The sequence below is a fragment of the Girardinichthys multiradiatus genome, chromosome 1 (genome assembly GCF_021462225.1).
Source record: "Girardinichthys multiradiatus isolate DD_20200921_A chromosome 1, DD_fGirMul_XY1, whole genome shotgun sequence".
NCBI classification, from domain to species: Eukaryota; Metazoa; Chordata; class Actinopteri; order Cyprinodontiformes; family Goodeidae; genus Girardinichthys; species Girardinichthys multiradiatus.
In genome coordinates, this window is record NC_061794.1 from 47,348,433 (window position 1) to 47,419,758 (window position 71,326).

Consider the following 71,326-nt stretch of genomic DNA (forward strand, 5'->3'; position numbering starts at 1 on the left):
AATTTTGCTTTAATTCGCCCTTCTGGATAAATATTAGTATATTGGCAACATTTGATGTAATTCAACTCAATTCTACATTCTCCTATTATCCTCAAATCTAGCAATAACATAAAGTTGAAAGCTGTTGTTTTAGCTTTTAACTTTATGCTCTTTCTCTGTTTCTTCCCTTTCTAGAAGCTACATGTGGCCTGACTCTGTGTTTAGCTGTGGCACCTTCCTGGAGGGGGGCTGTTGCTCCTCACACTCGCTACTGAATTTTGTTTGTGGAGAAACCTGATATACACAGGTGCTCTCACACATAAACCTACAGGTGTTTGGATTCAGGTGTTTACAGATAACATATATACTCTATATATTATACTCTAAATGTGCTTTTCAATTCAATTCAGTTTTATTTATATAGTGCCAATTCACAACACATGTTGTCTCAAGGTTCTTCACAACAGTCAGGTTCATACATTCCAATTAATCGTAACTATTGAACAGTTCAGTCAGATTCAGTTATTTATTCAAATTGGATAAAACGTTTTTCTGTCTAAGGAAACCCAGCAGATTGCATCCAGTCAGTGACTTGCAGCATTCACTCCTCCTGGATGAGCATGTAGAGACAGTGGACAGTCACTGGTGTTGACTTTGCAGCAATCCCTCATACTGAGCATGCATGTAGCGACAGTGGAGAGGAAAAACTCCCTTTTAACAGGAAGAAACCTCCAGCAGAACCAGAACCAGACTCAGTGTGAGCGGCCATCTGCCACGACCGACTGGAGGTTTGAGAGAACAGAGCAGAGATACAAAGAGAACAAAGAAGCACTGATCCAGGAGTACTTTCTATGGGAAGGAAAAGTAAATGTTAATGGATGTAGCTCCTTTAGTCGTTTCATCTAGAAAAAAAGAACAGATAAACTCTGAGACAGTTTTCAAGGTTAGAGTCTGAAAGAGAGAACATAGAGTTAGTTACAGTAGAAGCTCAGTCAGTAGCCATGTCTAGGAGACAGAAAGGGTTAAACACTGAAAGACAGGGCTATGTGGATCATTGGTAGAAGGTGAGCATTAAGTTGTTGCCAGCAGAAGCTCGGACGATGCCCCTCTCCAGAAAGGTGTCACAGGTAGATACAGAGTCAGGCCAGGTGTAGCTTCGAAGAGGGTGAAAGTGCAAATTTTCTGTAACATTGTTTTTGTTAAATATACGTTTTTTCTAAAGTGTTAACTTGTATTCTCTTCATACTTCTGCCTCTCTCTCTTGTTTATTTCGTTTCCGTCTCTGTGACCATTGCAATTAAAATAATCCCAGCGCATTTCTAAAAAAGTTTTTTTATATGTATCAAGCAAAGCATCATAGTGTTAGTCGTAATGCTCCACTTGTGAAAGTAAATCTGTTTCTGGCTCCTTCTTGGAACTTAGACAACAATTTTGAGCTACTCTGCCAAACAGGACACGTTAAAAAAAAACAGAACCAGTTTGTTCCAGACACAGCCATGATGGGTCGTATTTACCATCAATGCCTGTTGATGCATATTGCAAACATAGTTTATTAGGGATTGGATTGTGGTCAGAGTTATGCCCAGTTATGATTAATTTTGCGAATCTCTGTGCCTACATTTATGTCTGTTTATGTGCTGCATATAATTTCTTCTGCAGGAAAGGAAAAATGGAAGGTGCTGCTGCAGAAGACTTGAGACTGGGGTGAAGATTGACTTTCCAGTAGGACAACCACCCTAAACATACAGCCAGAGATACAATAGTAAGGATAAAATCAGTGGTGTCTAACTCCAGTCTTCAGGGTCTGGAACTGCAGGTTTTGGATGTATCCTCGCTCCAACATGGCTGATTCAGGCCTCCTCATGTCACAAGGTTCTGCTCCATTCGTTCAAACAATATATCTTAAATTAGAATCTGCTTGATGGCTAAAACACAATTAGATTTTCTTACCATGGCTAATTGTATATAAATCCAGTCAGTAAGGGGTTAACATATGCCATAAATTAGGCTGCAGCTGAAATACAGACTGACGAAAAGGGGAGGAGGGGTGTTTTACGTCATGTTTAACCTTTGATTTAAAAAGCAAGACATGAGAAAAGAAGCAGCAGGAAATCAATCTCAACATGACTGTTGCTCTGATCTTCTTATTCCTCTGTGAGTACGTTTTCTTCTCCTGTCTTACATAATCAGATAAATTTATCAAATCTAGCCTCAATAAATGACTTTTAATAATCGTATGGTTCGCTCTGCAAAGAGAGGTGGTGTTCTGTGATCAGGTTGAGTTGGTCTCTCACACATTCACGGCTTTTATCAGTTTAATGAATTTCCTTCAGTATTTAATACGAGCTGAAATATAACGATGATGCATCAATGTACAAATAGCAGGATCCTAAAATAATGTTTAGTCCAAATAAATTTTTGTTCTGTAATCAGAAGTCACAGTTTCTCTCTTATTAGGGCTATGAGCTTTAAACAAGTTACGGGTTGTTGCAATTATCTTTGACATTTTGTTCTGTATTTCTTTTTCAAAGAAAAAGAAAAAATTTCATTGTCAGAAAAAATGTTTTTACTGAGAACCTGGAAAACAGTTTTAGGCATCCTGATGACCTTTTAAACAACGGCGAAAGAGTTTATTCTCCGTATTTGGGAGGAGATGGTCTAAATTTCTAACTATAATTATAATCCATGATTAAAGTATGCACAATATATGAAAATAAAGGTATTTATAAAGCATATTTTAAACCAAACAGGGTAAAACAAATCAGAAACATTTATTACAATAAACTAGAGGATCACATGAGATAAAAAGAGATATTGCACATTTTTAGGATAAATACAACAAAATTACATGTTGAGGTCAAAACTCCTTCAGGATTGAAAGCCAAAGAGGAAACCTGAGTTTCCAGGAGATTTTTAAAGCTGTCTAATGTTTAAGCGTTCTTTATCGGCATCCGTAAATGTTCCAGAGAGAAGGTTCTGTTACTGCGAAGGCGCCGTGAAATAAAGCATGAAGGCACTGCTGGATAAAAATGGATTGCTCCAACATTCTGAGCCATGCAGAACAGATGAATCGCTATTATTTCTGTCAGAAATAATCAGAAAGGATCAGAATATTTGTGGACCTTGCAGGAAATGGTCAGAACTTACTTTGAGGTGATGAGAAGAAGCTGGTTGCAGATCTGCTCTGCTGACACAGGAACCAGAACCTTCTTCTCTTGTCAAACAATTTGTCCATTCAATCTCCTCAGTTTAGGATGAAATTTTCATAAAAAATAAAATTTATAAAAATGTGGGAAATTATCTTTATTCTTTAAATAATCAAGTGAAAATAAAATGTAATCAAACCTTTCTTCTAATTGCTGAGCAGCTTTCTGGTGATGAGCTCCAGGTATTTTAGGTTGAAAGGGATCCTTGCCATCACCATAATCTTTAGCTTACTCCATAGACTCTATACCAGATTCAGTCCAGATACTAGACTCTGACTGGCCCGCTCCTACATGAAAGATCAGGGGTGTGAATACTTTAGGCTTAGCTGGAGGTACCTCTGGTCATAAAAGCATCCCAACATAATTCATTCAATGTTAGGAAGAGTGCCTGTTTAAAAGTTAGAAAAGATACAAAATTTAAACTCTGGCTGCTTCTATTCCTGCTCATGAAGGACAACTGAGAACAGCAGTATGGGTTCCACATTTGCTCTAAGGTGGACAGAGTTCATGTATGTAATGTTGAAACAGATCTTGTGGTTTCCTTGTGGTTTCTCTCAACAGGCTCTGATCCACCTTATTGTTCTTCTCTGCAGCTCTGCAGGTCACCAACAGCCCTTCTGTCAATGCACTGAAACAGTTACATGGAGCAGCTGGAGAAGACTTCTCGGTGACATGTGGCCTCTCTTTCTCTGAAACCTGGAAGATCTTCTGCAGGGAAAGCTGTGAAGAAGGAAACATTCTGATTCAAACCAGAGAGAAAGCAGCTCAGAGAGAACGATACAGCATTAAACATGTTAAAAATCATTTATCAGACGTTTACATTTTATTTGTGAACATCTCAAAACTAAGTGAGTCCGACTCAGGAATGTACACATGTGGTTTGGGCGACTCTTTGTCCTCGGTGACCTACCAGGATTTCAAACTCGTTGTTGTTGGAAAAGGTGAGTTTCTGTTGAAGCTGCTGAGATGTTTTTATCTCTGAAGGACTGAAGGAGGGTTTTATAGGAGTTGCAGATGGAAGCTGGTTATTTTCATCCATATTATGTATAATTAACTAACTGAAACCCTGAGGCACGTGAACCCAGAGCTATGTGACCTGCTGAGGAGATAATTCAGCCATCTGTCCCTGTCCTCAGGGTGTCAGTGTTCTGCCACACTTAGAGACTGACATATAGACCCAAAAGTTCAACTTTGGTCTTGTCTGAAAAGAGAACCGTTTTAAGATGAGACCTGCTGCTTTCTTCCAACAAAACTTTCTTCTCACCATTCTTCAATTAAGAGCAAATCAGCAGATCCTCCAATCCATCTCTGAGGAATCCATCTTTATTTTCCTCATCTGTGTTTGTTTGTATCTGTCAGTCGAGCTGTGTCACTTAATCACATCTAAATCTACCATCTTGTCTTTGCATTTTGTCAGCATCTGGCTCATCCACCTCCAGGTCAAATCCAGTTCATTTAACTTCCCCCCCAGCAGCCACACTGAGTTTAAACTACAGTTCAGACAGTCTCACACCTTCAGCTTCCTCTGAAACCACCAATCATTCAGTTGTGAACCAGGAGGAGGTGCCAACATCTGAAGGTACATCCAACCACTCAGCTTTTCTTTAATCAACCTTTACAACCTTGAATTTGTTCCCAACACATTCTGTTGAGGAAGTTTAACAGAAAATATGCTAAAGATTAATATTTTTATAAGATTTTACTCTCCTTGCTCTGTACCTATTATTTTGGAACACAAAAAGTCTTCAAACTGCTCCATCCTGTGTACCGTCTCTGTTTGCATCTGAAGACATGTTGTTTGTATGCAAAAAGAAACTCATCACCATGTTTTGTGTCCAACGTTCTTTAGAAATGTCTGCAGAGCTTCTGCTGGTTGTGGCTCTGACTGTGACCATATCTGGCATCCTGTTATCTGGGGCTCTGCTGGTTTTCTGCAGAAGAAGGTGTCATAAGCATCTGACAGGTAAACAACAGGAAACAGATCATTTTGTGGTTTAAGGGGCAACTAAAAACCAATAAAAAGAAGGGGAAAGATCAGCTGCGGCACGTGAGAAACAACGTTTCATATAGGAAGCAGTCTGAGTGGAACTTGCTGATGGAGTTGGACACATGGATCTGCAGCTGGGCTATGAAACCAAAGGGAGAACCACATTTCTATAGCTTCTGTCTGAGACGGTGTGCATCTATCTGCCAAAGAACAGCCCCGTTAGCTGCAAGAGTTAAGGCTCATTCAGTTGCTGACACTGAACAGAGAGCATCTGGGCAGACTTTTACACTTTGAAATAAACAGCAGTATATGCAAGTTCAGGCTTCCGATGTGATCGTCTCACAGTGGTCCGTACATACAGACATGATTCTGCATGATTCCTTCGGATAGGGAGTAATGAACCGTCATCTCCCAGTATTGCCCCCAAAGTGAGGTTATCAGAACCAGGGAGTGAAAGCAAGACCACCTGCACCACGGTGAACTGATCTGTGCTCAGTGCACTGCAGCCCCAGTCGGCCATCAAGTGACTCAAACATAAGACTGGGTTTAGAAGCAGTGTACTGGGCTCACCACGTCCCATGTGAAAGAGAACAAAGGTCACTTTCATACTGCAGTGAGAACTGTCTCCATGACAAATAAAATAAAACCTTGTGTAGAACAAGCTCCATCCATGTTTCATCAACTCTGATGGGTTTCACTGTTCATGATGCTGCCACCACCATGTTCCAGTATAGGGTTGATGAGTTCAGGATGAGGTGCAGCTCCCCCAGAGTTACCATGGGCCCGATGGCTGGTTTCATGATTAATGCTCTCCTCGGCCAGGTTGCTTTCTCTGGCACTGTCGAACAGCCAATGATCACTCTTCAGTCAGGGTTAAGGTGCTCCATGTGACCACAGCCAGCCAATCACGTCCCAGGAAGCACTAGATGTCTATGCCAAACCCGGGGTCATTTTTAATAAAAGCCCTCAGTGACAGGAAAAGCAAAGACGGTGAGTCAAATAGTTTACAAGCTGTATGCAGAACAACGCCTTTTGTCCCATCCCAGTTTCTGCAGTGTAAAGAAATGACTGGTTGCTATGGTAATGGTACGTACAGTTTCAGCATGCATCAGTTGGTCATCCTCATTCTTCCTTGTTTGTCTGCATGATATTTAAAGCTACCACAGAGGCAGCATTTACACAGTGTAAGACGTTGGCAGGCAGATTCATCCAAACACAGCGCTTTAAGTATTTAGGTTTATGAAGGAAATTAATAACTTGTCCCTTTATGGGATGTTCTGCATTCTGCATGGTTGGAACAGGAGTCAAATTTTACAGGATCAGATTATGTTTCCCTATTGCCTCAATATATAGTTTTTATAATTTGTTTAGTTAACATGCTACATAGAGGGAATCTAATGAAAATGAACTGTGTATTTTAACAACAAAAATCTTTTGTTTAGCAGTGCATGATGTCAGCCTTGCTTATTTTGTGTTTTTATCTTTATATACCTAAGCTGGACATGACTCCTGCTGGGTGGACCCTGTTTACTGATTGAACGATTTGTGTCTCAGAGGCAGGACTGAATGTTGGTATCGCTGGGTTTTTATCTGTTATTTCACCAACGTTGATGTCTAACTCTTATCTGTAACTTAAATGCCTTCAGGTGCGACTGCAGGAGGCTCAGACAGAACTGACCAGCAGGTAATGAATCGGTCTCAGTTTAGGCTGAAGGATGGCTACTGGAAAACAGAAAAATAAATCAGATCTTGAATCTGCAAACTTTAAAATGCTATGTATTTGAAAATGTGAATCAACATAAATGTGTAAAATAAAGGCCAGTGATGATTGAATTAAATAATGAAAGTTTGACTATTTTGTTTTTGTTTTTTAGAGCTCTGTATATGAAAATCATCCCTGTGGAGAACTGATTTACCATAATGTCAAACCTGTCAACAGGACCAAGAAGTAGAACTGTGCCTGAAAAACTCAGAACATCCACATGAGACCCTGAATTTGGACCTGGATTCTGTCTCTGGACCTCAGAGCTGCCTTATGTTCACGGTTGCTGTAGCCTGCTTTAAAATAGGAAATATAACATTTAAACAACATGAGTCACTGAGAAAAATGATTTTGACTATGAAGGTTTTTGAGAAATTGTTTCACCTCTGTATGTGTCTTGGTCCTGAGGTGTTTGGGGTTTCATTTCTGTTGAGTGTGTACAGGTCCTTCTCAAAAAATTAGCATATTGTGATAAAGTTCATTATTTTCCATAATGTCATGATGAAAATTTAACATTCATATATTTTAGATTCATTGCACACTAACTGAAATATTTCAGGTCTTTTATTGTCTTAATACGGATGATTTTGGCATACAGCTCATGAAAACCCAAAATTCCTATCTCACAAAATTAGCATATCATTAAAAGGGTCTCTAAACGAGCTATGAACCTAATCATCTGAATCAACGAGTTAACTCTAAACACCTGCAAAAGATTCCTGAGGCCTTTAAAACTCCCAGCCTGGTTCATCACTCAAAACCCCAATCATGGGTAAGACTGCCGACCTGACTGCTGTCCAGAAGGCCACTATTGACACCCTCAAGCAAGAGGGTAAGACACAGAAAGAAATTTCTGAACGAATAGGCTGTTCCCAGAGTGCTGTATCAAGGCACCTCAGTGGGAAGTCTGTGGGAAGGAAAAAGTGTGGCAGAAAACGCTGCACAACGAGAAGAGGTGACCGGACCCTGAGGAAGATTGTGGAGAAGGGCCGATTCCAGACCTTGGGGGACCTGCGGAAGCAGTGGACTGAGTCTGGAGTAGAAACATCCAGAGCCACCGTGCACAGGCGTGTGCTGGAAATGGGCTACAGGTGCCGCATTCCCCAGGTCAAGCCACTTTTGAACCAGAAACAGCGGCAGAAGCGCCTGACCTGGGCTACAGAGAAGCAGCACTGGACTGTTGCTCAGTGGTCCAAAGTACTTTTTTTGGATGAAAGCAAATTCTGCATGTCATTCAGAAATCAAGGTGCCAGAGTCTGGAGGAAGACTGGGGAGAAGGAAATGCCAAAATGCCAGAAGTCCAGTGTCAAGTACCCACAGTCAGTGATGGTCTGGGGTGCCGTGTCAGCTGCTGGTGTTGGTCCACTGTGTTTTATCAAGGGCAGGGTCAATGCAGCTAGCTATCAGGAGATTTTGGAGCACTTCATGCTTCCATCTGCTGAAAAGCTTTATGGAGATGAAGATTTCATTTTTCAACACGACCTGGCACCTGCTCACAGTGCCAAAACCATTGGTAAATGGTTTACTGACCATTGTATCACTGTGCTCAATTGGCCTGCCAACTCTCCTGACCTGAACCCCATAGAGAATCTGTGGGATATTGTGAAGAGAACGTTGAGAGACTCAAGACCCAACACTCTGGATGAGCTAAAGGCCGCTATCGAAGCATCCTGGGCCTCCATAAGACCTCAGCAGTGCCACAGGCTGATTGCCTCCATGCCACGCCGCATTGAAGCAGTCATTTCTGCAAAAGGATTCCCGACCAAGTATTGAGTGCATAACTGTACATGATTATTTGAAGGTTGACGTTTTTTGTATTAAAAACACTTTTCTTTTAGTGGTCGGATGAAATATGCTAATTTTGTGAGATATGAATTTTGGGTTTTCATGAGCTGTATGCCAAAATCATCCGTATTAAGACAATAAAAGACCTGAAATATTTCAGTTAGTGTGCAATGAATCTAAAATATATGAATGTTAAATTTTCATCATGACATTATGGAAAATAATGAACTTTATCACAATATGCTAATATTTTGAGAAGGACCTGTATTTAGACCATTTATTTACTGTTCATTTTGTTCTTCAGGTATTTTAGGTATTACCTTTCATATTTTAATTGATATGGTACCGATACCTTGGAATCAGTATCGATATTCAACGGTACCAGTTTTGGTACTTTTGTGTGTGTTTCTGTAGTGATAAATGTTCATTTGTTTAATAATAAACTGATGTAAATGTTTCAGTCAGTCAGTCATTTTCTACCGCTTATTCCATAGTGGGTCGTGGGGGAGCTGGTGCCTATCTTCAGCAGCCTATGGGCGGAATGTAAATGTTTCAATTGAACAATATTTCTCAATTTATAAACTTTAATGAATATATCAAAACATCTAGCTGTTTGTATTGTAAAATCTCAGTTGTTTTAAACATTTCTTCAACTTGAACACCCAGAACTTGTCACGGACTGGTTTCTGTGATGGTTTATTTTGTCTAGATGTTTCTATTATGTTTATTAGTCTGTTTTGCTCCCTCTACCATCTCCTGGTGTTTTGTTGTTTTCCTCCCTTACTAAGTTTCCTTATGGTTCTATTATTATGATTAGTCTCTATATTATGGTTCTTTTTTCTCCTGGATTCTTTAGCTCCTCTTTTAGTATCTCTCTGTTTATTTATGTTTGGTATTTTTTCACCTTACACTCTTCTTGTTTTTCTAATCTGTTTTCTGTTCCTCCTCGTCTTTATTCCCTTTCTGTGTTTTTATTCTGTTCTGTCTAGCTTAGTTCTTTATGTTTAGTTTCTAGTGTTCCGGTTCTTCCTGTTAGGTCAGCTTGAGTTATTGTTGACTTTTATTCTAGTCCTCTGCTTCATTCTCAGTTTGTTCTTTCAGTGTTTGTTTGTTTACTTGTAGTCAGGGTTTCTTTATGGTTTCCTTTTGCTTAGGCCGTAGGTTCTTGTTATTCTTCTGTTCCTTCCAGTTCCTCTGTTTCATTTACCTCTTGGTTATTCTAGATTTCTTATGTTTTGGTTTAGTCTATTGTTCTGCTTAGGTCTTTGTTTCTCTTTATTGGTTAATCAGTTCCACCTGTCCCTTCAGCCTCCCTGTCTCCTTGCCACACCTGTTCTGTGTCTCTTTGATTATCTGCCCTTTGTTCTCCTCTCATGTCTCCCTGTATATTAGTTGGTCTGTGCTCTTTGTTCCTTGCTGGTTCCTCTGTTTGTTCACATTCTGTTCTGCCTGTTCATTCACGCTTGCAACCCTCGTCCTTGCCATGTTCCTGCAGTGTTTTTGTTTCGGTTTTGATATTTTGAATGAACTGAAGACTGATTGATTGAAATGCTGCGCCCGAGCTCTTGTCTGCGCTTCGGTCCACCCCAAACCCCACTGTGACAGAACTACGCAGTGTTTTTTCTTAATGCACAAATGAAAACCCAACCATGTTGTTGGCTGCAGACGAGTCGCTAACAAATGCAGGCGTCCTAACGGTGCTGACTGCAGGAGTTGTAGCCGTAGATCTGAGGCTGAAAAAAATTGTCTCATCAGCCTTGAGAAAAATCTGGTGTTGAACCAGGAGCTTTCTCAGATTAGAAGTATTCCCGTCTCTGCTCTTGCACTTCCTCCACAAATACTGCAAGGAGCATAACCTGCATCCCATTTTGAAAAGTAGAGCCGTATCTTCAAGTGGTTTCTATCAGACATGATTAATTTGTTGACGGTACCAGCATTTCGCTCTTGTGGTGCAATGCTGTGTTCATGTCCGGCATGGGAAGGAAAGAAATCGCCAACTCTTCCTCTCCCTTCGTGTCACAATGATGCGTTTTGGTACCGAGACATGGTACCGTTCGCTTTTACGTGAATCGGTACAGTTTGGTCAGTACCCATCCCTAACGGTCCATCCAGCCAACTTTGGGTCTTAGATTTCAGCCTCTTATATTGTCATAATGAGTGGGGGTTTTGCTGGACCAGAGTTCAGTCAAGAGGAGCAGCATGGTGAATAGACTATTTAATAACGGAAACTGGTAAACGTACAGAGGTCGTCATGGAGCACAGCAGGGTGTCAGACATGGAGCAGGTAGCAGCCAGGAGGAACCAGTGGAGAACAATGAAACCACTGAGTATTAAAAAAAAAAAAAAACTGGAGGTAGGGTGGAGAATGGACCATTAACAATGGGAGCAAATCCGGAGCAGCTGGTAGGAGAGAGACTGCAGGCAACTGAAGGAGGGAGGCTAATTAACACAGATGAGCATGGAGTCCAGGGAAAAAACAGAAACATCTAGGCGAACAGATATAAGTAAACAGTGTGAACATAATCAGGAGAATGTGAGACAGCTGGAGACCAGGGATCCTAAACACTACAGAGGGAGAATGACTAACATGAACGTAGAGAGGGTGCCGGAGGAAACGGGGACATGTTTTTGGGATTAATAAAGTATTTTTGAATTGAATTTGAATTGAATGTCTACTGAACATGGGGGGGAAATAAGATCTATGAGAAAAACTAAACTAAACACAAGGAATATAAATAAACCTGGCTGAGCAGAAAGTACACAAACCTAACAGACAGATCCTGACAAGGGCAGGTTTGAAGCTGTGAACAACTGCAGAGTTCATGCAATGAAGGAGGCTGCAGACAGACGGCATGGAGAAGAGGAAGTGTGGTTTGCTCACTGCCTGGGGGAGGAACTGCTTCTTTAGCCGATGAAGGTCGAAGGAAACCATCAGAGATTCACTATGACCTTCTACACTTGGTTCTGCTTCTTCTTCCTTTGTAAGTACTTTTTCTTTCTGTTAATCTCAGTCCGACAAACATCAACTCTAAATTAGCTGCAGAGCATAACTACACATATTTTAGACCTATAAACCTTTAACCAAAAACAGCATTTTTACCGGGTATATGTCTCTCCTCTGAATGAGAAGAGACGGGTTCTCACCCTGAAACTGTTTCTAAAGTTGTCTCTGAACTGAGATGTCCTTCTGGACTGAGATGTTCCTCTCATATACTTATTTCTAATAATTTTGGTCCCAGGAGAAAAACATCCTCAGTTCCTCCTCTTGTCTTCTTGTTACTGTCAACGTCTCCGACTATAAACCTTCAGAGTCAGCGTTGCTTCATTCGAACCTAAATGGTAAAACTTCACCAGTTTGATCAAACACATCAAGTGCTTTTGAAAAGTAATTTTGGAGAGAGGACAATGAGTTATGGATGGATGCAAAGTGTGACAGTGGTGTCCAGCGTTTGCACCGTGGACCATGGACTGTATTATGTTTGTGTTGGTTTTGGAGGTCCAGTGGATCTTTATGCTGTGGTTTTGGGTGATTGTGTTGGTCTGTTGTCTGATTTTCTTTGTTTCCTCTCAGGGATCCCTGGGTTCGTTCATCTCTTCTTTGCTTTCTTGACTTATTTCTAGCTTTCTGCTTCTTCACAGCAGCAGCAGCCTGCTGGTAATCATTCAGCGGATCTTCATCCAGATGTTACCACCCCAGTATTAAACACAGTCCCAGGTCACATTCACTCCTGGTCTGCTCCTCTGTACGTTGTTTTGCAAACTCACACTCAGAATTACCTGCAGCTAACTTTTGCTTTTTCATAACTAAAATCTGTTAATGTTTATAAACTCTGTGTGATTGGTGGGTTGTTGTATTTGGAGGACTGAGAAACTGAAGGCTGGGATCACTCAGCTAATCTGACATGTTCCTCTTGGTGGAACATGTGTTGGTGAAAAGAAGACGTTTGTGAACGGCTGGTGTAACGGATGAGGAACGAGGTCACTCTGGTTTCTCACAGGAAGAATTAACATCTGATTAACAGCATTTCTGTCAATTCACTGAAACATGTACAGTTAAACCCAAAATGATTTAAACGAGGGTCAGATTCAAATTTAAAGTAATGTTTTAATTTGACCAATTTGTTTGTTCTGACTGGAGGTAATATTAATACTTTGGAGTGGTCCAGCAGGGTTCTGACCTGAATCTGATGGAGAATATGTGGAGAGACCTGCAGCTTCGGACCTTCAATGATGGCTCTTAATACTTTTGACCTACTAATGTTTAAAATATAGATTTAAAAACAAATGCAGGTTTTAGCATTTGTTTTCATGGAATAATTTCATTGAATTTGAATTTCCACAACAGAATGACACTAAAAGTGGCAACAATATTTCTTTAGATCTATTTTTTTGTCATTAGGTTGGAAACTGTTTTTTGTTTTTTGTTTTTTTACGTCATTTTCACAAATATCAACATTCTATAGAATTAAATGTATCCATCCACTTTTTTATTTGAAAACCTAAAAATAGAAGAAAAATAGTGGTTATTAAAGAAATTACAACATTTATTATAGAGGGGATATTTCTTAAAAATTATAAGTTGTCTTTTTTAAAGGTCATGTAACATTAGTATCTCTAAACAAGTTTTATTGAGTTTTACTGAGGGCAAAAATGGCTCTTTGGAATCTAAGAGTGGCAGACCCCAGGATTAGGGTGATGGCAATGAGGCTGTTCGACCAAAGGCTTGGAGCTCATCACCAAACCTAATTATCAAATTACCAAAAGGAAACATGTAAAAAACCTGCAGAGCAGTTCTAAGAAGGGTTTGATTGTTGTAATGCAATGAAGATTTTCCATTGATTTTATAGAAGAGGATAAAAAGCATGACATTTTCTTTCTTAAAATGTAAAAAACTGATTTTTGGTGTAATTTAATATTTATTTTACATGATTGTATCCTGGGCTGCACGGTGGCGAAGTTGGTAGCACTGTTGCCTTGCAGCAAGAAGGTCCTGGGTTCAATTCCCAGCCTGGGGTCTTTCTGCATGGAGTTTACATGTTCTCCCCATGCATGCGTGGGTTCTCACCAGGTACTCTGGCTTCCTCCCACAGTCCAAAGACATGCCTGTTAGGTTAATTGGTCTCTCTAAATTGCCCTTAGGTGTGTGAATGAGTGTGTGCATGGTTGTTTGTGTGTTGCCCTGTGACGGACTGTCGACCTGTCCAGGGTGTACCCCGCCTCTCGCCCATAGACTGCTGGAGATAGGCACCAGCTCCCCCGTGACCCACTATGGAATAAGCGGTAGAAAATGACTGACTGACTGATTGTATCCTCTTTTAGAGTTGCAAGTCACATTTCTTATGTGAAAACAAACTTTTGGTTGAATGAAAATAAGTTTAAATCTGAACCAGCATGTGGAATGAATAATTTTGAGGTATCTGGGACCTGAAGAAGGAAGAGTTTAGTGTGCCATCTGTAATAAAAAGTTTCTTTGTTATCATGGAAACTTTAAGTTGGACAGAGTTCATGTATGTAATGTTGAAACAGATCTTGTGGTTTCCTTGTGGTTTCTCTCAACAGGCTCTGATCCACCTTATTGTTCTTCTCTGCAGCTCTGCAGGTCACCAACAGCCCTTCTGTCAATGCACTGAAACAGTTACATGGAGCAGCTGGAGAAGACTTCTCGGTGACATGTGGCCTCTCTTTCTCTGAAACCTTGAAGATCTTCTGCAGGGAAAGCTGTGAAGAAGGAAACATTCTGATTCAAACCAGAGAGAAAGCAGCTCAGAGAGAACGATACAGCATTAAACATGTTAAAAATCATTTATCAGACGTTTACATTTTATTTGTGAACATCTCAAAACTAAGTGAGTTCGACTCAGGAAAGTACAGATGTGGTTTGGGCGACTCTTTGTCCTCGGTGACCTACCAGGATTTCAAACTCGTTGTTGTTGGAAAAGGTGAGTTTCTGTTGAAGCTGCTGAGATGTTTTTATCTCTGAAGGACTGAAGGAGGGTTTTATAGGAGTTGCAGATGGAAGCTGGTTATTTTCATCCATATTATGTATAATTAACTAACTGAAACCCTGAGGCACGTGAACCCAGAGCTATGTGACCTGCTGAGGAGATAATTCAGCCATCTGTCCCTGTCCTCAGGGTGTCAGTGTTCTGCCACACTTAGAGACTGACATATAGACCCAAAAGTTCAACTTTGGTCTTGTCTGAAAAGAGAACCGTTTTAAGATGAGACCTGCTGCTTTCTTCCAACAAAACTTTCTTCTCACCATTCTTCAATTAAGAGCAAATCAGCAGATCCTCCAATCCATCTCTGAGGAATCCATCTTTATTTTCCTCATCTGTGTTTGTTTGTATCTGTCAGTCGAGCTGTGTCACTTAATCACATCTAAATCTACCATCTTGTCTTTGCATTTTGTCAGCATCTGGCTCATCCACCTCCAGGTCAAATCCAGTTCATTTAACCTCCCCCCCAGCAGCCACACTGAGTTTAAACTACCTGACACCTTCAGCTTCCTCTGAAACCATTGACCAGTCACGTTTGACCGAGGACAGAACAACAACCAAATGTAAATCCAGCCACTGTAAGTTATGATGAAATGTACCTTCTGACTGATGATCAGCGTGTTGTCAGACATCTGACTCTACAGCTTCTGGTTTGACATCTTCACAGGTGTCAAACAAACAGGTTCTCCTTCCCCAACCTCAGCAGAAGTTTGGCTGTTTGTGGCTCCAGCCCTGGCCATCGTTGTCCTGTTCTCAGTGACTCTGGTTTTCTGCAGGAGAAGATTGAAGAAAGCTCAAACAGGCAAGATAACAAAGAACAGACTCTCGTATGCAGACACACTAAAGAAAATATACAGTTAAAGCCAGATGTTTTTCAGAATAGTTGCTAGCACTGCTGCCAAGAAGGTCCTGTGGTCCTCCTGAATGAAGTTAACATGTTCTTCCTGTGCATGCATGGATGTTCTCCCCCTTAATAGGTCTCCCTAAACTGTCCTCAGGTGTGAATGTGTGCTTGTTGTGCTGTGATGGACTGGACTCCTGTCCAGGAGAGCCACGCCTCTCGTCCAATGACCACTTGTGATTAATTTTTCTGTCAGTAGAATGATGGACTTCAAATAGTGAGGATTGGGCTTTGACCTTTCAGATTTATATGGCATGTGATGTATAACACCAAATGTTGTATGATGTTTCACACACTTTAAAACATCCACCAATGAATTAGTGTCATTTTAACAGGACATTCTGACTATATTAATAAATCTTTAACGAGCTTCTGAATATGTCTCCAGTTTGGAATTTCCCCTCCTTTGGAGTATACTGGGAAAGTCAATATTTAATGTAAAGGAAATGTTTATTTGGAACAATGAGGAACATTTTCCTAATTCCCAACTGAGTCACGTTTCCATTCCTCTTGATGTATTAAACACAGTAAGTCAGTAATCAGAAATGTGTTTAAGGGGCTGCTGTAGTAATAACTTCCATCTACAGAAAACATTTTGATGTATTAACTTTAATAATAGTAAAAATTATATGTTTCTGGATTAGAAGAATTGTTTTCTGTTTTTGGACTAAACTGTGTTCTTAGCACTAAACTTCAACACCGGACCTGTTCTGGAATGTTTTTCAGCTTCTCCTGTGGAACTGGAGCAAACTCCTGCATCTGAGGTGAGAAAATACTGAATGCACTATTAACATTTCTGATGCAGGTCCAAATCCAGATAGCATTGATATTTTATGTCCACATGTCCAAATTTGTTAGGAAGCACATGCTTTTGTAGGCTTTCCTAATTGTTCTACATAAAAATTAGGATTTATTATTTTAGCATATTTGGACATATGGAAAAACATGTTTAAATTTTAACAACACTGAAGAATCAAAATAATGTAAAATAAAAGCTGCTGAAAATGTCGACATTTTTTGTGCAGAATGTACTAAAACAGTTGTTGGGAGGGATAAAACATCTTTTTTTTGTTGGTCTTAGTTGTTAGTGAGGTTGAACACCATGGTGAGATCCAAAGAGTTGTCTGAGGCCTTCAGGAAGGAGACTGTAGCAGCCTATGAGTCTAGTAAGGGATCTAAAGAGGTTCCCAAAGGAATATGAAATCAGTCGTACAACTTTACAGAAAAGTCTGCAGGTGGAGGACATTAAAACAGCTACAGACAGGCCTAGGTCTGGTAGTCCATGGAAATTCAACTTTGAAGTAGATCACATGATGCTAAAAGAAGTTTCCAAAAACCCTAAAGTATTAACACAGGACCTACAGCAGGGTCTGCTTATGTGAAAGTTGATGCCTGTATGACTTAGTGATTAAATGAGTTTAACTGTCATGAGAAGCTGGAAAAGAGGAAACTTTTGGTCTCTAAGAAAAACATGAAGGTCAGACTGAAGTTTGCCAAAGAGAACATAGACAAAAACAAGGACTTCTGGAAAATGTTCTTTGGAGGAATAAGTCTAAAAGTGATTTGTTCGGACACCAAAGCAGTGGACATGTTTGGCATCAAATACAGCTTTCAAAGTTGTGTTTGATCCCAAACATGAACAGAAGAAGCTCCTACCAGGTGTGAAGCATGGAGGTGGCAGTAGCATGGTTTGGGGTGCTTTGCTCTAGCAGAACCTGACTCTCACCATTATAGAATCCACCCTGGATACCATGTATCAGAGGGTGGGATGAAGGAACGTGAAACCATTTTTAAAAACATTAAAGAAAAGTAGAACTGACTCTTGCAACATGTCAACGACCCAAAACATACCAGTAAAACATACCAGTAAATCACCACCAGCTGGCTGGGAATTAAGAACTGAAAGCTTCTGGGTTGAGTCAGGGAGTAATTCTCCAAGTGAAGCACACAAAACCTGCTTGGCCTTTGCAAAACCTCTTTTGGGCAAAGAAAAAAGACTTCTGGTCTTTGGGTTTTTTGTCAAATGACACAAAGTTGTATTATTGCCACAAAGATGAAGCCTTCATTAAAACTGTGGTCAGTCCAGACGGTGGTGGTATTGTGATGGTCTGGAGCTGCTTTGTTGTTTTAGAACCAGAAAAACTCACCATATTGATGGAAACCCGATTCTGTTCTCTACCAGAAAATCCTGAAGGAAAACCTCCGGCCATCAGTTTGTGACCCTAAGCTAGAAACCTGAGTTACTGAGCAAGACAACAATCCAAAGCTCCAGCAGGTCCAACCCCTGAATGCCCCAAAAAAAACCAAACAAAAATAAATTCATGTCTTTTAGTGGTCTAGTCAAAGTCTGGACTTAAATTTGATTGAGATGCTTTGGTAGGATCTGTATTCAGGCAGGTTATGTTTAACTGATGGTAAGGTTGCTTGATGATCTGAACAAACACTTAAAACCAGAAGAAATCTTTGAGGGAGTAAATAGTTTTTCACAATAATTTCTGCTCTTCTAAAGACGATCAGGATTAATGAGGATGTCAGAGAGGAAGACAAACCTTGGAGATCTGCTGACGTGGAAATCTATTCAGCTTACATTGACGCCATGAGCAGCACTGTGACTACAAACATTTATCAGAACAAAGTAAGAAAACATTCTTCTCTTATTTTATTTTCTTCCCATCATATCAAATGCGATACACAGCACCTCCAGAAAGTATTCACACCCTTGACATTTTTTACATTTACAGACTAAGTTAAACTAATCTATGAGTATGATTTTCTTTACCAATAATCTACACAAAGTTGCTTTATAACAGTGAAAATATGATAATTTAAACATAATAATTAAGTATTCACACCCATGGCTTAGTACTTGATTGAAGCACCTTTGGCAGCATTCATCGCCCTGAAGTCTTCTTGATGACCCATCTGTTCTCTGCAGATCCTCTCCAGCTGAGTCAGGTCTGATGGGAAGCATCTGCAGACATTTTGTGGTCTTTCCAGAGACGTTCATTCAGCTTTAAGTCTTTGACTGGACCATTCAGAGACATCCATAGACTGACTCTGAACTGAACTGTGTGTTTTGGGTCATTGCCCTGTTGGAAGACAATTTCTCCCTCTGATCTGAGGTCCAGAGGACTCTGGAGCACGTTTTCTTGAAGGACCTCTCTGTATTTGTTAGCTAACATCTTACCCTTTATGTAAACTAATCGTCCAGTTGCTGCTGCAGTAATCCTGTCCCAAAGCATGATGTTGCCACCGCCATGCCTGACAGTAGTAGCCAGTTGATGAGCAGTGCCTGTTTTCTTTTCCTTTCAGTATTAGAGATGTGTCAAAAAGGAGCTATTTAGGTTGGAGCTGGATGATCAGTGGAAATCACACATGAGCCCAGTTTTGAGTCTCATAGAAAAGGGTGTAAAAACTTATGAACATATTATTTTATTATGTAGAAAAAATGTGAAAACTAGAGGCACTAGCCTGTGACTATTTTACAAACCGGTTCATAAAATTTCCAACAGCTGTTCTTTACTGCTGTTTTTTCTTACAATAAATCATTTTTAAATTAAAATGTACTTTAAAACTCAACCTATAGGTTCTGTGCTGAACTGGACCTGAAGTCAGGTAATCTTTAGCTGATACGCTTGTTCTTTAAGGTTGTCGGGTGTGTCTGTTTAACTTCTTGGTTGTAGTTGAGGGTCTGCTAATATACAAGCTCTCCAGTGCAACCAGTGTAACTGGTTAACTGGCTAATCAGCTGCCACAGAAGGATGTTATTTAACAGCATGATTACAGCACTGGTGCTGAAAATGGTCTTGTCTTGGTCTTGCCTCTCTCAACGTCAGTTATTTATTAAAGTATATTCCTCCACACATGAAAGAATGACATTACCAAAAGAAGCAAACATAAAACATCTTCTAATAAATATTTAGTGTAACAAGTTGTTCTTAACTTGCTCTTAAAACCATAATTAGGGTGAGAGGTTGCTGCATCTGTGTTTCCTTGATGAAATATAAAAATATGCCATCCGCTACTTTAACTGCTTTCGAATGTTACTAAAAAACCTATTAACGAGCTCTTATTTATATTATAACCTTATTAGATGCAGTTCTCACATTTTCTAAGGATTTTTTTAATGGAATGACAAAAATTGAATAACCATAAAATGACTGATAAAATGTTCTTGGCTGAAAGATTTCTTAATATCACATTATTACACTATTGGTTGTATTACATTTAAAATGGACAGCATTCTTGATGCTTTGGGAGACACTACGGTATTGGTTGTTATTACATTATTAGTTGCTCCACCCATTTATTTGCATTATATGTTAGAGCGGCTGAGATAAAATAATAAATCAGAATAATCAAGTAGAGAAACGAGGATGTATAAACTGGAACTTGAGGCCTGTTTTAGTTTCTGCTCTAACTGATCCAAACACTATTACACATTGAAGGAACATTCTTCCAGAACATTCATGTTCGTTTCTGCAGGAGAACATGTGGTACTGGTCTGTTAAGGTCTCTGATTTATGGGATTTAATGGAAATTAATGTCGATCCTTTGACTTTGCAGTATTTTTAGATCAAACCAGTTTAGAAAAACTTCAAAAATAAAAATAAAACCTGCAGCTAACAAATAGCAGCTGCTGTTTTAATGCAACTTGAATCTTTTTTCTTTCTTTCTTTAGGCTCCAGATGATGATGATGCAGAGGTGAACTCAAACTCTCCTGTCAGAGCCGGCAGGGACAACATGAAGGATGATTCTGGGCCGGAGCATCACTGCCACGATGATTGGCTGTATTCTAACCTTTATTAGCTTCAGCTATCAAAGGTTGCCCCGTTTATTCTGACGGGACAAAAAAAAAAGCAGATTGTAATGTCTGCTTGAAGGAACTGAAACTCATTTACAGGACATCCTGCTTGTCTGAATGTAGTTTTCCTCCATCTCACAGTGACATCTAGTGGCGCGGCCACAGAATGAATGTGAACACAACATTATCCAAACAGAAGCTGTAATTATTCTCTAATACTTAAAACATTACATCAGAGCAATAAAACAGAATTTAAATCCAGAAATGTGGATCTACTGAACAGAATGTTCTTGTACTGGTCAGTCTCTACACTCAGGATTAGGTCTGGGCTCCTTTTGCATGGATTACTGTGTTGTCCTGTGATGGGCTGGCTGCCTGTCCAGGGCATCAAGGAGTCCAAACCAGGACCGTCTTGCTGCAAGGCAACAGTGCAACCACTGTGCCATCTTGCAGCTTTTGGTTTTAGCAGATAAGAAAAAATAAGTTTCTACAACAGTCAGTAGGGCCATAAGAAAAATGAGGGTGGATCATTGTCCTGCTGATGAACCCGTTTGGGCCAACCTTCAGTTTGGTTTTCTCCAAGAAGATGTTCTATAGTGTGAAGCCCATACCTTCTGCTTTCATTTGTCCAAAGCTTTTATGAAGCAGACAAACTGAAACAACCCTGCTTAGAACTGACTATATGAGGTAGGTCCAAAATTAAACTCTGCTCTCTGACCTTTAGGCTCTTCTAAATTTTAAGGTTGTTATAATCGGCACTCACCTTTATGCTTATTGGCTGCAACATGTGTTTCTGCTGCAGACATCACACATCCTGATTCATGTACAATCAATAAAGCAAAGAAACAAACCAAAAAGAATGTTTTACCTAAGTTTAGCAAATTAAACTAATTCCAGTGTAGCAGTAGACAATCTGTAACGGCTAGACAGTGAATAAAGGACAAAATTAAAGCTAGTTCACATAAAAGTCAGAACAGTAACAATGTATTTGTACTGAAAATATTTGGTACTGCCTTTTTGGTTCGACATGTCCGTGTACCAAACAAATACAGCGTTTTTTAAACCCGTACCCATGCAGAGCAGGTTCTCTCATTCAGCCACAGCAATGATGGAGAGAAAAAGTGGACCGAACCAAAACTTTATGCCAGCAATCTTCAACAGACAGAAGATACATTACTGGATTTACAATGAACCTAATTAATAATCTGAAATAATGTCAGGTCAAATGAAAACATCACTGATATGGAGGAACATACAGTCCAAATCCAGCTGTCTGCAGCCTCCAACCAGGCCCAAACCCCATCAGCAGACATGAGACCACACAGCAGTACTGTGAGTCCAGAGGAATCTACTGGACCAGAGGGACACCCTGCTGCCCCCAGCTGCTGCTGTGGTGCATTCAAGAACAACTCGTACACTTGACTGTCTCTACATCAAACAACTCCAAGTGTTTTAAACCTTTTTTATTATCCGAAGTCAGCACAGTCTTATTCAAACACCCATACACACTGAATGTTTTCATTGTTTTATTGCTGTATGATAACTTTAATAATGGACAAAATCAAACCACATCACAAGTCAGATCTATACTGACAACGTTATGAGAAAACAAACTGAAAATATCCAGTTATTGTCAACAGTTAAACCTTCTCTGTTCAGTGTTGAATAAAGACAAATAAAACATATTTATACCTTTAAGCTTGTTTTTCTTGACTGAATAGAGTGATGCATGAGTTTCTGTGCAGTTTAGTAGATAGTAGCTGAATTACCTGAATTCCCTGCAGTTTCTAATCCATGTAGAACCATGATGTAAATCCAAATATTAAGACTTTTAAAGCTCGTTGTTGGCAAATCAACAGACCTTTGGAACCTAAATCCAGACTACTAAATGACTGTTTCCTTTTTTATATTCAACACCCTGAGTGAGTCAGTCAGCTGTGAAGCAGGGTCAGAGGTCAGGAGAAGGAAGCCGAAGCATGATAGTCTTTTCGTCACTGACTTGAACAAGTCTTTGTCCATCTTATCCTTTATCCGGAGATCTGCTCCATCACAAACTTATTCCTGAGACACCGTAAGTGTGCAATAGATTTGGTTCTGGTCTCTGGTGTCAGAACTGAGGTTCTGGTAGGAGAGGTCCTTAACAGCAGGGTTATTATAGGTGACTTTCTAAACAGAATTATAGAAACGTTCATTATGTTGATTACCACAGCAGAATAAAGAGATGAATGTGAAACTAAGAAGAATCTGACAAATAAAAACTGAGGAAAGATGCAGCATCAAACTGTTTATGATTATTATAGAGGCTAAGTTTTAAACTTACCTCAATGCTTGATCCAGATGAACTTCCTCTGTTCTCCATGTCTGTAGAACAAACTACAGCTACTGTGCCATGAGGAGCAGTTGATTGAACTAAAGATGAGGCTGAAAATTTTTGAGTGTTTTTAAAACAATAAAATATTCATTAAGTCAAGAATACCTTTAATCTAAAAGATTTAAATAGGAAAGCATTTTGATTGGTTCAGATGAATCTTTCCAAACACACCACATCCGGATCAGTCTCCATAGATAGAAATCCATTTTATAGATACAACACACTGATGTTTAAACACTATTTCCTTCATCAGTGTCATCACCGTTTTGTTGCACCAATCATTTTCAGAGCCTTGTTAACGTACTGATACCCCTTAATATTTTCCATTAAAACCACAAAACTACAGGTTAATTTGGGTTTTATATAACAGACCAACTGACCTGAGACTGGGTCAGAGGTTCTCCTTCCAGCAGAACAACAGCCCTAAACATACAGCCAGACTTGAAGTGGGATGGTTTGGATCAAAGCATATTCATATGTTAAAATGGTCTAATCAAAGTCCAGGCCTAAATCCAACTGAGATTCTGAGGCACGACTTTAAACTTGATGTTTTCTGATGTTCTCCATCCAATCTGACTGAGCTTGAACTCTTTTACAAAGAATGATGGATGCAAGTTTTAGTCTGTGGATGTCCAAAGCTGAGACAACCCCCAAAAGACCTGCAGTCAAAGGTGGTTCTGCAGAAGGTGTTGGTCCAGAGGGGCTGAGTACAAAAGGACACCGGCCTTTTCAGATATCATTTTCCTTCCATTTCACAGTTATGCATTGTTCTGTGTTGGTCTGTTACATAATATCCCATATCAGCTATTTCAACAAAGCGCTGGTTCTCCATCTGGACCACAGAGGTGGTTGCCTAGGAAACCAACTGATGCAACAACTTAAAAACTAGAAAAAAAAAACGTAGAATAACATAAATAACAGCATCGGTTTGCAGCTCAACTGCGCAACTGCTTCTGACCTGCAGCTCCTCTGACGTCAGTCACTGACTGTTTTCCACTGTTTCAACCTGAACTGCTTTCAGTTCCTGTTATAGCAGACGTTTCAGTCAGGTGGTTTCAGGACTTGGTCCAGTTCTCCTGTATCCACTGAGCCGGTCTGGAAAGGAAGCTGTCATGAAAGTTTTCCTTATGGAGTTCATCCAGGAGGAGGAGGCCAGGTTCCAGGCTGCAGGTCTGGATGAAGTTTGTTACCCAGACTGCTCCCAGGAGTTCTCCTTACCAGCATCTATTCTCTGTGAGTTTGTACCAGATGGGGCTCAAGCTCTGGTCTTCTTCTATGTTTGCCCTCAACTTGGCTCCAGCTTTTTTCACCAACCTGTGGCACATTTGCCATCACATCACTGTCTATTTGTGTCCAGTTCTGGGTATTCATCTGGCCATTTCTGCATCAGTTCCTGGTCCTGCCAACATGAATGGCCCACCAGAACTATCTCCCTCAGTTCAATAATGCACAACCCTAGTTCCAATAAAGTTGGGACGTTGTGTAAAATGTTATTAAAAACAGAATTCAATGATCTGCAAATCCTCTTTAAGATATGTACAATAAATCCACTACAAAGACAACATATTTAATGTTCAAACTGATACACCTTATTTTTAACCTTGGAAATATTCACTCATTTAGGATTTGATGCTTGCAACACGTTTTAAAAAAGCTGGGACAGGGCAACAAAAGACTGGGAAAGTTGAGGAATGCTGTTGGATCATTCCACAGGTGAACAGGTTAACTGGAAACAGGTGAGTGTCCTGATTGGTTATAAAAGAGTCGCAATGTTGGGGCGAGGTTCACCACTTTGTAAACAACTGTAAGTAAGTAAGTAAAATTTTATTTATATAGCACCTCTCAAGACACACATCACAAAGTGCTTCACAACACTAATACAAAGTACAATTGGAATAATATATTTATATATGTGAAATAGAAAAAGATAAGATAAAATCAAAAATAAACTAACCAAACGCAAGCCTAAAAAGATGAGCAAATAGTGCAACAGTTTTAGAACAAGACTTCTCAATGTACAATTGCAAGAAATTTAGAAATGTTATCATCTACAGACCATAATATTATCAACAGATTCAGAGAATCTGGAGAAATTTCTGCTCACCAACAATGAATGGCGTTGACCTTTGACCCCTCAGAAGGCACTGAATTAATAACCGACATCATTCTGTAATGGATATCACCACGTGGGCTCAGGTACACTTCAGAACCATTGTAAGTTAACACAGTTCATCTCTACAGCTACAAATTAAAACTACTATGCAAAACTAAAGCTGCATATCAACAACACCCAGAACCGCCTCCAGCTTCTCTGGGCCACAGAGTCCACATTTCCGATTGTTTCTGGAGATCTTGGACGTCATGTCCTCCAGGCCAAAGAGGAAAATGACGATCTGGATTGTTATCAGAGCAAAGGTCCTAGTTCCCAAACACTCACTGAGTGTTAAAAGGAAAGGTGATGAAACACAGGGGTGAACAGGACCCTGTCTCAGTTTTGTTGGAACGTGCTGCATCAAATTCAACATGAGAAAACTAAAACGTTTAGCAGTTTGACCATTAAATATCTTTGCAATGGATTCTGTTGCATATAGGTTGAACAGGATTTGCAAATCATTTTATTCTGTTTTTATTTAAGTTTTACACAACGACCCAACTTCAAGCTGGTCCATCTCTGGTGGAGGAGGTTTCTTCACATCCTCTGAACCACCAGTCAGTTTTTTAGTTTTTCTTATTTTTTTATAAAATCCCATGATTTGAAACATTTAGTTTTTGTAAGATTTAAAAGCTTTCAATTTTCCTGCTGCTGAACAGAGAGATTCCTCTTTACTGTGAGTGTTTGTTGGTATCTCACCTCTCAGAGATCTTCTCCTCCAGGAAACCAGCAGAGCTGCTGAGAACAGGACAGCAGTGATGGCCAGAGTCAGACCAACAATCAGAGGAACATCTGCAGAGGTTTGAGAAGTCTTAGGAACATGCATACAAACATAATCCAGAAAACTCAGAAACAGGTTCTGTAAATGTTTTTCCTCCACAGAAATCATGTTCTGGCTGTCAGGAGCTGATATGAACAAGACATCTGAACTGGTCACCTTTCTGAACCAGAACACAAAATATTAATATAAATATTATTTTAAAGATTGTGAAGATGACTCACTGTGGGAGGATGTTTTTCTGTTATCCTGAACATGAACAGACTTGTTACTGATTTTAAAAGATCTTAGATGTGTGAAATTACTTGAACTGGAGATGAACCTCTGTGCTGTTGTTGGTGTGGAGGTCCATGGGTCAACCCCTGGAAAAAGGCAGAATAAAGGTCGATATAGAAGAGAGCAAAGCAACAAGACCAGAGAAAATACCTGTTGACTCAAAGGTCTAATTATTAAGAGAAAGCCTTTGCATCATTAAATATTACTTCTCCAGTTTGTATTTAGGCCACCTTGACTTTAAACGTAAGTAAAATATAATAAAGAATGAAACTGTTTTTCATGATCAACAAAGAGTTCTTCTAGTGAAATATAGAAGCTCTAATTTAGTAAAAACTCACCTTCTGTAACAGTGATGCTGAAATCTCTGAATAAATTTGCTAATAAGGTTTTGTCCATCCTACATCTGTACCGTCCTGAGTCAGACTGGGTCAGATGTGTGACGGTCACCAACAGAACTGCTCCTGAGGCTGGTCCTGCATCATATTCAATGCTGTATCTGCCTCTCTGAGCTCTGTCTCCATCTGTCTGAACAAGAACCTCTTCTTCTCTACATCCTCCTCTGCAGAAGGACTTTGTTCTTCCAGAGGAACCAAAGGAACAGATGACTGTGAGTGAGCTGCCAGGTTCTTTATAGAAGTGATGATCCTTGTTTCCATCCAGCACAGCTGTTAAAATAATCATCAGTTTCTTTATGGTCCCAGCACGATGCAGTCTGATCACATTAATGCCAGCTTCACACTGGGAGCTGCCCAGTTAACCAGTCTGGGGCTGGAACAGTTAAACCAACAGAAACTGGAGAAAGAACTTCTAGTGTTCCTCAGACCTTCAGAGAGATTGAAACATTTCTGCAGCTTTAAACCAAACTCACCTTCTGCAACAACGAGTCTGAAGTCCTGGTATGAAGATGATGAGGAGTCGCCTAAACCACATCTGTACAGTCCTGAGTCGGACTGGGTCAGCTCTGAGATGCTCACAGACAGAACTGAGTATGTTCTAGAAGCTTCTCTAATGTATTTAATAGTGTATCGTCCACTCTGAGCTGTGTCATCACTTGTTCTAATGAGGAGGTTTTCTCCTTCACAGGTTTCTCTGCAGAGGATCTTCAAGGTTCCAAATGAGTGAAAGAGGCACAGAAATGAGATGTTTTCTCCAGATGCTCCATAAAGTGTTGCTGCTTCGACAGTACAGCCATCTCTGATCTGCAGAGCTGCAGAGAAGGATGCATTAGTGCAGGTTGTGGTTGTTCTGGCTGAGCTGGTTCATCTGAGGAAGTGAAAAATAATCAGACTGAACTTTGTTTTTAATCCCAAAACTAAATGATCCAGTAATGACCAAGCATGTTCTGAGTTGTTGCTGAAATTAGAGAAAAAGCGAGGTGTGTTTGGAGGTAAAGATCCTGCTTGATGACAGAGCTGGTCTATTATTGATATTCCATCACAGGACTATCAATAATATCACAATATTAAAAACCTCGCTCTGTATCTCATAGAGGTTTCTGACATCTTTATCATTCATCATTAGACTAGACCTATCTGCAAGCCACTCCAGTGAACGCTGAAGATTGAACCACATCATCTGCAGAGAGCAAAGGAGCAAACCCAGTAGTTAGCAAAGCATTCTACACATTCTGTCCACAAAGACCAGAAACTGAACAGAAACCAGAAGCGGCTCTGGAGAAGTCCAGCTGGCACAGCAAGCAGCTCCATCCTGTGTTTTGTCATGTCTGTGTTCTTTAAGGAACGTTGCACCTCACCTTAATGTTTAATTGCTTTGCCTGTTGATGAGCTTTTACACTCATTTGTTTCAATCACCAATAGAACATTTTGTAAGAAAATACCTTTTTGAATAATATAAATAACTAAATAATTAAATCTGATCCTCATAAAGACAATATACTCACAGAGGAAGAGGAGGCAGAACGAGGTGAAATGGAAGCTCATGATGGTTTCTTGCTGCCTTTTTTCTCAGCTCTCTGCTGAATTGTCTTCTTAATACAGCCCATCACTCCTCCTCTCTCCCTCCCACTGTGTTCGCTGCTCGCTTGTTTCTCTCTAACTCTACGTTAACTCTGCTGATAGAAACTCTTCAGTCAAATAAAAATGTTACATTTTTCTACAACCGCATCTACAGCATCGAATCTGATGCAACAAACATCTGTAGACATAAAAAGTCAAGAGAAATCATGCCAAATACTTGAACCAGTAGAACCTTCAGGAACAATCAAAACCCAATAGGAACGGTAGAACGTACAGGAACCAGTGCAACCTACAGGAACCAGTATAATCTATAGGAACAATTAAAACCTACAGGAACCAGTAGAACCTACAGGAACAATCAAAACCCACTAGGAACCAGTACAGCCTACAGAAACCAGTAGAACCTACAGGAACAATTAAAGCCTACAGAAACCAGTAGAACCTACAGGAACAATTAAAGCCTACAGGAACCAGTAGAACCTACAGGAACAATTAAAGCCTACAGAAACCAGTAGAACCTACAGGAACAATTAAAGCCTACAGGAACCAGTAGAACCTACAGGAACAATTAAAGCCTACAGAAACCAGTAGAACCTACAGGAACAATTAAAGCCTACAGGAACCAGTAGAACCTAAGGTATAATGAGGCATGTTCTATGTCTCCTTTGGTATCTTCAGGTTCTTTTCACATCATGATGTGATCAGTGACTGTTTTTGTTTTGTGTTGAGGTTCTCCCTTAGAAGGACCAGCTGTGGTTATGGTTTCCCTCACAGTTTCTCTGACACAGAAATGTTTTAAAGAAGTGGGTTACGAGACTCTGGCCACTTTACAAACATCATAAATTCAACTTCCTGGTTTCCTTTGTTCATTTAACTTTAGCAGCTTCTGCACCAGTGTGCTGATCTACGAGGGACTGGATGACCCAGAAACAGATGTTTCAATGTTGAAACTCAGTACTCATCAGAAAGAAAACTATGCTGCAGAGAGGAGCTTTTGGGTCAGAGGTCAGCCTTCTGTCTGTTAGGCAGAGACCACCAGGACCATGAGGGTACAAGTGTTTCAGTCCGTCCTGGCCTAACCAGAGGAGTACAAAGAGGGTTATTGTACTGGTGGGAGAGACCATCTGTATGAGGGAGGCGGAGACCATGCTGGGATCAGGAGGAACCTTCTGCTACCTGAATGCATGAGGACAGTGGAAGTGAGATGAAAGGAAGTCCATATAAGGCATATCACTGTACATTGAGCCAGGACATCAGAGGAGACGTCTGGGAATCTGGGATAAAACCGGTAGCGTGTCCTGATTCTAACCTTAAAGGTTCTATTTCCTCTTCCTCTTTCCCACACAACTATTTCACAGGTTTGCAGAAACTGTTCCAGAGAAAAGAAAATATCCAGCGAGCAGCAATTGTGTGCAAAGAAATCTGTGTTTGTGTCCAATCAGATGAAAATGGGCAGATTGATTTAAGATGATAGAAAGGCAACAATAAAAAACTCTAAATCTATCTATGACTCTTTAAATGTCAGTCAATTAACTGATTACCTTACACAGCCCAAAAATAAACAGCCTTTCAAATCATCTCTACTTGATCTAGTTATGAAATCGCACTGTATAAGCATTTAATTCAATGCAGTTTTATTTATATAGCGCCAATTCACAACATGTCATCTCAAGGCACTTTACAAAGTCGATTCAATCGAATCATACCGATTCAGAAATGTCTGTCTTTGCAAATGACCTCAGTGATCCCTGTATGAAAGGAACAGTTAGAAATCTTAACTTGTCTAAACTAAAGCCACATATCCTGATTTAAACAGATCTAAAACACTTACCTGAGCCTGCTTTGACATGTCTCATTTTGAATGGAATAGGTGTCTGTTTTTGATCATTTAAAATTAGCTTGGCAATACCTTCATGAATAGTTCTAAAGACTAATGAACCAGCTTTCACCTTTACAGAAATGTAGGGTGAAGAGGCTAAAAAACTCCTGGTTCTCCCCAGAAAAAAGGATTTGACAAAGAGAGATGCAGCCTTGGTCGGGGCAAGGAAAAATAATGCCGGGATGACTGGCTTTGTTTTACGCAACTACAAAATAAATGTACCTCCCAATAAAGAAAGCTGACTACTTGTCAAAAGAACCCAGTGTGTAGGATCGTCGGGCTCCTCTCTTCTTGACATCGCTAAAACAGTTACGCAGGGTTCAGTTATAAGAACAATTTTATTTTCCATTTTTAGAAATGATCAGTTTTATGCAGATGACTTGGTAATCTTTTGCTGCTGTTTTTCACTCTTACAGGCCGTAGAGTTTTAACAGTCTGCTTTTAACAGTCTCGTTTACAAACTCATAATCTGGTTTCAGCTGTTATCTCTAGTATTTTTATGGCTTTGGTGATGTGCTCCAAGTCTCTGAGTTTGGAAGACCTCTTTGCCATCACCCTAATCTTAGCTCCCTCCACAGATTGTGCATCAGATTATAGTCAGAACTTAGACTGGGCTGCTCCAAAAAGTAATATTAATGCTAGTCAGAAAAAATACATTATTGAAATTAAAAGATTACTTTACACCAACATCTTCCAGAGGTATGAATAATTATGGACTTAGCTGGATTGAGTTTAAATGCCCACCATTTTGGGATGGATAAAATGCCACTGATTAGCATCAAAGTAATTAAAATGTGTTTTACACTATTTATATCCATCCATCATCCATCCATCCATCCATCCATTCATCCATCCATCCTCTTCCACTTATCCGATGGGGTCGTGGGGGTAACTGGTCCAGAAGACATCCTCCACCTCACTCTGGTGGGTCCCAAGGTGTTCTCAGGCCAGACAGGATAAATAGTCCCCTCAGCAAGTTCTGGGTGTTCCCTGGGGTCTCCTTCCAGTGAGACATGCCCAGAAAACCTCCAAAGGACGTCACATCTTTCGATGAAGAGAAGATGTTTCAGATGTTTTGATCAAACAGTTACTCAGTACACACTGAGGGATATTGTGCATTCTGTCCTCTGAGTGAACTCCACCTACTCAGACTACAGTTCAAGATGGCAGCATAGCAGAATAAAGGGTTGTGCGTGGTAAAGCACAATATAATTTTCCATTTGATGCAAATTGCACCTGGAAGCTACACTGTGATCACATCAAGAGGTTCAGCAGGGTCCACAAAAGGAAAATCATTATGTAACTTCTGTAAAAATACAATGCAATGTATTTCCTAAGGAGCTGTTACTTAATTGGACATTTTACCAGAGTATTTTTTGTTATGCAGTATGCTAGCTCAGATATGACCAAAGTTAGCTTGATTCAACAAATCAAGTTGGCCCCAGACTAATTCTACCACTCTGAAAATATTATACTCTTTATACAAATAGACACTCAAAGTATTCAACATAAAATCAAAGCAATTTCATCACTGTTCCATTTTATCAAAATACAGTCTTCTAAGATGGGATAATCTCTTTAAGTTCATAAATGCCTGGATGAACAGAGGCAGAACAGGCTTGGCATGAACAGAGGAACTGAAAATGTTTCCGTGAGGAAGGAACAAAATGGCAGCGACGATAAAGAGCATGGTGCAGGAGACCAAATTATGTTAATTACTGGCTGACAGAGGCTGGGAGTAAAACGAAAATGTGACTGGAGCTAAACAAAATCCAATAACACAAACTAATCGGGAGAAAATATAATATACAGAATATGAACTAGAAAATATTAAAAATAAAAAACTAAAGCACAACCAGGAAAATAATAAACAGAAGCAGGATCCAAAACATTAACTGGAATAAAGAATAAATAAAACCCAAACAAAAACCAAACATCCTCAAATCATGAGAATTTTTTTTCTGTTAGAGCTCTCAGTGTCGGGGGAGGATCTTGGGTCGGACCAAAGTGCAGACAAGAGCTCGGTAGCCGCATCATAGTTACTTCCTTGTTTATTCATAAAAGTCCAAAACGTAACAAAACACACTGCAGGGATGAAACAAGGACAAGATCAAAACTTGTGCAAACCTACAGGTACTCATAGCAAGGCGTAGCATAAATCAAAGCGAAGCAAAAACAAAGCATAGACGTGGTAGGGACACAGACATCACAGACAGAGAAAAGGAACCAGCCCGGAACCAAGCAAACAGAACAACTAATATACACAGAGCATAGAGAGGGGAACAAAAGGCAGGTAATCAAAGAAACAGGGAACAGGTGAAACAAATACAAAGGCTGAGGATGGGTGAAAGGACTAAAACAGAAAACACAAACTAAGCAAGAGAATAAATCAGAGGAGGAAATAAAGAACTAGAATAACTATGAACTAAAGTAAACAGAGAAACTAGAGGAGAACATAGAAACAATAACTTAAGAAATAAACAAAGAGCCATAAGGAGAATCAAAATTACAAAATAAACCATCAAGTCCAAAATGTCACTCCATGACACTCAGGAATGTAAAACTATTCAACCACGATCAGACACATAAACACATATAGCCTATTTCACACTTATCTAAAACGTTGGCTGATTAGAAACCAGACCTGTCAACGCTGAACTGCTGCTGCTGCCACCTGGTGTTTCAGTTCTGAATGTGCGACTCCTTTCTGACCCTTTCTCTAACTGTAATTACTGCATGTTTTACAATTCAATTCAATTCAAAAATACTTTATTAATCCCAAAGGTAAATTAAATGTTGTTATAGCTCATATTATGAAGGTTTCTTCAAAGAGTCGTTGTAGATGCTGATGGCTGTGGGCAGGAAGGATCTCCTGTAGCTCCGTCTTACAGCAGATCTGAAGATCCTCTGACTGAAGACACTCTGTTGTTGTAGGACAGTCTCATGAAGAGGATGCTCAGGGTTCTCCATAATGTTCTTCATTTTATGAAGAAACCTTCTTTCCACAATGATCTTCAGAGGTTCCACAGGAGTCCCCATAGAACCAGCCTTTTTTATCAGCTTGTTGAGCTTTTTTAAGTCCCTGGCTCTGATGCTTCTTCCCCAGCAGATGATGGTAGAAGAGATCAGATTCTCCACAACAGACTTATAGAAGATCTGCAGCATCTTGCTGCAAACACCAAATGACCTAAGCTTCCTCAAGAAGTACAGTCTGTCCTGTCCCTTCTTGTAGATGGCTTCACAGTTGCATCTCCACTCCAGTCTGTTGTCCAGGTGAACATCGAGGTATTTATACTCCTCCACCACCTCCACTTCTTCTCCCATGATAGAAATAGTTTTTGACTTATTCCTTCTCTTAAAATCTACAATCATCTCCTTTGTTTTAGTCACGTTCAAAATGAGATGATTGTTTCCACACCATGCCACAAAGCGGTCCACCACCTTCCTGTACTCAGCTTCTTGTCCATCTCTGATCCACCCCATGACTGCAGAATCATCCGAGTATTTCTGCAGATGACAGGAGTCTGTCTGGACTTGGAGGTCTGAGGTGTACAGAGTGAAAAGGAATGGTGAGAGTACCGTCCCCTGTGGTGCTCCTGTGCTGCTGACTACCTGGTTAGACTCACAACCCTTCAGTCTCACAAACTGTGGTCTGTTTGTCAGGTAGGTGTTACTATTCTCTCTGTAACAATGTTTGTTATTTTATTCTGTCTATCAAATGTTTTGCATGATTATTACATTGTTGTTATTATGCTTTTACTAAACCCCTTGTTACTGTTGCTTGTGCTTGAAAAAATAACTATGTTGCTTTTTATGATCAATTTCACTTGTATCAGATTGCTTGGTTGCTGCTGCTGCTCCCACACAGCAATGGACAAACACAGTCTTGACATGTCGCTATAGTTGTTTAATTCATTGTTTATAATATTTTATGCTTCTTTTATGGAGCCACTGTACAACTGGCCAACAGAACTACAGATGAAAATTAGCCTTTGGCTAATGCTGGCATGTTAAAGATGTACTGTTATAGATAGGCACTGTCCTGGTGAATAAATAAATGAACAAAATAAAAAGAGAGAACTGTGATGGTAGCTTAAAATAACCTAGTGAAATATGTTAGTCAAGCATCTTATTCAAAACATAAAAAACAGGATTGATTTAAAAATTCCTCTCCAGTAAAAGTCTGTTTTATTGTAGTTTCACAGCTGTGCTGTTTTGATGACTGCTGTGGTGTTGATAGAGAAGATCCAATCGTCACCTCGATCTAATCTGTGTGATGACCTTCTCTGAGCAAATTAAATCTAAATGGTCTTGAAATCCAGCAGATGTGAGGACTTGTTCTCATCAGGTCACGTCTGTCCTCACCTCAGCCGCAAACACAGCAGGTGCACAAGTGACAAGGAGAAAAATATTTCCTAAGTTCCACGTCCTGACCAGATGGAGGCGCTCTTCAAAACCTGAATGTGATTAATTAAGTTGGTAAGTGTCTAATGTGATCTTTCAAGGTCTCTTCTGAAAATGAATTCCAGCTGTAAGCAGATGGTCTTTAATTCAATCTGTATAACTGATGCAAACATCTCTGCTCTTTTTGGAAATATTTCTGTGCATGTGATGAACAGAAATATACATAAATATAGATGGCTTTCCTGTAGATGTATGCTGACACTATCAGAACAGAGAACCCTTAAAAATGCTTGCCTCTACTGCCAGCATAATTTCTTTTTTAGATTATTTGTGAAGTCACAAGTTGCCTTTATTAACACTAAACAGACAGGAAACAGGAAGAGAGAAAAGTTGGGAAAGACATGCAACAAAGGTCCCAGCCAGGACTGCTGCATCGATGTTAACTGTTTCAGAGCATATACGGGTAGGAAACATGTGGGAACATGAACCATCACATCTTAAATGTGAGAATTTCATCAGCTAGGTTCCCCATCCTTAAAAGTTCTGCTGGATACCAGAATGATTATTTATTTGCCTTTTTTACCTCCAGGGCTACAGAAAAAAATTTATTTAATTTGTCCTTGATCTGTTTCCTATGGTGCAAGTCATTTGCAGTTCATTTGTTGTGTTTTTCAGCATGTTTGAGTATTTTTAATTGGTCATTTTCTATTGTAGGTTGAGAATGCAGTCAGGAATGGAAAGACAAATGAATGATCATAACGTGCTCTCAGCAGCCTGGTGATACTTGAAACTGAAATTTCTTCTCTGACAAGGATTTTCCTCCTCTGTGGGGTTTAGTTTACAGGTGAGAAGAGGGATCCTGCAGGGCTTCTGTGGTCGATTTTAATATGAAGTCCTCAGCCACATCCACGGCTTGCAGGAATAATCCACATTTAGGACATATCAGCTGAAGCCACAGGTTAAGCTTCATGTTATTAAAGGTGCAGCAGGTTCTGACAGCTTTCAGGGGACATCTTTAAGTATGCAATTATCAAAAGGGAAATATAGAGAAACTGCTAACCAGTTACTTTAGATCCATCACTAAGCCTCATGCCGCCTCAACATACAGGTCCTTCTCAAAATATTAGCATATTGTGATAAAGTTCATTATTTTCCATAATGTCATGATAAAAATGTAACATTCATATATTTTAGATTCATTGCACACTAACTGAAATATTTCAGGTCTTTTATTGTCTTAATACGGATGATTTTGGCATACAGCTCATGAAAACCCAAAATTCCTATCTCACAAAATTAGCATATCATTAAAAGGGTCTCTAAACGAGCTATGAACCTAATCATCTGAATCAACGAGTTAACTCTAAACACCTGCAAAAGATTCCTGAGGCCTTTAAAACTCCCAGCCTGGTTCATCACTCAAAACCCCAATCATGGGTAAGACTGCCGACCTGACTGCTGTCCAGAAGGCCACTATTGACACCCTCAAGCAAGAGGGTAAGACACAGAAAGACATTTCTGAACGAATAGGCTGTTCCCAGAGTGCTGTATCAAGGCACCTCAGTGGGAAGTCTGTGGGAAGGAAAAAGTGTGGCAGAAAACGCTGCACAACGAGAAGAGGTGACCGGACCCTGAGGAAGATTGTGGAGAAGGGCCGATTCCAGACCTTGGGGGACCTGCGGAAGCAGTGGACTGAGTCTGGAGTAGAAACATCCAGAGCCACCGTGCACAGGCGTGTGCAGGAAATGGGCTACAGGTGCCGCATTCCCCAGGTCAAGCCACTTTTGAACCAGAAACAGCGGCAGAAGCGCCTGACCTGGGCTACAGAGAAGCAGCACTGGACTGTTGCTCAGTGGTCCAAAGTACTTTTTTCGGATGAAAGCAAATTCTGCATGTCATTCAGAAATCAAGGTGCCAGAGTCTGGAGGAAGACTGGGGAGAAGGAAATGCCAAAATGCCAGAAGTCCAGTGTCAAGTACCCACAGTCAGTGATGGTCTGGGGTGCCGTGTCAGCTGCTGGTGTTGGTCCACTGTGTTTTATCAAGGGCAGGGTCAATGCAGCTAGCTATCAGGAGATTTTGGAGCACTTCATGCTTCCATCTGCTGAAAAGCTTTATGGAGATGAAGATTTCATTTTTCAGCACGACCTGGCACCTGCTCACAGTGCCAAAACCACTGGTAAATGGTTTACTGACCATGGTATCACTGTGCTCAATTGGCCTGCCAACTCTCCTGACCTGAACCCCATAGAGAATCTGTGGGATATTGTGAAGAGAACGTTGAGAGACTCAAGACCCAACACTCTGGATGAGCTAAACGCTGCTATCGAAGCATCCTGGGCCTCCATAAGACCTCAGCAGTGCCACAGGCTGATTGCCTCCATGCCACGCCGCATTGAAGCAGTCATTTCTGCAAAAGGATTCCCGACCAAGTATTGAGTGCATAACTGTACATGATTATTTGAAGGTTGACGTTTTTTGTATTAAAAACACTTTTCTTTTATTGGTCGGATGAAATATGCTAATTGTGTGAGATAGGAATTTTGGGTTTTCATGAGCTGTATGCCAAAATCATCCGTATTAAGACAATAAAAGACCTGAAATATTTCAGTTAGTGTGCAATGAATCTAAAATATATTAATGTTAAATTTTCATCATGACATTATGCAAAATAATGAACTTTATCACAATATGCTAATATTTTGAGAAGGACCTGTATTTTTATGGTTCAAAGGAAATCTGGCAACTCAGAGCTTAGCTGCAGCTCAGTCTGCCAGGGTTTCCTCTCAACTCTGTGACTAACCTTTGGTTGCACCCAAGGTCCAATTTGTATAACGACACCAAGATGTTCTGGTGAGGTATGACCGATCCATGAAACACTCCTATTGCCTTGGCCTCCAAACGTAATAAATAGGTTGCTATCTGATTTAATCAGCAAGCAGGGATGTTCGAAAGTGGAAACAGCTGCTGCTCAGTTGATTGACTTTATGTGTGTTTCTACCAGCTCCATGATCTTCTTAGTGTTCTTTTGGTTAGCTCCAAACCTGTCTTGTGTAATCTTGTTGGGCATTTGACTCTAGAGCAGGCAACCGTTACTGACACAGTGATTTTGTTTAACAGGTTTATTAAAACAGAAGGATGGTTCTTCTGGGTTCTCTGCAGGATTCAGGAGGAACACTGAGGAGAGATAAGTGGTTATTATCTTGGCACTAATAGAAATGGTGTGAGATGGGTGGGAGGAGCGAGATGAACTCTTACTGTTTGTGATGTGGAGATGTTCTGGGAGAAGGTCAGCAGACCCACAGAGTCTGAGTTTGGCAAGCGGTGGTAAATGGCAGCTCGGAAAATGAGGTATCTTGTTGCTTTCTTCCAGGAATCGGGCTGCAATGGAGTTGGTGTTGGAGGGTGGACAGGCAGGTGAGAAGCTGAACGTTGCTGGCAGCAGGATCCAGGAAGGAGGTTCAAAGAATACTGAGAAGATTCATGGAGCAGGAACAACAGTAGATCAGAGTCAGTTATGCTCTGTAGTTGGATTCTTGATAAGAAGCTTGAGGCTATCTTTCAGGCCGGAGACCCTGCAGCCTGAGGATGATCAGGCCCTTCAAGTCAAATGAGTCATTTGTGATTTACAACTTGTTTAAATAGTTTTTGCATGACTACTGTCAGGTTTAAACAACCTAAAATACTTATAACATCACAAAAAGAAGAGAAAGACAAAGAATTAGTTATTTCACTTGCTGCGAGGAGAACGGACAGAGATGTGCTTCAGTTAAAAATCTCCTACCGCTCTGAAAACCATCTGTCCGACCCTCTCTTTTTATTATCTTTCGGGGGTCCCTAGTTACAATAAACATTGCTCTCTTAGGATGGGAAAAACAGCTGCATCATAAACACCATTATCTTTTAACAACACACTTCCACAGTCTCCTCCAATCTTAAGATCAGTGTCTCTTCTGTTCAACACAATCAGCCTTCATCTTTATGACCTCCTCAACTGTGACTGCTTCCTTCTCAGCTCCACCTCTGATCTTTGCCTGCAGACAAACTCATCACATCCTAACTCACACAAACATCATGAAAGGTTATAAAGATCAAATAGTCAAGTTAAAGAAAAGGAGAATATATAAGATAAATCTATATTCAATTATTCCAACACTACACAACTCAGAATAGACATTGTTGCCTAAAATGCAAATCATTTATATAGAAGCTTTTGCATGTTCAGGTTTAAAGTCAGAGGCTAAATATCACAGATTGGAGAAAGTTCTGCTGTACATTTTAACTGCATCAGGTAAATTGACTTTTATGTTCATGATCTTTTTCTGCTTTAGATTTCAACACCAATCTGAAATTTTTAACTGTTTCAGCAGCTTCACAATCAATATTTGCTTAGATTTTGCTGAAGAAATCATGAGGATATCATCTTGTGTTTATGTTTAACACTGGAAGTGTTTTATGGCTGACAACATTATAGAATATTATAAAGCAAACATTTATGATATATTTACTCCCTGCAGCTTTGTGCACCGTCTCCTCGCTGGCTGCTCGTCAGTATCACTTCATTTATGAACCAAAGACCTTGGCCGATGCACAGAGCTACAGCAGAGAAAACTACACAGACCTGGTCACTGTGGACAGTTTGGATGTCGTGACGATCCTGAACAGAAAGGTCGACCTAACCCAAATGGGCTCCGCAAGAGACGTAAGGTTCACTTAGACTTATTTATGTCGTTTGGTGTTTTCTTTATCCCTAATATGATCATGTTACTTTCTGCTGCTGCTAACTGCAGCTCTAAGATAGTTTTCTTCTCTTTCTGCCTCGGTAATTTATGAGCTTCCTTCCATCTATTATAAATACTCATATAACTGTGCTGGTCATTGGGGGACTGCTGTGGTACATCCTCAACTCCACAAAGAAAGACCCCAGCATGAGATTTAGACACAGGACCTTCTTGATGCGAAGCAACAGAGTTCAGAGCTGTGCGGCCTTTTAAGCTTTCATTACAAGCCTAAATAATTTTACTCAGGCAGATGCTTCATCCTCAAACAACAATGGCAGCGTGAAGCTTGGGGAGCTGGTTGGGGGGATATTAGAAACTCCTAATAATGTTCAGCATGTGGAGAATCAGAGAAGTAGATACAAGAAAATCCACCTGGGGGAAAAACATTTAGATTTGTGAAAACAATATCTGCATCAGTTACTTTAAAACTAGAAGAAGGAAGAGGGGAGAGAAAGGTTGGAGTCAGACAGGAGAATTAAACAGAATTAATAAAACAGCCGTCAACATTTACTGTAACTAGAACAATTTACAGTATTTCACAAAATAAAGCTACATTATGTGAGGAAATAAACCTGCACAAATCTGACACCAGATCCAGAGTATGATTGGCAATCCTCACTAAGAGGTTTTATAAAAAGTAGAACTGCAGCGGTTAAAGTCACAACAAAAACAAAAACAGAGTTCAGGCGGGCGACCAGGAGGTCGTCCTGAGCAGACACAGAATTCTGGCGGGCGACCAGGCCTGCACCAAAGATGTGGAGGCCGACTGAGCAGAGTAGAGGACCTCCCAGACGCTCTGTGGAACTCCAGAGGCGTGGAGCTTGGCGCACCCTCAGAGGCAGAAGCTGAGGCGTCGGTCGGACCCTCAGTGGCGTGAGCAGAGGCGTCGGCCGGATCCTCAGTGGCGTGAGCAGAGGCGTCGGCCGGATCCTCAGTGGCGTGAGCAGAGGCGTCGGCCAGATCCTCAGTGGCGTGAGCAGAGGCGTCGGCCAGATCCTCAGTGGCGTGAGCAGAGGCGTCGGCCGGATCCTCAGTGGCGTGAGCAGAGGCGTCGGCCGGACCCTCAGTGGCGTGAGCAGAGGCGTCGGCCGGATCCTCAGTGGCGTGAGCAGAGGCGTCGGCCGGACCCTCAGTGGCGTGAGCAGAGGCGTCGGCCGGATCCTCAGTGGCGTGAGCAGAGGCGTCGGCCAGATCCTCAGTGGCGTGAGCAGAGGCGTCGGCCAGATCCTCAGTGGCGTGAGCAGAGGCGTCAGCCAGATCCTCAGTGGCGTGAGCAGAGGCGTCGGCCAGATCCTCAGTGGCGTGAGCAGAGGCGTCGGCCAGATCCTCAGTGGCATGAGCAGAGGCGTCGGCCGGACCCTCAGTGGCGTGAGCAGAGGCGTCGGCCGGATCCTCAGTGGCGTGAGCAGAGGCGTCGGCCAGATCCTCAGTGGCGTGAGCAGAGGCGTCGGCCGGACCCTCAGTGGCGTGAGCAGAGGCGTCGGCCGGATCCTCAGTGGCGTGAGCAGAGGCGTCGGCCGGACCCTCAGTGGCGTGAGCAGAGGCGTCGGCCGGATCCTCAGTGGCATGAGCAGAGGCGTCGGCCGGACCCTCAGTGGCGTGAGCAGAGGCGTCGGCCGGATCCTCAGTGGCGTGAGCAGAGGCGTCGGCCAGATCCTCAGTGGCGTGAGCAGAGGCGTCGGCCGGACCCTCAGTGGCGTGAGCAGAGGCGTCGGCCGGATCCTCAGTGGCGTGAGCAGAGGCGTCGGCCAGATCCTCAGTGGCGTGAGCAGAGGCGTCGGCCAGATCCTCAGTGGCGTGAGCAGAGGCGTCAGCCAGATCCTCAGTGGCGTGAGCAGAGGCGTCGGCCAGATCCTCAGTGGCGTGAGCAGAGGCGTCGGCCAGATCCTCAGTGGCATGAGCAGAGGCGTCGGCCGGACCCTCAGTGGCGTGAGCAGAGGCGTCGGCCGGATCCTCAGTGGCGTGAGCAGAGGCGTCGGCCGGACCCTCAGTGGCGTGAGCAGAGGCGTCGGCCAGACCCTCAGTGGCGTGAGCAGAAGCGTCGGCCGGACCCTCAGTGGCGTGAGCAGGAGCTGAGGCGTCGCCCGGACCCTCAGTGACGTGAGCAGGAGCTGAGGCGTCGCCCGGACGCTCAGTGACGTGAGCAGAGGCTGAAGCAGAGCCTGGCGAACCCTCATCTCTGGGTTCAAAGGCCAGAACGAGGACGAAACGTTCCTTAAATCCCTCAGGAACAGGGTCCAGCGACGCTTCCCCCTCGAACCCCTCGTCGCAGGGTTCTGAAGCCAGAACAAGGACCAGTTCCTCACTGAACCCCTGCAGGCTAGGAACAGGAGCTCAGGCGTCGCAGACACCCTCAGTGACGTGAGCTGAGGCGTTGCCGGGGCCCCCGATGACTTGAGCCGGGGCGTCCCTTTTACAACTTCCTCTGCGACGTGTGTCTGGCCGGGAGTCAGGCTGTGGCGTGTCCGGCCTGGAGTCAGGCTGTGGAGTGTCCGGCCTGGGGTCAGGCTGTGGTGTGTCCGGCCTGGGGTCAGGCTGTGGTGTGTCCGGCCTGGGGTCAGGCTGTGGTTTGTCCGGCCTGGGGTCAGGCTGTGGTGTATCCGGCCTGGGGTCAGGCTGTGGAGTGTCCGGCCTGGGGTCAGGCTGTGGTTTGTCCGGCCTGGGGTCAGGCTGTGGCGTGACCGGCCTGGGGTCAGGCTGTGGTGTGTCCGGCCTGGGGTCAGGCTGTGGTGTGTCCGGCCTGGAGTCAGGCTGTGGAGTGTCTGGCCTGGGGTCAGGCTGTGGTGTGTCCGGCCTGGGGTCAGGCTGTGGCGTGTCCGGCCTGGGGTCAGGCTGTGGCGTGACCGGCCTGGGGTCAGGCTGTGGTGTGTCCGGCCTGGGGTCAGGCTGTGGTGTGTCCGGCCTGGAGTCAGGCTGTGGTGTGTCCGGCCTGGGGTCAGGCTGTGGTGTATCCGGCCTGGAGTCAGGCTGTGGCGTGACCGGCCTGGGGTCAGGCTGTGGTGTATCCGGCCTGGAGTCAGGCTGTGGTGTGTCCGGCCTGGGGTCAGGCTGTGGCGTGACCGGCCTGGGGTCAGGCTGTGGTGTATCCGGCCTGGAGTCAGGCTGTGGTGTGTCCGGCCTGGGGTCAGGCTGTGGCGTGACCGGCCTGGGGTCAGGCTGTGGCGTGTCCGGCCTGGAGTCAGGCTGTGGTGTGTCCGGCCTGGAGTCAGGCTGTGGCGTGTCCGGCCTGGAGTCAGGCTGTGGCGTGTCCGGCCTGGAGTCAGGCTGTGGCGTGTCCGGCCTGGAGTCAGGCTGTGGCGTGTCCGGCCTGGAGTCAGGCTGTGGCGTGTCCGGCCTGGAGTCAGGCTGTGGCGTGACCGGCCTGGGGTCAGGCTGTGGTGTATCCGGCCTGGAGTCAGGCTGTGGTGTGTCCGGCCTGGGGTCAGGCTGTGGCGTGACCGGCCTGGGGTCAGGCTGTGGTGTATCCGGCCTGGAGTCAGGCTGTGGTGTGTCCGGCCTGGGGTCAGGCTGTGGCGTGACCGGCCTGGGGTCAGGCTGTGGCGTGTCCGGCCTGGAGTCAGGCTGTGGTGTGTCCGGCCTGGAGTCAGGCTCAAACACTCTGGCTCCTTATGTGACCTCATGGAAAAACCAGAAGAAATCCTTCAAGATATCAGGAAGAAGACTCTAAATCTCCACCAGTCTGGTACAGCTACCAGATGTCTGCAGGTGTCCTGTTTATCTTTTCAAACAATTATGTGCAGGTATAAAGAGCATGGAAATGTCCAGCCGTACAAGATGGGTTCTGTGTCCCAGATATGGACTTTTCCACAAAACTCTTCCCACTACAATCAGTCATCCACACATTCACACACTGACAGAACAGTCTGCACCTCTGAGCCCTCAGCAGGCAAGGCGGGTGAAGTGTCTTGCCCAAGGATACAACTGAGATGGACAGAGCAGGGAATCGAACTCCCACCACTGCTGCCACTGTTCCACGCAAAAGCCCATTCAGTGAAAAAGAAGCCATTAATCTAAATGCACTCAGGGACAAAGATCTTAATTCATTCAGTGATGAATTTGGAGACTGAATTTGGAGTCCCGTGGTCTGCTGAAAGTTATATTGAAGTGTTCGGCCATACAAACCTTTGTTACATTTAAAGGAAAGAAAAGAAGCTTGCAAGCCTGACAACACTATCCTGACTGTAAAGTACAGTGGTGGCAGCATCATGTTGTGGGGGTGTTTTTGCTGCATCTTCACAAAAAGCTGGCATCATTATGAAAGAATATTATTTGAAAATATTGAAGCATCTTCCAAATGGACAATGTCCCTCAGCATGTCCCTATATTCGTTGCAAAGTGGCTTAAGGACAACAAAGTCCATGTTTGTGAGTGTCTGTCACAAAACCCTGATCTTAGTCCCACAGAACATTTTTTAGCAAAGTTACAAAGGAGTGTGTGAGCAAGGCGGCCTACAAACCTGACCCAGTTCCACCAGTTCTGACAGGAGGAATGGGACGAAATCACAGCAAATTGTGAGAAGCTTGTGGAAACAAACCCAAGACATTTTCGACCCAAGTCATAATGTTTTAAATGGTAATCCTACCAAATACTGACAAAATGTATATAAACCTGAAGGAAATTAGGAAAAGGCTCTATAAAATATATTCTGATAGAAATACTGTGGTTTATTCCAACAGATTAAAAAACAGGAACCACTTAGTCTAATTTAAAGTCTGTTTCTTTTTTACATTGTATGTAAACATCTGGTTTCACCTGCACATCATTATGTTGGAGCTACACACTCTGATCATTTGTAACTAAATGTGTTTTAATCTTAACTCCAACTCTGTTATTTTTTTCCGCATCTTTTTAGTGCTAAACTTTATAGAAGCAGGTGTTGTGTCCAGAGGAAGACAGTGAACTATGTCTCATGTTCAATTTTTAACAGTCCACCTTATGGCTGCTTTCAGGTCAGACAGCGGGATTTGTTGCCATTCCGTCATTAATGACGTGGACCCAGGCGCAGAGCTACTGCAGAACCTATTACACAGATCTGGCCAGCGTGAAGATACTCAGCAGAGAACAGTAACGTGCTTGCAGTAAAACCTTCAGGAGAATCTTACTGGCTCGGTCTCTACAGAGACACCTGGAAGTGGTGGGATGGAGAGCGGGACCAGTTGAGTTTCTGGACTTTTCAAGAGCCTGATGGTTCCACTGAGCACTGCGCAACAACTTACTTCTCTAACTCTGGGAGATGGAGGGACTGGTTATGTGGTTACACCAAACCATTTATCTGCCACCATGGTCGGCCGTATTTGTAGTTTTACCTTTTTTCAGGGAAGATGAAGAACATGTCAGTGGAAGCAAAAGGGACAGTTACTTCCTAGTGAACTAATGGACAATATGGGGACAACTGCGTCTTGCATCAGAATAAAACCAGCTCAGTCTCCATCCAGCCTGAAAGGATGTCACTAATGAAAGATTTGATGTCTTTTTCAGATCCAGTTCCTTTTACAAAGCATGTGATGAAAATAAAGCTGGTGAGAAACCCCACTGTGGATCTGAATGATGCTGCTGTGCAGACTGACCTGATGAACAGGGTAGGTCAAGTCCAGGAAGATCTGAAAAGTTCTTTGAATTTAGTTTTTGTTGGCTTTTTATCCTTTGGGTAGTCTTGGATCACGTTCATTTCTTTCATCTACATTCGTGTTTCGATGTTCTGGAGTCTGGTCAGCTTTATAGGGACAGTTCAGTATGATTGGAAAAGTCCTATATAGGTTCAGTCCATTGACCATTTACTATCTGGGACCTCTAGGGGGCAGCATATTAGTTAAAAGAGAAATAAATAAATACTGATTATCAACTTCCAGCCTTCAAAAAACTGACATGAAGTTAAGTGAGGGTATATTTTTTCATGTCTGAGATATTGCATAAGAGCATTTAGAGTAAAGCTTGAGTTAATGATGTGAGGCCTGATGCTTCTGTTTCATGGCTGTTCAGGGTGTTTTTAAATGGGTTCTGCAATAATTTCAATAAAACACACAAACACAGAACATTCAGAAGTAAACTTCTCCTGTAGACACATGCACTAAAGTCCTCTCACTGCCCGCAGGTATCTGAAGGCTCAAGCTGAAAGGAACAGAACGTAGAAAATGTGCCAGTGATTAAAAAGAACGTTAAAGTGTATCAGTTCTGGCCAAACCTGCAGGAAAATAATCATGCAAAGATAAAACTTTGTGTAAAATTGCTTCCTTTTAATATTTTTTTGGATGTAAAAAATGTTTCCCTGTAAGTCTCAGGTCTTTTTCTTCATTTCAAACAGAAGCTACAGGAGAACCGAGTGCAAGGTAATATCAGCCTGAGCTGGAGGAAGCAGGTGGATGGAAAGATCTACATGGAGCAGCAGGAGGACTAGGAAGATGATGAGAAATCTGCTTCAGAGATATATCTCGGGTTTTCCGTGAGTTTAAATGAAATTCAGATGTGAACATTTTAATTTTTGTACTCCAGGATTTTTAGTTTAAACAAATCTTACTGAAGAGATTGTAAAAAAAAATGACAAAAACAGAAATACTGAACCGAACCAATCATGTTAATGTAAATTTATCATTAAAAAAAATAGTTTACAGCTATGGAAGTATAACATTATAATCTCTGACACAATGAACCTGAATGAGTTAAATCATTGGCAGCTGATTTTACTCATCCTTCAGGCCATTTATGTTGGATTGTTTTTAATGTCTCATTTATTTTTAAGAGAAAAATGCCTGCATGCTTGAAAATTTGTCTGAAACATTTCTCTCTTTCCAAGAAATCTGACTTTATTTCTGCATGTAATGAGCAGTTTAATTCTGTTTAAAACAAATTAGAATTAGTGTTTATTTCAGAGCTGGAGCTCATCATAATTATTTGTGCCATGTTATGGGCTTGCTAATTAGAGCTGCTTAGGTTATTGTAAGGAGAACCGATGACTCTTTCTGTATCCTGTAGAGCTTAATTTGAAGGTTTTATTCTTTCCAATAAAGCAAGATGCTTTTAAAACTCAGGGAATCTCTGTTTCTGGTGTCTCATTTTGAAATCAAAGCATCGTCTTCTGTTTTACTCTTTAAACATGCAGCTAACTTTCATATGAACTAGTTTTTAAACAGCTCTATTGCAAGAGACTAAGCTGTTCTGCTTTGAAAACATATCTGCTCTCTTCTAGGATAAATGAAAACAAGAGTGGGGCTGAGTTTTCTTATTTCTGTGGTGGATCTTTTAAACGTGTTCATTGATAAAAAGAACTTGTGCAAACAACAGAAAAATGTGGCTGATTATTAGAAAACCAGCTGAATATGTGTTGGCTGCTGTTGGAATCTGGCAAAGTGTAGGTGTCCCAGGTGGTCTTAAAAACTGCAGGAATGATGGGATGATTGAGACCAGATCTGATGATCCGGGACAAAATAGAAAGTGCAACCAACCCACTTCTCCACCTGACAATAAAGGAAACAGGAGAGAAAGAAATAGCTGCATGGTAGCTCAGTCGTCAAGGTGTTAAACTGGCGGGTGAGTCCACACATTGAGGAAAGAGTCTCATTCCAGGGAACCAGGAGTCAAATGAGTCCTCTGAGTTGAGCAGCTTGTTTGAAATGTTTGGACAGTGAACGTACTTGTTTATATACTCATCTGTTTTGTAAAATGCAGATAGATGGAGGTAAAGATTTTTGCATGTTTGCATTAAAAGTCAGAAGCTGGAAACCTGCAGCCAGAGAACAATGAAAACACAAGGATGGAGAAAGTTCTTCTCTGCATCACTGCTGCATCAGGTTATTAGGTTCATGTTTTCTATATTTAATCAATGTTATAATATGATACATACATTAAAAACAAGTATTGACACTGTTAAAATGTTTCTACCTTTTGTCACATTACAGTCAGAGGTTCGAGGGTGTTTAGTGGGACTTTATGTAACAGATCAACACAAAATATGCCTATTGCATAAAAATCTGAAGATTGGTGTGTATTGTATTCAGCCCTCCCGAGTCAATACGTTGTAGAACCACCTTTCACGGCAGTAACTGCTGTAAGTATTTCTGGCTTTCTTTTTACCAGGGTTGCGCATCAAATGGCTGAACAATTTCTTTTTTGTAAAATAGCTGAAGCTCAGTCAGATTGGATGGAGAGCGTCTATGAAGAACATTTTCTACCACAGATTCTCAGTTGGATTAAGGTCTGGACTAGGCCATACTAACACATTAATCTGCTTTGATCTAAACCATCCATTGTATCTCTGGCTGTGTGTTTAGGGTGGTTGTCCTGCAAAAAGGTGAATCTCAACCCGGTTCTGCAGCCTCTAACAGGTTTTCCCCCAGTTTTGTCTTGGATTTGGCTCCATCCATCTTCCCATCAACTCTGACCAGCTTTCATGACCATGCTGAGAAAAATAATCCCCTTAGCATGATGCTGCCACCACCGTGTTTCGCCATGTAGAGGTGTTTTTTAAAGAGCGTGTGCAGTGTTGGTTTTAAGCCACAAATACAGAGCCTTGCGAAAGTACTCGGCCCCCTTGAACTTTTCAACCTCCTGCCACATTTCAGGCTTCAAACATAAAGATATAAAATTCAAATTTTTTGTGAGGAATCAACAACAAGTGGGACACAATCGTGAAGTGAAATGAAATTTATTGGATGTGTCAAACGTTTTTAACAAATAAAAAACTGAAAAGTGGGGCGTGTAATATTATTCGGCCCCCTTGCATTAATACTTTGTAGCGCCACCCTTTGCTTCAATTACAGCTGCAAGTCTCTTGGAGTTTGTCTCTATCAGTTTTCACATCGAAAGACTGAAATTCTTGCCCATTCTTCCTTGAAAAACAGCTGGAGCTCAGTGAGGTTGGATGGAGAACGTTCATGAACATCAGTCTTCAGCTCTTTCCACAGATTCTTGATTGGATTCAGGTCTGGACTTCGACTAGGCCATTCCAACACCTGGATACGTTTATTTGTGAACCATTCCATTGTAGATTTGGCTTTATGTTTTGGATCATTGTCTTGTTGGAAGATAAATCTCCGTCCCAGTCTCAGGTCTCTTGCAGACTCCAACAGGTTTTCTTCCAGAATGGTTCTGTATTTGGCCCCATCCATCTTCCCATCAATTTTGACCATCTTCTCTGTCCCTGCTGATGAAAAGCAGGCCCAAACCATGATGCTGCCACCACCATGTTTGACAGTGGGGATGGTGTGTTCAGGGTGATGAGCTGTGTTGCTTTTACTCCAAACATATCGTTTTGCATTGTGGCCAAACAGTTTGATTTTGGTTTCATCTGACCAGAGCACCTTCTTCCACATGTTTGGTGTGTCTCCCAGGTGGCTTGTGGCAAACTTTAAACGAGACTTTTTATGGATATCTTTGAGAAATGGTTTTCTTCTTGTCACTCTTCCATAAAGGCCAGATTTGTGCCGTGTACGACTGATTGTTGTCCTATGGACAGACTCTCCCACCTCAGCTGTAGATCTCTGCAGTTCATCCAGAGTGATCATGGACCTCTTGGCTGCATCTCCTTGTTCGAGATTAAAGTTTAGAGGGACGGCCGGGTCTTGGTAGATTTGCAGTGGTCTGATACTCCTTCCATTTCAATATGATTGCTTGCACAGTTCTCCTTGGGATGTTTAAAGCTTGGGAAATCTTTTTGTATCCAAATCCAGCTTTAAACTTCTCCACAACAGTATCTCAGACCTGCCTGGTGTGTTCCTTGGTCTTCATGATGCTCTCTGTGCTTTGAACAGAACCCTGAGACTATCACAGAGCAGGTACATTTATACGGAGACTTGATTACACACAGGTGGATTCTATTTATCATCATCAGTCCTTTGGGACAACATTGGATCATTCAGAGATCCTCACTGAACTTCTGGAGTCAGTTTGCTGCACTGAAAGTAAAGGGGCCAAATAATATTGCACGTCCCACTTTTTAGATTTTTATTTGTTAAAAAAGTTTGACACATCCAATAAATTTTATTCTACTTCACAATTGTGTCCCACTTGTTGTTGATTCTTCACAAAAAATTTGAATTTTATATCTTTATGTTTGAAGCCTGAAATGTGGCAGGAGGTTGAAAAGTTCAAGGGGGCTGAATACTTTTGCAAGGCTCTGTATATAATTTAAATGTATTTTATGAAATTCTTGGTTTATTTTAATGTACAATATGACACCTCAGTTTGATAATTGTGATTTAAAGATGAAAACCTTTTTAATCAACTATGAGATCATTTAAAATCTGTTTCTTCAGAGCTTAAACTCAGCTTTTCTCAGCAGTCGACCAATCAACCGCCACCACAACAACCACCATGCCCAGTTTCAGCTCCAGTTCAGCAAGTTTCACACATGGTGAGAGAAATCTAATCTTTATTTCTCTCTAATAATTATCAGAACTTCATCTTCTTATTAATTATATGTGACCAAAAATACTGATCCCATAAACACAATATAAAAAGTAACTTGTGTTTTTTTCAGGAACATCCCGTCAGAGTTTCAGCTCCAGTTCAGCAAGTCACACACCTTCAGGTTCATCACCGATCACTGATTATTCAGCTGTGATCCAGGAGTATCTTCAGGTCCATCCAATCACTACATCTGATGAGTTTTACCTCCACTTATCAGAATGACGCTCAGTTTGATGCTGATTAGTATTTTTAAGGATTTATTGGATGTTTGCCTGTAAGAAACAGAGATAAATATTTTCTTCACATTTTCACCACACAGTCTGACAGATCCTGGGTTGGTTTGCTAAGACTGTTTTTACATATAGATTATGTTTGGATGCATTTTGTGCAAATTCACAGTAAAGTTGTAATGTTGCTGTAATTTCTGTCTCTGGCCTTCATCATCCTGTTAACTGCAGGCCTGCTGGTCTTCCGTAGAAACAGATCAGAGAAACATGATAAAGGTACAAACAACATAAATTGTGAATGAAACCTGCAGTGGTGACCTAAATAACTGCAAATTTTTCTTCAGCATTTCAGTCCAACATAAGATCTTCCTTCAGGGGTTTTAGCAAAGATAAATATATGTGTGCACATATCCAATGAAGCTTTAAAATTAGGAGGCAGTCAGTAGAAGGTTCTCCTACTGCCTGTCCTGAAAGAAGAGGTCGAGAAGCCTGGATGGATGAATGGTTCCTTATAGATGTTGACCTACCTGAGGTACTTAAACTACACCAAAGCAGCAGGGATCCAAGTGTGGAGCAGAAATCTGCTGAGATGCTACAGCTCTGGATGCTACTAAGCTGTGCAACAGTAAATAGAGGTCTGGAACATTGCCACCAGGACTGTGGTTCCTCTGCAGATTGTGGAGCACTGATCCTGCTCTGTATTCTTGGAAAGATGTTCGAGGGTGAATGGAGTTTGTCCAACTGGTCTTCATGTATTTTATTAATATGGACAAGAATGTCATCCACTGTGTCCCCTGTCCTTTTTGGTTGGGCTACTTTAAGACTCCAGGGGTTTTGGGACCATTTGGTTCCTTCACTGTCATGTTACGGTTTGCTTGGACCATAGAGTAGATCTTCAGTGGACGTGAAAACTGGTTTAAATGGGTTATTAAATAAAGGTTTGTCAGTTTGTTCAACACTGAAGGAAACATAAGAACCTGTAGAAAAGGTTGTGATGTTGAGGAGGTCTGAAAGCAGGTTTCTGAAACTTCTGGTCTGTTTTTCAGATCCTTTAAGGAAAACAAAGAAACTTTCCACAACTGAGGTGAGTTTCAAGAGCTTCAAAGTTCAAAATAAACTTTCAAAAACCTTCTGGAATGAAGAGAAATTAATTTCCCATTTTCTCCTGAAGGCTGAAGTCAGTGAAGATGTAGAAACCTCTACAGAATACAGTTTAATCTCATTCTGTAAACTAGGAGTTGAAGCCAATGGCATCTACAGCTTGGTGACTGCAGGTCCTCCTCAGAACACAGTAAGCTACATGCTTCGTACCTGCAAAAAGATCTCATTCATTCAGTTTAAAGCAGAAAAACAACGAGCAGTTGAACTCTCATGCCACTGGGCTTTAATTGGTCGAGTTTGGTTCTGGTTCGGGCCAAATATCCTCTATCAGAGTGTTTGTAGAGCTCCTCAGTTCAACATGGTCCATGTTGAAGAAGAGGCTGTTGGTTTTGGATGAGATATTCTAGAGTATGATCGTCTATCACTCATTAACTCCATGCTATCTCAGGAGGACAGTATTTGGAAACCATGTTCTACGTGGTCTAATTATCAGCCTTGTTAACATGCAGCATCACTTAATTAGCAAACTATTACAGCACCACCTCAAGTAAGAACATCTAAAGTCCTTCAAACTATCCAACTGTACCTGGATGGACAGATGGGGGTTAGCATGATGGGTCCAAGCACTCAGAGCTTCTTAGGAGGTTTAATGGGATGAAGACAAAAGAGGTGATCGTTCTGGTGAACATAGTGAGGAGCTGGTAGCAGGAACATCTGACATCTGAACATCTGAAGGCACCAATAATTAAAGGAATAAAAGTACTTCATAACCTCAGTGAAACATTGAAATACTTATTTCAAAGAACAAAGTTCCTGAGGAACTTTATTCCTGCTTTGTGTTTTTCAGACACAGGAATCTCCTGGTCCTCGGACCACGAAGCTAAATGTAGTTTAAGTGTAGCAACCGAGCAGCAGCTCAATCTGACCTCTTGGTTTTCTTTTTCCAGGCTGAAGATGATGTGAAGGAACTAACCTATGCCCAGGTGAGTTTCTGTATCAGTACCTCGGACTCCCCGCTCAGATCCTCTGTCTTTATGGATCTGGTTTACTCGGAGCCTCGGGTGGCTGATGGCTGCTAGGCTGGAGAAGAGTCTCTGTACTCCAACATTACGTAGTTCCGGAACCACAGGGAGAAACTGGCTTTACTCACTGTTTTACTAAAATGCTGCTAGATTCAGTTACACAACATCTCTGCAGGATCAGGTGCTGCTTCAGCAACATGACCATAAATGTGCAGCTGTTCTACTTTAGCTTCTTCTTCTGCGTCTGTAATGATTATTATTTGTGGTTGATTTATTTGGGGCGGCACAGTGGCGCAGTTGGTAGCACTGTTGCTTTGCAGCAAGAAGGTCCTGGGTTCGATTCCCAGCCGGGGGTCTTTCTGCATGGAGTTTGTATGTTCTCCCTGTGCATGCGTGGGTTCTCACCAGGTACTCCGGCTTCCTCCCACAGTCCAAAGACATGCCTGTTAGGTTAATTGGTCACTCTAAATTGCCCTTAGGTGTATGAATGAGTGTGTGCATGGTTGTTTGTGTGTTGCCTTGTGACAGACTGTCGACCTGTCCAAGGTGTACCCTGCCTCTCGCCCATAGACTGCTGGAGATAGGCAGCTCCCCTGTGACCCACTATGAAATAAGCGGTAGAAAATGACTGACTGACTGATTTTAGCTTGCATGTAACTGTTGCTGTTTGAAGTTGATTTTTGTTCTGATTCTTTGGTTCATATCTGAGCAACACGCCTGATGGTCAGATGAATCCATCGCTTCTCTGTTAACAATGTCTCCATTATTTGCCTGGACTGGTCACCAAACTGCCTCTAATCCCACATCTACATGACCTGAATGAAAGGTTCTGTTTTGACTTCATTAAAGCTTAATGCACAAATTTTCAGTCTGGGTCAGAATCTTGACGGGTCACAGAATTTGCTGTTATTCTGTGAGGGCAGAAGCGCTGTCATTGGAAAAATGTATATAAGTTATCATTGTTTAGTTTAAACTAGGTTTATGTTTGAAGTTCTACTCTAGTTAAGATGATTTCTATGATTGTGTGAAAAAGAGTTTATGGGAAGTTAAAGAATGTGGTCTGGAGTGGATCACTCTCTGGACATGACAAGCTTATACCATATATGGGAATGACTACTTTTTATGTTGAAATCTCTGTAAGAATTGGCTGAACCGATTCCCGCTTTTTACTTGTTAGAATGTGAGTTGTAAATAAAAGGCTGGTGCAAGGATTTTCTCTTTGTGAGAAGGAAGTTGTTGTTCTGCAGAGGACTGTCTCCACCTTGGAAGTCAAACTTACTTGGTTCATTTGTGTCTTATTTTGCACTGATCTGTAATTATCAGCTTTTAACATTTATTTGGTCCTTCGAGCCGGAGCCCTAGAAATCTGCTGCCCGGGGCCCAGCGGTGCATGTGGGGTTCCAGTCTGCGCAGCCTCCAGAACGTCTGGAGAACAAAAATCCTGCACAGTGAATTCTGTGTTGGTAACCGCCGAATCGACCGAGGAGCACCGGGAGGATGGATCAACGCGTTTCAACAGATAGTGTGAACGAACGCACAGGTAAGACGGAACCAACTAAGTATATTAAAAATAAAAATGAATAGGAGTTTTTGAGTTTAGAAGGTCCTCGTAATTTCCCCTAAGGAGATTCAAAAGCAGAGAGTTTAAAAAGAAATAGTGCATAAAAAAAACGGAAAACCTAGTCTAGGTGATTTAGGCCTATAAGTGATTGTGTGTTGGTGCATGTGTGTGTGTGTGTGTGTGTGTGTGTCTGCAGAATCATACGGCACTCTCAGTGAGACAACCCGAAACCTTGCTGGTGTTAACATAAAGTTATTGACAGCTGAGAGGTGTCATAAGGAATTCTGATTAGGATATTAGGTGCATTCAAATCTCAGTCTAAAACTCCTGGATTCTCCGAGAGAAGAACTCAAAGCGGAAAACCGGATCAAAATTAGATGTTTGATCTAGAAGCCTGTTTTCCGGGAGATGTTGGGGCCCCGTCATAGGAATTCTGTTTGATTTGATGGTACAAGATATGTATAATAAATGCACCTCTGTTATATATATATATTTAAAAAATAAAATAAAAAAGAGCAGAAGTCTGAATAATAATAAACTAGAGTAAATAGGATAAAAGCATATATAATAAAGGAAAGAGAATCAAATAGTGCTAATATAGATTAATAGAAGTAGAACTCAGTTCTTAACAATAGTTTTTAATTGATAAAAAATTAAATCTTAATAAAAAAATTTAAATAAAATTTTAAAAAACTCTTAAAATGGGGAACTGCGTCCGGAAGCAGCCCTCGTTAGAAGGAGATGCAAAGTTTATGCACTCAAAAGATCCAAATACAGTAAAATTATGAATTTAAAGGACATTTTTCGGTTCCTGCTTGGACCCATTTGGTACAGAGATTGCAACACAAAGACAAACTTAAGAAAAGGAAAAAACCCAGTCAAACTTAAAAAAATAAAAAATAAATTTTGGCTTGCTGAAGCTCATAAAAGAAAGGCAGGGATCGATAAAAAGAGCAAGGAGGTTTTATAAAGCAGTTGCCAGAGAAGAAGATAATGACGCTGGTGTAGTGAGGGGAAGAGGCAGGCAGCCACAGCTCCAGCCTGCTGCTGCAGCTGCGATGGTGCCTGAATCCTCAGCGCCAGTGGGACAAATAACTGAAGAGGCATCACCATATTCACCATCAGTTTTTTTTTCGAGTTCACACTATGAGAGAAAGATCCCCAAATTTAATAACCAGCTCCCCAGTAACAAAAATACCAGGCAATTAAACTGGATGGCCTCAATGATACTGCTGATGACAGTCCCTATAAACAACAGTTAACAAATGCCCTCCAGGCAAATGCTTTACCTGAGATTCTTAACTGGGTCACTAAACATAATATTGATATACCCACCTGCTCGGTTACCAGTTGGCAGAACTGGACAATGCATGCAGAAAAGGTGGTCAGTGGAAAGAAAAACCAACCCCCCACTGATACCTTCTATGCTGAAGATGACATATTTTATGCAGGACCAGTAAGTAGGTAGAGGGGTAGAATGAAAGGAGTTTTCAGAGGAAATGGAGGCCTTAGGGGGTGTGGACGGAGGCAAGTGAAAGGGAGAGATGATGGAAGAGATGATGTATGCTAGGTTTGTGGACAACATGGTCATTGGGCTGGAAATTGTCCAACTGGACAACCCAGTCAACAATGACTGGATAAGGGAAAACACACCATTACACCACCACCACCATCCTGAACCGTTGATACAAGGCAGGATGGATCCATGCTTTCATGATGTTGACGCCACATTCTGACCCGACCATCCGAATGTTGGACCAGAAATCGAGACTCATCAGACCAGGCAACGTTTTTCCAATCTTCTATTGTCCAATTTTGGTGAGTCTGTGTGAATTGTAGCCTCAGTTTCCTGTTCTTAGCTGACAGGAGTGGCACCCGGTGTGGTCTTCTGCTGCTGTAGCCCATCCGCCTCACGGTTCGACGTGTTGTGCGTTCAGAGATGCTCTTCTGCATGCTTTGGTTGTAACGAGTGGTTATTTGAGATACTGTTTCCTTTCAGCTGGAACCAGTCTGGCCATTCTCCTCTGACCTCTGGCATCAACAAGGCATTTTCACCCACAGAACTGCCGCTCACTGGATATTTTCTCTTTTTCTGACCATTCTCTGTAAACCCTAGAGATGGTAGTGCGTGAAAATCCCAGTAGATCAGCAGTTTCTGAAATACTCAGACCAGCCCATCTGGCACCAACAACCATGCTACGTTCAAAGTCACTTAAATCACCTTTCTTCACAGGCTTCTTATCCAAACGTTTCTCCTGGATGTTCTGTAAACACGACGCTCTGCCCCAGCAAACCCCCCTCATCTGTGAACTGAACTTTATGGCCATTTGATAAAACTTCCATCTCTTTTTCAAGGACAATGGCACCTTCGTCAGTGTTGACAGTCTAATTCTTTGCACACATGATCATACTTAAATATTGGCACCCTCACGAGTCCACCATGCCCCTGCAAAATCTTTGCTTATGTGTGTTGCTTTCCCATGCTCCTTATTTTTACCTAAATGTGGATTTCATTTCTTCCTTTCTTCTCCTTTTCATAGATTTTTAGATTTACCAGTGAAAGGAAAATATTACTAGTTTCTTAAAAAATTGAACAAAAGCTGTTTCTACACCAGTGACTCATCTTCCTTAGTTAGAACTCAGTGATTGCTTAGTTGAATTTCAATGGATGCAAATGACTGTTATTATGGGACTACAACTGCATTTATATTTATCTTCTTAACTGGGATCTGAGTCCAAATTTCGTACCATAACATGTAGATGTGAGCTGGTATGGTGATAAAAATCCTTGAATCCTTAATATAAAAGTTCGTGTCTGTACAGTTAGAAAAAGTTTAACTTTTATGGGAGGTGAGTAAGGACTTAACCTTTGCTCACTATGGTTGTCATGGAGACTGGGTGACCCCCAAGATATCTCAGTCGGTAGCTAAAAGAACTGAGCCTCTGTGTTACATCATATTTATACACCACAGAAATAGATAGTCAAGGTTTACTTAGCAGTTCCTAGAAACCCTGATCAGCTTAATAAACATAAAGTCTAAGTTTAAAAAATGTTACTGAGATATCTTGATTTGGGATCATTAGGAGCAATATTTGTAGCACCAGTGATTTTGTTAAAAACAAGAGGTTCAGAATTTATGGAAGCTGAAAATTATAATTTTAAATGTTTTATTTTATTAATATGTTCTTCACTGAAAATCTGACATGTTTAAGTTACAGCTGAGATTTAGAGCTCGTTTCAGTTCATTCATTAATGGCGTCTCAAACTTAACTTACTGAATATTCAAAAGATGGAATCAAATGAAAGAAGCAGACTGCTGAGAAAGAAAAAGCTTTATTAAAGTGATTAATATGATTAAATTATGAGAAATCCCATTAATTTAATGTTGGAGCAGTGATGTCATCGAGACTTCCTGGTGGAAGTGACATCACCAGTGGGAAAGCCACATGGTCATGTCAGATATTTAGGCACAAGAAGAGCAAAGTTAGGGGAGTCTGGCACAGATGAAGGGAAGCTTCATGGTACACTTCTCATCGTTCACATAATTAGTTCCTGTAAAGAGACAAATACTGACTGCATAGCAAGACTTTAACACAGAAAGTTATTTAAGCAGCAGGTGTGATGAAGATCTTTTATAAAAACATACAGTTAAACCTAATTATTTGACTATATATGGAAACTGTAAAAGCATCTTTGGCTGTCAGTAATGCGTACCTTTTAGGTTGATGTCCATACAGTCTTCGTCTCCACCCTGACTGTTTGGTTCATTGGGGCCCCAGGAACGAAAGACAAACTTGGAACCATCACTCCACATCCAGACACCATCCTGAAAAAACATTTCAAATTTAAGTTCCTGTGCAAGCGGAGCACACAGAACCAACCAAAACCTCTGTCACCCTCTGTAGAAAACGTGAAATTTGTTTGGATCATTTTTACAGTAGACAATTGGTAAGATGGTTATTCTGGTCCTGGTGGGGTATTTTTCTGTTAAAAGAGAGTCATTTCACTCCACTGCCACCACATGCTTTCTCAGCATGATGGATCAGGTCAATATGGACCCAAATCTCTGAGAAACGTTTTAGTGCCTTGTTGAAGCTACAACATGAAGAATAATACAGGTTCTGAAAGGGAGCAGGAGGTCCAACCAGGTACTATCAAGGTGTATCTAAAAAGTCAGTGTATTTCTAGATATTAGACCTGCCTGTCTTGGAAAGAGCGTTAACATTACTTTTTTGGTGAATTTACACCATATGGATGAGCTTAATCGAACTGAAACTGAATCAAAACCGGAATAATGCAAATAAAACAGAAATAAGTCTTATTATTATTTTTTATTTTATTTGTAATCATGAAAATATTCTCGGCAGCTCAACAGACACAGATTTCTATATATTAAATTCTCACCTGTACTCCATCATGGCCTCCAGCCCAGCTTGTTGTGTGTTGTCCAGTTGCTTTGTAGATCACACCTCTGATGAACTCGTACTCATTTGTACTGTGAAAGGAGGCCAGATTTCCTTCCAGAAAGTTGCAGTGACGCTGGAACACAACAGTGGTTTAAACCTTACTGTTTGCAGAGAGACAGTTGCTGCAGCCCAATTTCAGTGTCTAAAAAGATGAAACTGTACTTTACACTTGTATGCCTTTTTATGTTTAAATAAAGTCAGATTTTGTAACTCTGTTAAAGATAAAATGTATGTCCTGACATCATTAAATTAAAACTCTTCTGAATAAAAGAATCTGCTGTGACCATCACAGCTGCTGTACCTCAGCATCAGACCAACTCTTTTCAGCGTTCACAAACTGGAAACAGCGACCTTCGTACCAAGTCCAACCAGCAGGGCAGACACAGTTAGCAGCTGGAAAACGTGTGAAGTGAGAAGGTAAACCCATGCAACTGATCTTCAGCATCATTTTAACAGCCAAACAGTCCAGAAGCTTGGCTGCATCAAACACTTTGAAACAACGGTTAATCAAAGTTCAAAATCTATCACAATTTACATCACAGGCAATGACAAAGCTAATTATAATTATCAGTTAGTAATTGTGAAATGATCCTTTAATTAATGTTAAATTAATTCCATAAAATTCAGTCAAATTAGGTGAAACCTTCAAACTGACACATCTCTTGATTCTGATGAAGTCGTTTTATGTCTTCTCAGCATTTCTAACCACCTTCTATAAAAACCACTGTGACCTTGCTGCTTAATGTGGGACTGGTTGTGTCATTTGAAAAACACAAGGAAATATAAATTATTCATTGTAAAATAAATATACTTTTGTTGTCATGAGTTGAAGGATTTTATGGTCAGTTTTCTGTGATGTTATTTTTACTTTTAATACTTTTTTATATTTTGACCTTCTGGTTACTGTGGTGTTTAGTCATGTCCTGTTAGTTCTAGTTTTCCTTATGCATGTGGTTCCTTCTGTATTCATGTTCTCTCATCCTTCTGGCAATCTTCTCGTTCATCTCCAGCTCCTGCTTTCCACACAGCTGCACCCAATTAAACACTCACCTGGTTTGCATCCAGTAATCATCTTTACCATATTCAGCTCCTTGTCTTCATTCAGATATTGTCGGATCCTTTCTTTAAAGCTACATCTACCTTGGATTATTTTAGATGATTCTATGAATTCGGGTCTCTTTTCTTCAGTGTTTTGGTTTAAAAAACAAAAATAATTTGATTAAAATTGTTTCAGGGTTATTTTATGTTCCCATTTATTAGCATTTTTGTGCAACAAAACACCTACTGTTGGAAATAATTATATGCTATTCAACATAATTACTGTTCTTATTTCCTTCTGTTACAACATTTATTATATAAACAATTTATTAATAGATTTTAATACTGAATTGAAAATAGTTCTGTACCTTTAATGGATGGACCAACTATTACATCTGAGCTATGTAAAGGTTTTTTATCTTTTTAAAGAACTTCCCATATTGCCAACGCAGTCCTGTAGGTTTTATAAACTCCCAAAATAAAAGAAGCACATACCTCTCAGTGGACCTCCCGCCTGTGGATGGAAAACCCCAAAATATTAGAACAGAATTCCCAACAACACAAGTGTCCTCAGTGAACTTCTACCAACTGGTAGCACTGGTGGTTCAGATTGCTCCATCTAAGCTATCTCAGTCAGCTAATTTATTTGCAGGTGGTCTTCCATATACTCAAAAGGCAATTCTCAGAAAATAGTCATATAAATAATCTTTTGAAGCCCTTTTGCATACTTACATCAGCTCCAGTCCAGAGTCCACAGCTCAGACCAAGAAGCAGAGTGAGGAAAAGACCTGAAGCCATCTTTGGAAAGAATTGTTCAGAAAGATCAGTGTTCAGAGTTTAATCACAGAACTATAATTTGTGCTGCAGGAATGTTACCAAATACAGCAAATAAACTGAATCCAAACATGAAACATGATGAACAACAAGACGTCCAACTTAACCTTGTTTTGATTATCAGTTGAAGAGTCTGTTCCAGTAGCAGTTTCTGGTCACAGGGTGTCGTAGAGATGGAAACACCGGCCTTATATACCGTTAGTTTGTTTGTGTGTATTGTCTATGAACACATGATCAAATATTGGGACAGCAAGCAGATGAATGACAGGTAATAAAAATGGGTGTTGGCTGTGTAAACTTATAAAGCCCACTGTTGAAATGTCGACTTAAGATTGTTTAAAGACAAATTTTGGTTGAAAAAACAAGCACCTCATTTGGCATCTCAAGCACAGAGGTGGAGGAATGATGTTTGTCTTGAGCATGCCATAAATGTCTCTTTGTTCCAAAGAATTATAGAGTCAAATGTGAGGCTATTTGTCTGACAGCTGAAGCTTGGTCCAAACTGGTTAACAGAACAACGTTCCAAACATAGTAGCTAATATACCACAGAACGGCTGAAAAACCAAATAATCAAGGTCCTGCAATGGCCCAGTTAAAGTCCAGACCTGTGTCTGATTGAAATGCTGTGGTGGGACCTTCAGAGACCTGTGCAGAAACAAATGTCTGTAAAACTGCAACAATGTTGGACAGAAGAGTTGACCAAAATTGCTTCACAACAATGACACTGAAAAAGTCAGAAAATAAGAGTTTTTTCTGGTTCTACATACTATTAAATCATAATTCTGACTTTTCCTATGAATATCCTGAAATTTTCTCTTGCAGAAGCCAGGGAACTTTAGGTTTCTACACAGGTCCAAGTGCTCTGGTGGTCTCAGGCACCACTGAGGCCTTGAATGTCCACAAATTCTGTATGTTCTCTTCTAGTTTCTCTCAAGCTTCTTGTTTTTCTTCTTATTAATGTAGCCACTTTGGATGGCTAGTTCTACCACCTCTACTCTCTTGGCTACTTTCTTCACCACCACAACATTTGGTTAGCTAGCAATCACCTGTTTATCAGTCTGAATAACTTCTCAACCACCCACGGCCTTTTGCTTGGACTGTGTGGCTTACAACCACTACTCCACAAATGTTCCTGTACAATGTTCTAACTACCTGGTTATGGTGGTCCATGTACAGTTTGCCTGCCTGCACCTGGACTCCACTGCTCTTGTGCTGAGAACCTGTTTTTGCCGTCATGATGAGTATCTCGATACTGTCCTGTGCAGAGTGCAGAAGGACAGTATGGAGCTGTCCTATAATTTTTCATGTGGCTGGTATTCTATAACATCCAGGAGCCCAAACAGGATGGAAGCATCACCTGATGTTTATTTTTTATCTTATCCTCTGGCACCTGGGTGTGTAGTGAAACAGATCTAAAGTCTACAGATGGGTGGTAAGTAAATTAAATGTAATTAGTAATAGAGCCGTTAGCATGAATGTGATGTTGACAGAAGATCATTTTTCTTTCTGACTCAAAGAGAACGCTGTTCAGTTTTTCAGCAACCTTGTGGTTTCCAGCAGGATCTTCAGTGGTCAGACTGAATAAATGAATGAATGAGAGGCTTTATTGTCATTGATAACAAGCTACAATGAAATAAGTAGTGATGCTCCTTCAGTGCTTTTACACATTCCTACATATCTACACACAAAATATGTACATTCCATAATTACTAAACTTAATAAAATTATCATAAAATGCAATTAAAAATAAATTAATACATGACTAAAATTAAACACTGTAGACTTCCAGGTAAGTTTTATGTGCTATAATGTGTCTAGGAAAAACTGTTCTTGAATCTGGAGGTGTGGGCTCTTGGTACTTCTTCCATTCAATTTTTGGAGATGTTAAAGCAGGGTCTCAGGGGTTATCAGAGGTCACCGTGAATATCATTATAAAACATTAACTTTGGATACAAATAAGGAAGAACTAAGCTGTGGAGATACCATTTTAAATAATCTTAAAATATTGCAAAGTTCAGTTGTTTATGTTCCACATCATTTATACTGAAGAACAATCAGGTAAAAAATATACTGTCTGTACAGAACTATATGTTAAATAGTGTCAAACATTTGGGAATAAACTGTAGTTATTCTTCCAGGGAACCTTTTTTGTAGATGTAACAAAGTAGCTCATTTTGTTTGGCAGCCATGGAGCCGTTGCAGGGTCTTCCAGGTTGATGAGGGAGCATGGCTCCCAGACCATCCTGTCTCCAGGTACCCTTCACAAATCTGTGGTCACCGTCTTCTGAATCAATCAGTGCTGGAGGTGCATGTGTGTCAGATTGAAACTCATGCAAATATTTGTGGAGACACACACAACCTAAGGCCCCCTTCTTTACCTTGTTTGAACATCATTGTGGTAAGAAATACTCTCCACCTGTTGGAGACAAGTATTCTAAATCCATTTTCCACAACTCTGCATCTGCAAGAACACCAGCAGTTAAACACTTTGTGCTGATAGTCCATCTGACAAAAGGAGAATGGCTTTATGAGGTCTGCGCTCAAAGGATAAGCATTGTCACCCAGGAGCACAAAAGGTGCTTGTATGTCTGATCCTGGGAGAGGTTTTGCTGCTGGGATCTGACTCAGCAAACACTCCAGCATCTGATGCTCAGCCCTGTTCCTCCACACTAACATAGAGAATCTGGTACTTGGCATCAACACAGACAAATGTCTCTCGTAAAGATGCTTCCCCTATGAGCGGGGGGGTTAGAATATTAATGTCCTTCCTAATCTAGGGCACCAAGACAGTGGGAGAACCGCCTCTTCTGATGGAAATCCTGTGCAGTTTCCAACCATTCTTCCTCCATATTTGGTGTCTGAAATGACAGTTTTATAAATCAGTGCAAAGATCTTCAATCGTTCAACTTCCGGTGTAAAGGACAACTGCAACATTTGAAATATTGTGCAAGACTAGTTAATTATAGACATGACATTTGTAATTAAATTACATTTCTAAACAAAGTAGCCGTATGACAAAAAAAGAGACCGCATGCATGTATGAAACAGTTCATTACATGTAATAAACAAGATACAGGCACCTTTAACTACACGTATAAATTGTTGTGAGTACGACATTGTTCTGTACATTAAATGTCACAAGGGGTCAAAATGTCGTAATTCAGCTAGATTAACATTTGGTCAGGTCCAAGGTGTCCATGATCCCATACATAAACTACTTTAGACATGATTAGTATTAGTTACCTTGAGATAATCCACAGCAGATGCCTGATACGGGATTTGGATACTTTCCAAGCCTAAACTGATCATTTAGGGAAGTAAATGATTCTTCAACTGGATAAAGAATCAAGCAACATGACTAACATTCATCCTATTAGTAAAAGTTAACATAATAAACAAAAAAGACTGTTGCAAACAAACATGTTGCCACAAATCTGAGTGATAATCAGTGTCTCCTTCACATGAATAGATGAACTCATGTTGGCCTCCTGCTTGGTGAGGAAGGGGGCTACTTTGTTGATGACAAACTCAAGGTCCCACTTTGAACCCTTCTCTGTCATAAATCTGTTAAATATGACATCCACAAACTTACATGTAGACATTCTATAACATCAGAACACCACAAACTCAAAATCATGTGATGAAATCTCTGTGTGTTTATTTCAACTGTAATAAACCAGGAAAACTCAATGAAATATCAGATCAGAGAACAATCTTAACACAGTGTGTAACAACATTTCCCAAGAAAAACAGCAATAACTCACGTCTGTATTATAGTGTAACAAGTAGAGCTCCAGCTGGTGCTGTCTCCACTCCTTTAACCAACAAGATAGATAGATAGATAGATAGATAGATAGATAGATAGATAGATAGATAGATAGATAGATAGATAGATAGATAGATAGATAGATAGATAGATAGATAGATAGATAGATAGATAGATAGATAGATAGATAGATAGATAGATAGATAGATAGATAGATAGATAGATAGATAGATAGATAGATAGATAGATAGATAGATAGATAGATAGATAGATAGATAGATAGATAGATAGATAGATAGATAGATAGATAGATAGATAGATAGATAGATAGATAGATGATAGATAGATAGATAGATAGATAGATAGATAGATAGATAGATAGATAGATAGATAGATAGATAGATAGATAGATAGATAGATAGATAGATAGATAGATAGATAGATAGATAGATAGATAGATAGATAGATAGATAGATAGATAGATAGATAGATAGATAGATAGATAGATAGATAGATAGATAGATAGATAGATAGATAGATAGATAGATAGATAGATAGATAGATAGATAGATAGATAGATAGATAGATAGATAGATAGATAGATAGATAGATAGATAGATAGATAGATAGATAGATAGATAGATAGATAGATAGATAGATAGATAGATAGATAGATAGATAGATAGATAGATAGATAGATAGATAGATAGATAGATAGATAGATAGATAGATAGATAGATAGATAGATAGATAGATAGATAGATAGATAGATAGATAGATAGATAGATAGATAGATAGATAGATAGATAGATAGATAGATAGATAGATAGATAGATAGATAGATAGATAGATAGATAGATAGATAGATAGATAGATAGATAGATAGATAGATAGATAGATAGATAGATAGATAGATAGATAGATAGATAGATAGATAGATAGATAGATAGATAGATAGATAGATAGATAGATAGATAGATAGATAGATAGATAGATAGATAGATAGATAGATAGATAGATAGATAGATAGATAGATAGATAGATAGATAGATAGATAGATAGATAGATAGATGGATAGTTTTGAAGAAACACATTTACTTTTCTTCATATTTTTCATATTTACTGGAAGGCATTTACTTTAGTTGCCTTCCAGTATGACCTTCCAGCTATGATAGTGATTGATTTTGAGTCCTCTAAACTGTTTCTGTATTGTTTTCTGGGAGGTCAGCAGATGTGGTGACTGACTTCAAAAGGAGCTGCTGCCAATGATGCCAAGGAGGATGAACCCTCATTCAGACTTGGGCACATTTCTACCTTGTCCAGATTTGATCAGATACAGTTTATTGATGCAGATGTAATTAATGAACTGTATAAATGGTAGTGAAAGTACTTCTTTATTAAAGCTAGTTTTGCATTTTACTTATCTTACAATAAATTGTTTGGTCATTTATTTTTGCAAAATTCACAGTTGTTTTGTCATCTAATATGATTTTAACTACAGTTTCAATTAAATGAACATTTTAGTAAATAAATTACAATTTTACAACAGTTGTCAGACTACAGTCACAATCAACTCTGTTATAGATACAAGTACTCAGTTCACATGACAGCAAAAAATAGTATAATTATGTCTTTACAAAAATTAAGAATTCATCCCAGATCTTCATTCATATTTTTGTACAGCTACTTATTTTCCTCATTCATTTAAAAATTATTTAATTTTTAAAGGAAATAATTTAAAAATCAAATTCTGCTCATTTTCCATCTGTAATATTTGGATATTTTTTTTAAATACATAGGCAATAGATCTTTCCACGTAGTATAGGATGTAGATCTCAAGGTAATTTGATCAGAGCTCTTAGCTGCTGGCACAGAATACAGTTATAGCATCCAATGCTAGCATGTGCTAGCATGCGGAGGAGATCAGAAAGAGCATTTATAATAGGTATTGTTACTTCTGTTAGGATTTTCACATTATGATTTATGTTGAGAATTAAAAGCAGGTACTTTCATGCTTTTAGTTTAGTTTGCATGTGGGAACATTAAACTGAGATTTAACATGTGTGAGCCTTGAGGAGGAATCACAGGATCACAGCAGGAGTCAGGATGGAACAAGGGTGAAACAGAGGTTAGGAAGTTCTCAACAAATGCAAGCAGTAAATGCTGTTTGTATGGACAATAAAGCAATAAATGTCGACTTTTGGGCATGGTATAGATACCACAAGGTAGCTTGGCTAATTTACAGCACCAGACTGCATAAGGGGGAGGCACAGTCAGTAAGCTTTGAAGTAGATGGTATAAAGATGTTCTGGCAACTGTGATGAGTCAGAGTAGAGACAGCCATGCTTTGCTGAAACCTGTGATCTCTCCGTAAGGCCTTACATCATTTTCTTTCTCTGTGTTATTTTGTATATTTATTTTGCATTAGAAATCATTGGATTTATGATCTTCCAAATTAAACTTGTGTTAATCTTAATTTCCTGCTCTTCATCTGTTCTTTCTCACGACATCCGGACTGGGAGAGGTTGAGGCCGCAAGGATATCAGTGATAGCATTATTTTACCTCAACATTTAGTAACCAGTAATCAGTTCATTATTATTTAATTACCAAAAGTTGCAGAAAAGAGTGAAAAAAGTCGCTTTTTGCATTATGTCGCGCCTTAAGCCGTTCAAACTGACTGACACCGCTGAGATGTTTGGATTTATTGAGAGCTACATGAACCACGTGACCGCCTATCAGCGAGTTCAAAGAGCGTCGTAACTCTTTCTATGGCGCTGGCTGCACCCAAGTAGGGGTCTTTGCAGACGAAGTGGGCGTTTCTCAATCAGGGCGTTTCTCAACCACCAATCCTGATTGGACGCACAAAATCAAGCGCAAATCAAGCGCAGCACATGATCTGATGAGCGTGTAATTATGCACGTAACTCTACCGCAACATATGATTGGACGTTATCGGGAAGTGATTTTTTTTTTAATTGCCATTTGCCACTGGAGTTTATTTTCTATTTATAATTTTCGATAACCCCCTTTTTTACATCGAATCTGTTTAAATAAAATAAAATAAAATAAACATAAAGGTCTCTCTACGGCCATGTTCTATTTTTTCCTAATTTCAGTAGTTTATTCCCTGGCATCGGACTTTTTGTTTATTTTCATAAAGTTGATCTTTATTGATATAGATTTTTCAGTGATATTGTGAGGGCTAAAAGTACATATTGGGACAAAATGATTGATAACCTGCTATTATTTTCTAAAAGAATATCCGTTTTGGGTATGAAAATAAAAGTAGTTTGAAATAAATCATAATGAAGACATAAACATGTATCATTTAAAACATTTTAATTTTAAGGAGAGTAGCTTGGAGACAAAGGATGGTTCCCATGACTTCATATTTTCTTGTTCAACCTTTTGAAGCAGTCATCTCTGATAAGTGATTACTGTCATTTTCAATTCAAATTCAATTCAAATTCTACGATTTAATGCAAACAGGAAGTGAATCAGTCTACATTTCACTTACTTCGTGATGTACTTAGCTTTATGTCAGGGTAAACGCAGATTATCTTTCAGAAATATCTTCTAACAGTAATAATGACCATGCAGAACTGCCTCTTAATGTCCCAAAATAAACGTAGTGATAAAGCCATTTGCTCTACACTGAAAAGCTGTAGCATATTATATACAAAGTCTAGAAATCATCACATTACGACTCACTGACAGCCCACATCAAAGGCAGCAATAAGAGACAACATGAGGTTAAAGATGTTCTTTATTTTACATTAAATAAATGTGCAGGAGAGAATTTAAGTACACCCTTTCATCAAACATTTTGACAGGTGGGCGGGACTTCCGGTGGGGGCCATGTGGTTGCCATGTGGGCAGGAGGTCACGTGGTCAAGCAGGGGGGTGTGTCCAAGGGTGCGTAACAGTGGATGCTGATTGGTTGTCGTCATTAGCGGCGATACCTTAAATGAGTCAATTAAAACACACAGGGGTGTGTTTAAGGGTGTTATTAATAATCTGTATGTTTTTTCAGGCGTTAATACATCTAAAAAACAAAAAAAAGACATGCATCCTTTTATATTTTAAAGGTATAATCAACTTAATGTTGACCTATCACATGAAATCCTAATAAAGGAACTGTGTAACCTGACAGAATTTGTAAGTTCATTTTGCTTTACAGCAGGACCTATTTGTTGAATATATTAGCCAGTCTAAATCAGTTCAAAATAGAAAAGACCTAAAAAGTAAATTAAAAGATTGTGCTTCACTACATCGATGGAACGAGAAAAACCTTCAGCTTCTGCGTCAACATACTGGAAAAGCAGCTGAAAGAGGTAAGACGAATATGAGATTAACAGAAAAAAAAAGAACTTCAGTATACTGTTTCCAAGTTACAAATTGACTAGCAATGATGTGTTTGTTTTTGAATCATGAGAGACTCCATTTTAGGAAAAAGGAATGATAATTTTAGTTACCTGTAGCTTTTCTAAAACATTTTACTTTTTCATCTTAGAGTAAAAAGTTATTCAGGGGAGTTACAGTTATTCTATATCCCAACTGTTAGGGGCGAAGTCAGGAAGGGGCAGTTACGTCTGTTCATTAGATAACATATCACCTTTGAACTCAAGAAGGGTTTTGGTCTTAAAAACATAGTCTTTGCAGTTGAGATAACACTGTCATGTTCTGGTATAAATACTGTGTGTAAATGTTGGGGCTCTGTTTCATTGGCTAACCTCAGTGTCAGGGTCTTCAAATGCTGAATGTCTTTGAACCATAACACTTGTTACATTGAAAAATACCAGTACTGACAAGAAAAAATGTCGGTAAATATTTCAGGAAACCCGGAAATTGTGGCTTCTTCTTCTGATAATTCACAAAAGCACAATGACATCTTTAAACGTAAGTAAGTAAGTAAGTATCATTAAATGCATGTGAATGTTCTCAAATTTTTTTTATATATATATATATATATATATTTGTTTCTTTGTCATAGAACCCACCGCTGATGACCTTGATGATTTCATCTTGACACAATCAGATTATGGTAAGTAAATGTTAAATGCAATAAAATATATATATATATATATATTATAGTTAACCCTTGACAATGTTTCAATTTATAGATTTGATGAGAGAGGTAAACCCGAATGATCAAGTTGGAGGGTTCAGTGGCTGGAATCGACAGTCAAAATTGAGAAGGCGAATTATTTCCAAACAAGAGAAACCCGCAACAACATCTGAACTTTCTTCTAACACAGAAATTAAAACTGATTCTTTAAATACCCCCCCGTCAATTATCATCATTTCCCCTGAAGACACACCGGATAAGTTACCAGCACCACCAGAAAGTAAGTAAGTCCTAAGAACTATCTATTTTTCTTTGAGAGTGAATGTATTTTAAACCTCAGATAAAAACTGTTTACAGATTCGACTGAGAGCTCTGTGGAAGACATAGTTGTCGAGCAGCAGCAGCAGCAGGGTAGAAAAAATAAATAAAAACAATATATATAAGTATTTTAAGCATAGTTCAATAAAATGTCATATAAACCTGTTTACAGATACATCCAAAGATGCCACATTGAATCCGACCACCTGAAGGTCGCTTTTCAAAGATCAAGACAGCTTTCAGCAGAACGGCACCGTTTCAGTTCAACAAGAAGTGAAATCTAGAGGTTTTACCGCAAAGAATCGGAGTAAGATAAAAAAAAAAAAAACTTGTGTATTTTAAAAACTATTTTTCGTTTTATTTATGAACGCTGTGCTGCGCAGCGTAAGATAACTTTTATTGTCTTCTGTTTTTACAGAATATTTAACCCCGGCCAAAAGACAGCGACTCTTTGCGCTACAAAGCAGAGCTACGCTAGTGAGTGGATTAATGAACGGTACGTTTTAATTCATACATACATACTGAATTAATTTGAATTCCTTTGTTTTTTTTCCAGCTTTAATGTGATTATTTAAATATATATATATATATTTATTATCTATTTATTTATTTTTTGTTCATTCTCCTTACAGAGGTAACGTTGATGGTAGGACAGATTGGTCACAGAAACGGACAACGCAGGAAGACAGTCTCTACAGCCTCACGGGATCTTCGTAATAAGGCCTCATCGTTAACGCTTCTGGCAGCATGTCAGATTCTGTTAAAGAAGCATTTTGGTGACATCAAGGTGATTTTAAACTGAACTGATCACTGTGTTTTGTTTTTGTTTTCTGTAGGTTAGTTTTATTTTATTTTTTTTCTTATGTTCATAGAAATGGATAACCGAATCAGACTTGCCCTGGATGAAATAAGAAATTTAGTTAATGAACTTAACGAAATTCCCGTTAATGCAGAAGTAGCAGATAACATCGTTTTAAATGCATCTCCTGCTAATAGTGAAAATGTAATAAATGAAGATCAGCACGGTGACGTTTTAAACGTAATCAATCAGGCTCTTGAAGATTTAAATAGAGCATTTTGTCCACACAGCATTGAGCAAAATGATTCACCTGACACTCATCAGAATCCTTCTACGTCACACGCCGCAGATCAGCACGGGGGTAATTTCAATACGGACGTAGCAGTTAGTTCTGATCAAATAGAGCGAGATCCTCCAGCTGTGGTTGAACGTGAACATTTTAATAACCATGAAATAAGGAGACCTTTTACCATACCGCCGCCCTGTCCAAGTAACGTTCCAGATTTAGCAGCATTCTATACAGACATCATGCGTATTATCATTGAATTAGCCGACGCTGCGAGATCGTTAACCAGACGTAACGACGTTGTGCAGCTGGAATTAGTGGGTGAAAATCTCAATCGTCACATCACATTTACTGTTACAGATTATGGAAATATGATCCTGCCTGCTTTCGAAAACTTCCTCGACGATTTAGTACAATCGAATGCAAATATACCTGTAGATAATAACATGGAATTTGTTCTTCAGGTTGTTAATGACCCAGCAGGAGGTTCTAAGCGTAAAGCTGCAGGAACGTTAGACTGTGAACTGTTTAATAAGAAAATGCGTCATTTGTATATTATAAACAATACCGGTAATCAGTTATGTTTTGCAATCAGCCTCGCACACGTCTCTGATCCTGAGCTCACGGATCACCGTGCTGTAGAACTGGGGAGGAGATGGCAGCATCAGGCAGGCCTTGACGAGCAAACAGCAGTTACTTTTAGTGATATTGGTAAATTTGAAACCATTCTGAAGAGAAAAATTGTAGTGTTTCACAGAACCACGGGCTCTACTGCTCTGTGTAAATTTGAGACCAGTTTCCCCGATCGTTCAAACCCTCTGTTTTTGCTGTTATTTCAAGGTCATTACTATGGGATAAAAAATCTCAAAGGTTTTATGGGGTGCAGATATATTTGTAATTACTGTTACGCCAGCTATCAGAATGCCAATACACACCATTGTGAAGGTTATTGTCCAGTGTGTCGAACATATAAATGTATGCAAGAGATTAGCAATCCTGTAAGCTGTGCAGGCTGTCAAAGAATCTGTCGTAATTCTTCATGTTTCAGCAGACACAGGGAACCGCGCATCAGAAATAGTGCTGAAAGGCCTATGAGTGACTGTGAGTTGGTAAAACTGTGTAAAGTATGCAAACGGATATACGTTATTCCAATCAGTAAACCGAATAAACCACACGTGTGTAATGTAAAATGCAGTATTTGCGGTGAAAATGTACCCCCCAGCCTAGACATTACCTGCGATGATCATAAGTGTTACATTCAGCCTTGCAGTGCAATTAATCAGCTTGATGATAAACTGATTTTTTATGATTTCGAATGCCTCGTCAATGAGAGCGGCGTGCATACCCCCTTTCTGGTCTGTGCTAAAACGTTGAAAGGTGATGAATGGTACGCTTATG

General features: G+C 40.5%; 3 protein-coding genes and 2 long non-coding RNA genes across 9 annotated transcripts in view; 3 read left to right on the forward strand and 2 right to left on the reverse strand.

The window, feature by feature from the left end:
* Positions 1-4,042, forward strand: part of LOC124875092 — a 5,365-nt gene extending 1,323 nt beyond the window's left edge. For both annotated transcript variants that reach the window (XR_007039965.1, XR_007039966.1), the window contains exons 3-4: positions 1,639-1,741; positions 3,779-4,042. This is a non-coding gene — a long non-coding RNA (uncharacterized LOC124875092). The remainder of the gene's footprint in view (positions 1-1,638; positions 1,742-3,778) is intronic.
* Positions 4,043-11,469: 7,427 nt separating this feature from the next.
* Positions 11,470-20,429, forward strand: LOC124865423. The gene is made up of 7 exons (XM_047360485.1): positions 11,470-11,700; positions 14,311-14,658; positions 15,135-15,296; positions 15,386-15,520; positions 16,346-16,383; positions 18,129-18,254; positions 20,301-20,429. The coding sequence occupies exons 1-7, from the start codon at positions 11,631-11,633 to the stop codon at positions 20,427-20,429; spliced, it is 1,008 nt and encodes a 335-aa protein (XP_047216441.1). The 5' UTR covers positions 11,470-11,630.
* Positions 20,430-22,455: 2,026 nt separating this feature from the next.
* Positions 22,456-27,959, reverse strand: LOC124865429. 3 transcript variants are annotated; one of them, XM_047360507.1, is made up of 6 exons: positions 27,902-27,959; positions 26,870-27,208; positions 26,031-26,087; positions 25,647-25,739; positions 22,745-22,833; positions 22,456-22,590 (listed from the first exon to the last, which is right to left on the reverse strand). In XM_047360507.1, the coding sequence occupies exons 1-6, from the start codon at positions 27,939-27,941 to the stop codon at positions 22,480-22,482; spliced, it is 729 nt and encodes a 242-aa protein (XP_047216463.1). In that variant the 5' UTR covers positions 27,942-27,959; the 3' UTR covers positions 22,456-22,479. The 3 variants fall into 3 exon arrangements, with proteins under 3 accessions (XP_047216463.1, XP_047216454.1, XP_047216473.1); XM_047360498.1 differs by having other exon boundaries at positions 22,745-22,845; XM_047360517.1 differs by lacking the exons at positions 26,870-27,208; positions 27,902-27,959 and adding an exon at positions 26,340-26,845 and having other exon boundaries at positions 22,745-22,845.
* A 17,387-nt stretch (positions 27,960-45,346) lies between these two features.
* Positions 45,347-52,179, forward strand: LOC124875247. 2 transcript variants are annotated; one of them, XR_007040004.1, is made up of 6 exons: positions 45,347-45,479; positions 49,314-49,385; positions 49,512-49,944; positions 50,715-50,752; positions 50,840-50,959; positions 51,717-52,179. It is a non-coding gene; the product is annotated as an uncharacterized LOC124875247 (long non-coding RNA). The 2 variants fall into 2 exon arrangements; XR_007040002.1 differs by having other exon boundaries at positions 49,512-50,752.
* A 4,421-nt stretch (positions 52,180-56,600) lies between these two features.
* Positions 56,601-59,871, reverse strand: LOC124874406 (galactose-specific lectin nattectin-like). Its single transcript, XM_047375758.1, has 7 exons — positions 59,799-59,871; positions 59,590-59,655; positions 59,353-59,371; positions 58,121-58,212; positions 57,758-57,892; positions 57,068-57,179; positions 56,601-56,905 (listed from the first exon to the last, which is right to left on the reverse strand). Exons 2-7 carry the CDS (start codon positions 59,653-59,655, stop codon positions 56,838-56,840), a joined length of 492 nt encoding a protein of 163 aa, XP_047231714.1. The 5' UTR covers positions 59,799-59,871; the 3' UTR covers positions 56,601-56,837.
* Positions 59,872-71,326: the final 11,455 nt, after the last annotated feature.

Coding starts and splice junctions, on each gene's coding strand:
- LOC124865423 (XM_047360485.1), top strand. CDS start 11,631: ATGAAGGTCGAAGGAAACCATCAGAGATTCACTATGACCTTCTACACT. Junction 15,521..16,345: donor ATTGAAGAAAGCTCAAACAG/GCAAGATAACAA, acceptor AATGTTTTTCAG/CTTCTCCTGTGGAACTGGAG. Junction 16,384..18,128: donor AGCAAACTCCTGCATCTGAG/GTGAGAAAATAC, acceptor GCTCTTCTAAAG/ACGATCAGGATTAATGAGGA.
- LOC124865429 (XM_047360498.1), bottom strand. CDS start 27,941: ATGAGCTTCCATTTCACCTCGTTCTGCCTCCTCTTCCTCT. Junction 22,846..25,646: donor GAGGAGAAGATCTCTGAGAG/GTGAGATACCAA, acceptor AAAAATTTTCAG/CCTCATCTTTAGTTCAATCA. Junction 22,591..22,744: donor CATCTGGATCAAGCATTGAG/GTAAGTTTAAAA, acceptor AATTCTGTTTAG/AAAGTCACCTATAATAACCC.
- LOC124874406 (XM_047375758.1), bottom strand. CDS start 59,655: ATGGCTTCAGGTCTTTTCCTCACTCTGCTTCTTGGTCTGAGCTGTGGA. Junction 57,893..58,120: donor AGAGTTGGTCTGATGCTGAG/GTACAGCAGCTG, acceptor GTTGTGTTCCAG/CGTCACTGCAACTTTCTGGA. Junction 57,180..57,757: donor GAGGCCATGATGGAGTACAG/GTGAGAATTTAA, acceptor ATGTTTTTTCAG/GATGGTGTCTGGATGTGGAG.